The following is a 60,948-nucleotide window of genomic DNA, read 5'->3' as shown; positions in this document are numbered from 1 at the left end:
TTTACATATACGTATATAGTACACTTACACTTATGTAAATGCCCTAAAATGTGTAAAATATAACCACATATGCAGAAGATTTATTAATATAACGATTTGCATTTATGTAAAAAGACAAGATAAATATGAAGATTTCTAGTTACATAAATAGAAACAGTTTAAAAATCATGATATGAATCTATAATATATATAAACGAAAACCCTAAAATTTTACGTGCCGTGATGTGGTCGCCCCCTTTTTTATGAAAGCCATCAGATTGCTTAATTTTTAAATAGAGGCCTCTCATTGATTTAACCCAAATTCATGGGTATGGGTCATACCAAAACCAGATAGCTCTTAAACGGGTTATAACATCTCATTAAATTAAAAATTAATCTTATCAATTATTTGACATGAAAATCCTATAAAATGGGGATATACTAAAAATTAATATCCTATTTTATTTAAAAAAAAAGATATTATTTATAATTAAGAAACAATTTTATAATAAAGAAAATAAATGGGTAATGGATATCAGCAGACTCAATTTAAAAAGAAAAAAAAATATTTATAATTAATAAACAATTTTATAGTAAAAAAACAAAAGCGGGTCATGGGTCACAAAATCCAGATAACTTTTAAACGGATTATAACATATCATTTATTTATGAAACTCTTTCATCATCAAACCCTAAGTATATTATTAACTTTCTTACAATAAAGAAATTAAAATCTAAAAAAATAAATATAAAAAAAAAAATGTAAAACAACCATTCTCTCAAGCCATCAGATTGCTTTATTTGTAAATGAAGGTTTATCACGCATTTGACCTGAATTCAGGGGTAAAGGTTTCACCAAACCCAGATAGCTCTTAAACAGGTTATAACATGCCATTATATTAAAAATTAATCTCATAAAATATTTGATATGAAAATCATATAAAATAGGGATATACTAAAAATTAATATACTATTTTATTTAAAAAGATATTATTTATAATTAAGAAATAATTTTATAATAAAGAAAATAAACGGGTAATGAGTATCACCAACCCCAGATAGCTTTTAAACCGGATTATAACATATAATTTATTTGTGAAACCATTTTATCATCAAACCTTAAGTATATAAATTACTAACTTTTTTACAATAAATAAAACGAAAATCCAAATATACATATATAAATATTAAAAACGAATAATGTAAAAACAACCCCTGTAATATGGGGGGGGGGGGTAAACTTAAAATCCAAATATACATATATAAATATTGAAAACGAATAATGTAAAATAACCCCTGTAATACGGGGGATAAACTCTAGTATATTGAATATTGATATATGTAAATGATAGAATGAGAAATAAATTATTAGCATGAAGATTAGAGGAAGAAATAAATGTGTACTAAGAATTATTTTTATGATATAATTTGTAAGATTTGGTTAGACATGAGACAAAATAGGAGAAAAATAATTATTAGTTAATTAACAAGAGAGAAACTATTTTAATAAGTTACAATTATACCCTTCTATTTTATTATTAAAATTTAAAGATTAAATAAAAATGGATGGTTTAGATGGGTTCTTAAATTTCTTAATCAAATTAGAGTTTTTAAAGGAAGCTAAACCTATATATATATATATGGGAGGATTCCAATAAAATTAAATTTTTCTAGAAAACTAATTAAATCAATTTATACCATCCATTTATTTGATCAATGATTGAAACGCATAACAACAATTAGGTAATTAAATGAAACTTAGGTAGATTAATTAAGAAGATGAAGGGCAAATTTGGTAACTAAAAATACTAATTAGTGGCATCCTTAAAATCCTCAAGCTCTCTCTCTCTCTCTCTCTCTCCTCAATTTTTTTAATTATCTTTCTTCACTGCATATTTATTGTAGAAAAAGGAAGAAAAAGACCAAAAAAAAAAAAACGTAGAGTCATCAAGATATAAAAACAAAAATAAGTTCGAAAATGAAAAGGCAAAAAGCAGCGAAGTAAAATTCAAAAACGGATTTTATCAACTTTCTATTTTGATTCATTCTAATTTTATTGGAGTTTCCAACTTTTTTTCAAACCTTTTATTCTTATTCTATTTTTCAGTTACTAAACTTTAGATTTTTTTTTCTTTTTAATTATTGAACCTTATATGACGTACGAGCTAACACAAAGTATGTTAATACATATGTGTAGCAACTTATTTACACATATGTAGTTATATCAAAACTACATACTCCTGTATTCATATTTGTTTACATATATGTTGCTATAGTATTTTTTTTTTAATTTTAGAGCTAGTCGTACTAAAATACATATATGTAACTTAATGATATACATATATGTAAAACTAAATTACATAGTTACACATATGTAAACTAATGTGTTGTTCATGCTCTTCTTGTAACAAAAAGTTACACATATGTAAATTAAACGGGTTTTTTTGGTGTAACTTGAGGATTAAATGGATATAACAACAATGCTCTTCTTCTTCATCATGTCTTTGTAGAAAAATGAGCACACCCAAAATCCCTAAAAGCAAAATAAAATTAAAAAAAATTAGTCATTAAATTATGTTTTATTTCCGGTAACCACCCAATTAAATGTTATAACCAATTCCATTTAATTTATATTTTTGTATGCATTTGATAACCTCAAGTATTTGAAATTAATGGTTTGAGATAAAGAAAGTTATGAGTAGAGGAGAAAATTGATAGCCAGTGCAATTCTACGAGATTGAACTCTCACTCACAACAAACTTACAGATAAACACCTCAACCCCTAATTATTTAATCGATCAATAACCAATTCTTATTGCATTGCTTGCATCTCCTCAAACAATCTTTAGGCCCCTTACCGGTTTGCATTAGATTCAATATCTAAATAGCTATTAGGGAAAAAAAAAATCAAACAATTGTTATCAACATAGCATTTAAATTTAAACATAATTAATTGTTAGTGGAAGAAAAGATTTAATCAAATAATTGCATCGTATGTGAATCTGAGGCAGCCGTCATGTTTGAAAATAGATTTAAGGAAAATAAACCATAGAAGTATGAGAAAATACTTGTTACAAACCTGTATGATGTTTTTGGATGCTACGATGAATGAAAACTTGGTATAATTTTTATGTTTTGGGTGCTAAGATGAATTTCAATCCTTAATGCAATCGTGAAACTTTGCTTAGTTGCAGTAAAGTTAAATGAAGAAAAAGGATGGCATTAAATAATTACGTTTTAATTCATGGAGAGAGGTTGAAAAAATTCCAAAATTATAGGATTGCCAAATTACAAATACACCCTTTACAATAAAAAAAGAAAAAACAAATAAAATTACTTGATTTGTTAAAAATGGTTTTCAAAGTTTATAAGTTAAGCAGTGGTTTTTATTTGAACCCTCCTATCTCTCTCTATGTATATATACACACACACACATACTAGATTTTATCACCCGTACTATGGGGGTTGTTGTACATTATTCGTTTTTAATATTTATATATGTATATTTGGATTTTAATTTTATTTATCTTAAGAAAGTTAATAATTAATATACTTGAGGTTTGATGATGAAATGGTTTCACAAATAAACGATATGTTATAATCCGGTTTAAAATTTATCTGGGTTTGGTGATACCCATTACCCGCTTATTTTCTTTATTATAAAATTGTTTCTTAATTATAAATAATATATTTTTTTAAAATAAAACAGGATATTAATTTTTAGTATATCCCTATTTTATAGGATTTTCATATCAAATATTTGATGAGATTGTTTTTTAATATAAAGAGATGTTATAACAGTTTAAGAGCTATCTGGATTTGGTGATACCTTTACCCGTGAATTCGGGTCAAATGCGTGAGAAGCCTTCATTTACAAATAAAGCAATCTGATGGCTTGAGATAATGGTTGTTTTACATTTTTCGTTTTTTAATATTTATTTTTTGGATTTTAATTTTCTTTATTGCAAAAAAGTTAATAATACATTTAGGGTTTGATGATGAAAGGGTTTCATAAATAAATATATTAAGCTCGTCCAAATGAAGAGATCCCTGATAAACTCCTGCCTATAAAACAACCAAAACATTTTACCAAATGTTTATGTTGAAAACAAATTTTAAGATGTATATTTACACGTGCACACGCACGTGCGTGCACACGCACGTGCGTACACACACAGATGAAAGAAATAAGATATATACTTCTCTACAAAGAGGACATTTTGCAGTAGGTTGTGTTGCCTTTAGACCATCAACAATGGTCACTGACCCAGCTTTGCAAGCACACATGAAGCAAAAGATGTGTCCACAAGTCAAACATACAGGGTCAAACACAGTATCCTGGACAAAACATAGACAAAAAATGAATAAATAATCCATCTTTGCATAAAAGAGTGCATGCATAAAGCCGATTTTTTTAACAAACAGGTGGTGATTTCAACAATTTTACATAAAAATGTATCAAATCAGTAAAACTGAAAAGCTTAGCTACAAATGAAACGGGTCAAAAAATGTCAAACGGGCTCAACATTGTCCATAGTGTATTCTCAAATGTTTAATACCGCGTAAACCGCTTTATCAACCAAAATCAAATTATTATTTTCATAGTATTGTTTTGCATAGGGGTGTGCATGAAACCAAAGAAACCGATACGAAACCGAAAAATGGAACTGAAACAAAAAACCAACGGTTTGGTTTTATGTGTTTGTAAAAATTGAATTTACGGTTCGGTTTTGGTTTTGCATGTAATAATTACCGAAAAAAACGAACAGACGAATTTATAGATTTTGAAATTTTTTTTTTACTTTTAAGTAATTTATAGGAATTTAATAAATATGACTCAAATATTTCAGCCAAAATGTATAATAATCAAATAATTATCAATTAACAAAATGATTTTGGGCCCAAATTTATTATTTTGGGCCAATTTTTTCTTTCAGCCCAAAATTTTCAAGGTCAAATGGCAAATCCGAAACCCAACCCAAAAGGAAAACCGAAAAACCAAAAATGGTTTTCACGAATTCAAAAACCAAAGTTTCGGTTTTAGCCCAAAACCGACCGAACCGAACCGTGCGCACCCATAGTTTTGCAGATGTACTATTTTCAATAATTTTAATCATGACAAGAGAGAAAGAATGAAGAACGAACCAAACATATAGAGCAAGTCAAGTCGATCTCAAGCTTGACGACATCAGAGAGTTCACAAGAAAGTGATGGTTTCCCATCATTAAATATGAGGGAACACCCTTCAAAAACCTCAGAACCATTTCCCATTTTACCCTTTGTTTCCCTTAAGTTAATGTGCAAAGCAATAAGCTCACAAAGCCATGGAGACTGAAGGATTTCCATGTGCATGCTTTGGACTTGTGACCTAAACGCTTGACCTTGTTTCGAGTCATGTATCTGCCACAAAAAATAAAAAATTCATGCCTAAACAAAATATAGATAATTATACTCAATAATAAGCTAGTTTGATAAGTTAGTAGACAGGAAACCGCTCTAGCCGGTAAAAAGATCATGTAGCAAGCCTCATCAAAAATATTGGCCAGTTTGGTAATTTAGTAATAAATCACCATCACATGATCATATTACTAAATTTGGCCTGTTTCAAAGTATCAAGTGATCAACAAACCACCAACCTTTAGTTCGACTCGTTGGCTCACTCATTAGGCTCGTTTAAATTAAAGCCTGGATTTTAAGATAAATAAATTATACCCTAGAATATAACCCGAATTTTAACATATAGAAATTATAAATTTTGTAGTTTATTGATTATGCATTACGTGTATAGTAAAAACAACATTTTTTTCTTTTTTATAAACAGAAACTTAATTCAAAAATTCAAAAATAAATAAACGAGTTGCCTCGACTAGCCACAAGCCAGCACGAGCTTTTTACGAGCTGAGCTTGAGCTCAATATTCCACCTCGTTAAGATAAACCAGCCGAGCTGGCTCGACGCGGTTAGTAAACGAGCCCAGCCTGAGCCCAATCTGGCTCGGCAATAATATACAAAAACAATACTATCACAACAATCTTAAATCTATGAATAAACTTATTCAAGTTGTTCAGTTCATTTGACCCATACTTAAGGTAAATATTTTTATTTCACGTATTTGAGATAATCAATATAGCCACCTCTAAAAAAAATATAAAACTTTTTAAGGGACAAACAAACCTTATCATATTTTTTAAGAATTTTTCGCATAGCGATGGCATTGATAATCGCATAACCAACAAGATCTTTTCCTTCTTGAATTAAAGCACCATGGTTCCCTTGAAACTTGTCTTTGCACCACACAAAGTACTTCCTGAATCCTGTTGCTAGATGAACATCGAGCACCTTTTGTGCACGCTCGTTAAAACATCCAACCACCGTAAACATCTCGTTCATAAGTGAAGGAAAGAAACTTCCATCGCAAACTACATAACAAGCGTTCAAAAATGTATTCAAAAACTATTTAAATTGCACTAACAGATAATCAAAATCATAAATAACATTAATATAAAGAAAGTAATAGAAGCACATTCATTGTGACAATACATCAAGTATGAAACTGAAATAAAAATTACAAACACATGTTAATTTAAAAAATTGAGATTAAATTAACAGAATCATGAAATAATATCAATAAACAGAAACTAACAAAATCACATTCTCTGTGACATTTCATCAAACATGTTAGATGCAAACTCGATAACTCAATCAAAGTCAATAATTCAATTGTAAAACAAAATTAAGAGCTACAAGCACTTGTTATTTCATAGATTGAGATACAATTAATATATAATTAGCAGAATCATGAATTAACATCAATAAAAAGAAATTGACAGAAGCACATTCATTGTGACATTATATCAAACACCTTACCAGTAAAGTCAACTCAATTGCAAAACTAAATCAACAAGTAAAAACACTTGTTTATTTCACAAACTGACATATAATTAACAGAATCATGAAATAACAACATCAAATTCATTGAGATATTTCATCAAACACCTTACATGCAAATTCAACAACTCAAATATCAAACCAAATTGGCAATTACAAACACTTGTTAATTCACAATTAAGATATAATTAACAGAATCATGAAACAATAACATCAATAAACTAAAATTAGTTAAAATCGCATTCTCTGTGACATTTCATCAAACACCTTACATGCAAACTCAACAACTCAATTACAAAACCAAAGTAACAACCACAAACACTTATTAATCCACAAACTAGCATATATACTTAACAGAATCATAAAATAAGTTCAATAATGATAATATAACACAACATCAATAAAAAGAAATTGGCAGCCGGCGGTATGGTTTTTTGGGGGAACGTCCATGACAAACCCTAAAGCCAGCGTGGGCCCGGTTAAGACAATATAGACTGGCCAAAGTGGGGCAACGGGACTCTCCAAATTAGAGAGTGCGGTGGCCTAAGACACAGAAAGTCGTCGTTCCAAAAAAAAATAATAAATTAAAAATAAAAAAAAAACTAGCAAAATCACATTCTCAGTGACATTTCATCAAACACCTTACATGCAAACTCAATAATTCAAATATTAAACCAAATTAAAAACTACAAACACTTATTAATCCACAAATTAACATACAATTAATAGTCATAAAATAAAATCAATAATAATAAAATAACAATAACAACAACATCAATAAAAAGAAACTAACGAAGTGTGTTACACCATAGAAATCTGCTCTTGTGGTGGCACAACAACTGTCAAGTGACCGCGTGTTATGCTAGAGAGTTCTGCTCTTGTGGTGACACAACGACTGTCAAACTCTGAAGCTAGTATGGGCCAGATTAAGACAACATAGTTTGGCCAGAGTGGAGCAACGAGGCTCTCCAAATTGGAAAATGAAAAAAAAAATCATGATAAAAAGAAACTAACAAAATCATATTCTCTATGACATTTCATCGAACACCTTACATGCAAACTTGATAACTCAACTATCAAATCAAATTAACAATCACAAACACTTCTTAATCCACAAACTAACATATGATTAACAGAACACCAACAAATAAAAAAAAACTAACAAAATCACATTCATTGAGACATTTCATCAAACACCTTACATGCAAACTCAATTAAAAACTAAACCCACTTCTTAACCAACAAAACTAACACATAGCCAAAATAATAAAGCTCAAAACAATACCAGGGCATGGATAGATGCACTTATTATCATTAAAATCATTTAAAACCAACGAATTCTATGAGCGAGTGACGTCATCCCTACGACACCGTTTCAATATCTTTTAAAGATTTTTTACAACCCACAGCAGGTAGCTGTGGTATAAATATATAATTAACAGAATCATGAAACAATAACATCAATAAACTAAAATGAATAAAAATCAAATTCTCTGTGACATTTCATCAAACACCTTGTATGCAAACTCGATAACTCAATTATCAAACCAAATTAACAACTACAAACACTTGTTCATCCACAAATTAACATATAATTAACAGTCTAAAATAAAATCAATAATAATAATAATAATATATTAACAATAATAATAACAACATCAATAAAAAGAACTAGCGTCAAGTATGTTACGCCAGAGACTTCTGCTCTTATGGTGACACGACTATCAAGTGGCAGTACTTGACAGTCGGCGGCCGGTATCGTTTCCCTAGGAACGCCCAAGGCAAACTCTGAAGCCAGCGTGGGCCGGTTAAGACAGCATAGTCTAGCCAGAGTGGGCGAGCGGGCCTCTCCAAATTGGAGTGTGCGATGGCCTAACACACAAGAAAGTTGTTCCAAAAAATAAATAAATTAATTAAAAAATAAAAAAAACTAGCAAAATCACATTCTTTGTGACATTTCATCAAACACCTTACATGCAAACTCAATGAACAACTAAACCCACTTATTAATCCACAAAACCAACACATAATTAAGCTGAAAACAATACCAGGACACGGGTGGATGCACTTATTATTATCATTATCATTATCATTAGAATCATTCAAGACAAACGGGTTCTGTGAACGAGTGACGTCATCCCTACGACAGCGTTTCAAAATCTTTTTGAGATTTTTAAAACCCACGCCAGGTAGCTTGTTCTTCTGATCCTGGGTTTGCATGTACTCTTCGTATTTCTTACAGAACTTCATCTTCTAATCAATGGCTGGGTTGAATTCGATCTGGGGTTATTATTATTATTATTATTATTATGTTACGTGATTGATTGTGAAGGAACGATTGTGTGATTTGTTTGATGCCGTGTTGTTCCGGAAGATAAATATATATGAGAAACGGTCACTTTTTTTCTATAGATATATAAGCAAGTTGTGATGTATGACGTAATCATAACATGTTTTTGTTTTATAAAACTAGATGTTGAACTACGCGGGTTGTGTCGGTCAGACAGGTTAAAACACATAAACCTGTACTAATAAAAAAGAAAATAATTATATATATATATATATATATGGTGTTATGAGGTTAATTCTTACTATCAAATTTTCTCTCAAATTACTTCTCTTTTATTGATGAAAAAAAAAAATATCTTGATTCAAGATATAGTATTAATTATAAATTCAACATATCGTATTAATTGGTCAATCTTTATTAATTGAATTATAATGTCATAAATTATATTAATATAATAATTACATGTCAGAGATATTCTTTTTTAAATTAAAATGTATATAAAAGAGTTTATGTTTAAAGAGTACCCTAACATTTATTTTTTGAGACATTTTCATATTAAAGAAAACTATAATAATTTTTTTATTTTAGTTTTTTGACAAATCTAACTATTTTATTAAAGCAGCATGGTTTTCACATAGCCTTTAATTAAGCTATTCATATATGATTTCACCTCAACAATTTCCAAAATTATAATTTATACCTAATAAGCTATTTAATTTTAATCTACTTATTTATATTATTAAAGCAAAATCATTCTTCCATAAGGTATGTTATTAAGAATCCATAAGATAAAAATATGTTGTATTAAACATATTTTTAGACATATAAATTTATTTTAATATGCTTTTGAGACGACAAAGTATGTTATTACGTATATTATTAAATTTAACTTTTTTGTTGTATTTTTTTTACCACCCGTGTATTACACGGGCTATATCCTAGTATTCAATATTTAATAAGTCTTAAAAATCATAGACAAATTTAATCTTTTACAAATATTCAATGTTTAATAAGTCTTAAAAATCATAGACAAATTTTTCATTTTTTATATTTAGTATAAAACTATTAGTGTGTTTATAAGGATGCCATGAAAGTTGTTCAAAAAGGAAATCTGGTGTCTTTTTTGTCTATGGCCGGGTATGGAGTGTAAAGCATTTTTGTGAAAGACTTTAGCTACATCTTTCAAATCTAAAGGCCTCATTGTTTTAAATGTTGCTTCTAGTGGCATTGCTTCATTATTGTATACCGGTGATAGAAGAGCTCATTCTTGATTTAAAATTCAAATACATTTGATGATATAAAGCAACTATATTTGTAATACATTTTTTTATAGAATACAGAGAGGCTTAATTATCTTTTTTTTTATTTGTATTAAATATGCACAAGTTTCTAAAGCTAGTAGTACATTATAATAACTTTACCACCACACCACCTTATTATTTTATTGCTTGATTTAGTATGAAATCTATAAATATAAAAATCTATTTCTATATAAAAAAAAACAGCTGAAAACAAGACTCAAACTCTAGACGTCAAGGTTGCAACAAAAAAGCAATACTACCATTGCAGCTTCCATTTTTGTTACTTTTAAATCAATAAATAATAAAACATATTTCAAAATATTAAAAAAAAAAAGAAAAAGATGGAAAGTTAGTGGCTGCTACATGACCGTCACTTATTGGACTTCCATTAAAGTTGTTGTAGAATTAGATTTCTCTTTATATGTAGTATAATGTCACACCCCGACCAATGAAGGCGGAAACGTCGAGGCGCGACATGATTGCTCATTGCACAATGACACTATAAAGTTACAATATTTAAACAACTCATTTAAATCCACATCATCATAAATAACACAACAATTGTTCATACAAAAAGCCAAATAGATAGATAAACAAATAACTTGTTCTTTTATTTTCTAATATCCTAAAGCCAAGATAATAAGTTTCTTCAAGTAATCCAATCAAGCTAACATCAAACCTGTAACATTGCATAAAATAGAGTTTGTCAACACGAAGGTTGGTGAGCAATTTTCATAGTTTTGGATAATAAGTATATAGTATGAAATCCACAACTAGTATATAAAAACAATAAATAATAGCAACAATTTAGATAATAAAACCGTCAATAAGAATACATTGACGACAATAATGAAATCGTCAATAAGAATACATTGACGACACCTTTCTATATGGGGATACCAAATATACTCGGAATTAACGTATGATCATACTTTGATGAGGCTACCCGCCTTAGCATTCAAGAATTTGCACATAATCATGTAAAGCATATAACACCAAATCGAGCATTTATTTAAGTAAACATATACAATACGTGTTGTGGTTTAAGACTCAAGTATAAATCATTTGAATTTGAATAAGTATGCAATGCCACCCCCAAAACGAAAGATGGAAAACGGGGGATGAAAAAGTACTCACATTAACAAGTAACTTGAAAGATAGTGTCGTGAATAATCGGAGAGATCGGTTTAACGAGCAAGACCTATATTAAACGGGTCTTGTGTTAGTAGGTAGTCTTGGAAGGGTTTAAAATAAAATACATGACGAATAAAGTAAATAAATAAAGTTTATGATTTAAAATGTAAATATTTGAGAAATTAAATAAACGAGTTTTGTAAAATAAGTTTACTCGAAACCGGGTCTCGGTATTCTATTCATTAGTTTTTTCTTTTTTTTACTCAACCTATGTTAAGTAATAATGTGGGTTAAAATGCGATATTGCAAAACCCTTGGTTATAAGAATACCAAAACGAGGTTTAACGAGTGTTCGGGTTTGTCAGTTCGAGACTTGATAATTGACCAAGCTCACAGTTAACTTCCCAAAATAATAAATATTACGAGATAACTCAATAAAATCAAAATAGACATAACCAAGTATGTAGTTCTATTGTGAAGAACCTTAACGTTCGTTAAGCGAGTATACGACCTTATCGGTTCGAACTTGTTATAAGATCAAGTTGGTTACCGACATGCCAAGTATGTTTAGAAACTAACTAAAATTGATTTAAAATATAATCTTGAAGAAAAATATGAGTTTTGGTGGCTAAAAACACACTTGTGTGTCTTAAGCGAGTGAACTCGGTTTAGTTCGGTTTTTGGTTCGGTCCTTGACTCGGAATAAGACCGAGGATGGTTACCACATACCCAATTATCATGGAACTTGTAAAATAACTTATAAATAATAATACTCAAGTTTTACATTCAAAAAGTTAACAATAAAACTTTTAAACAAAAGTTCGGTTTTTGGTTCGGTCCTTGACTCGGAATAAGACCGAGGATGGTTACCACATACCCAATTACCATGGAACTTGTAAAATAATAATACTCAAGTTTTACATTCAAAAAGTTAACAATAATGCTTTTAAACGAAAGTTCGGTTTTTGGTTCGGTTCTCAACTCGGGATGAAACCGAGGCTAGTCACCACATACCCAATACCATGGAACTTGACAAATATGAACAATAAACTAAAATATGTAGAAGTTAAGCAAGTATAACAAGTTATATGGTTAGATTTGTTAAATATATAAACAAGGACTACAAAGTCCTCCATGTAACCTTGCCTTACTAGCCCGACATTTCAACCGGCCGAGACCGAAGAAATGAAAGACCGAAAGTAAACAAGGAGTGTATATTATATATATGTTGTAACATCAAGCTTTAAGTAGTGAGAAGTTAGTTAAAATGAAAGATTAATCATTATAGACCTTGGTTAAATCAAAATCCAAACATCACTATGGGTGTGCAAAAACCAAATTAATTGATGAAATCGAACTATAACAAAATCAGTGGGGTCGGTTTATTGATTTTTCAAAACCGATAATAGTAGGCCGGTTACGGTTATAGTTAACATCATTTCCATACCCACCTAAACCGAATCGTATTTTTTGTTACTATATGCATTTATTTGAAATGTCATGTAGTATATACTGATATAACTGTGTAATAACAATTTATTACGTGAATAGAAAACGTTAAGCCCAAATCTTGTCATGTTATATTGCTTTTGAGTTATTTTTTAAATTCACGGTTAATCGGCCCGCTATAAGTCTATAACCTTTAGAGCCAATTAATTGAAACAGCCATAACTAATTGTTAATGGTAATCCATTAACCGACATCTCGGTTACGTAATGACTAATGGTTATGGTTTTGGACCAAAACCAACCCATACACACCCCTTCATTATACTATGTATATAGGCAAGGCCGTCCCTGAAAATACAAAAATAAACTAGGGCCTGGGACATAAAAACACAATAGGCCCTAAAATACAATGTCAAACTCTAATATAATTTAGACAAATATGATGATAATAATAATAATAATAATAATAATAATAATAATAATAATAAACAAAAAAAGGATTTTTTTTATAAATCGATCTAACTAAAATTCTTAAACGATTTGTGCCTTTCTTAACTTTTCTTCTATTATTGTTGGTTTTATGGTTTTGATCTAACTAAAGTCGTTAAACATCAATAACTTACTAAACATTTAAATTGGTGGGCTAATACACATTTTGATAAATCCGATAATTAAGATTCGTTTATTTAGTAATGAAAGGTATGAGGTTGTATGTGGTGGGTGCTTGGATATTACGATATTGCATACTTTAGTGCGAATAAGGAGCAAACAGTGTAATATTTTATCATTTCCTTATCATCCGCTCTTTGTTGCCCTGATGGAACAAAAATATTTTAACTGAGGGGTCCAAATAAAACTTTATTATTGGAGTTACAAGTGTATGTTGGTTACTTTTTTTTTAAACAAGTGCCCCCTTCATATAATACTTTTTAGAACGATGAATTTTTTACATTTATACTACCGCACTTTTTTAATTTGGAGAGCCCCTTTACCCCACTCTCGGTATTTAAAGAATATGATAAATAGAATTCTAGCTTTTCAGAAAATTATATTTAGGATGTATATATATAGAACATAAACTAAATGAAGGATAAATAAAACAGATAAAAAGTTAAATAAAACCTAAAAAAGAAGTCTTACAAAATTTTGCTGCCTCAGGTCCTCGTCTTCACCGGAAAAATTCCAGAAACTAAAAATGCATTCTCTTTTCATCTTATTTAATCAATAAGCAAACCGTATAAGCCAAAAGCACATATATATAATTTTTTTTAAGAAAATCATGGGCCTCACAGAGAGATGGGCCTGGGGCCTAAGCCCTCCCCGCCCTCCCCTATGGCCGGCCCTGTATATAGGGTGAGAATGAACCAGGTCTTACTCGCCAACCCACGAGATGTGTCAAACCCAAACCAACCATATCTGCTTAGATTACAGCAGGTTCATTCCATTCCCTGGTCCTACAAATACCAAAAGTTCGGGTCTAGGTCGGCAAGAATGCCTAAAAAGTGCTTAAATCGGTTCAATACTAAGAACCAAATACGCATATACAAAGAAACAAACTTTCCACGTCACGTTCGTGTTCAACTATTAAAACAAAACATCATGCGAATGGGCAGAAATAATATATGAAAAAGGAAACAAACGTTCCACATCACGCTCGTGTTCAACTATTAAAACAAACATCAAGCGAACGGGCACAAATAATATATGAAAATAATGGCGTCAAATAACGCAATAAAACCTCTATGCGAATTACAACACTCAAAAGTCGATATTGAAAACGGATAGTTTCACTCTAACAAGTAGAAACAAAGCAAACCATAGTTTCAGTCAACATCCAAAGTCAAATAATCCAAACTCAATCAAAAACCCTACTCCCATTGACCAAGTCAAACCACCTTTCATGTTGACTAAACAATCTATGTGCTGCTAGCTGCGGCTGTGGCGGCTTCGGCACCTTCGCTTTTCTCTTCTCCCTCTTTGCTGGTTGCAGCCTTCGATTCCGCTTCTTCACCTACATCATCATATCAGTTACAATCACTACTAATAGTAATAAAAATAATAATAATAACAATAATAATAATAATAATAATAATAATAATAATAATATGTCACAAGTTAACATGATTAGAGTTTATAACTTATAAATAAGTTACCTTCATCGGAATCTTCATCATCACCGCCCATAAAGTCACCCATGTCTGGCATGCCGCCCATACCTGGCATTCCCAAGCCGCCCATACCGGGCATCCCCATGCCGCCCATACCTGGCATTCCCAAGCCGCCCATACCTGGCATTCCCATGCCGCCCATACCGGGCATCCCCATGCCGCCCATGCCCATGTCACCAAATTTCTGTGCAAAAATAAAGAAATTATTTAAACATACTATATCTAAATAAATCTTATAAAACTAGTAGTTCAAAGATAAACCATGAAACGTTTTGAGTCCCTTATTTAGGTTAGGAAATATAAATATATAATATTTAATTCAAAGAAGAAAATACATTAGCAATGAATTTATGTAAATAAATATGATGAAAAGTTATTTAAAAGATAAAGAAAATTTTAAATGAAATTTTAAGTTAGAATTTTCTTACAGAGAAATCCATTCCTCCCATGTCAAGATCTGCAGGACCTGAAACACGAAAGCAAATATTAATTGAAAGCAAATATTCAAATTCAAAATCATATAATTCATATTACAAAAACAGACACACACACACACATTATAGATATTTTTTTACTTGTATTTGCTCATAGATATTCGAATCAACCTGCACTCGAATCAAATTTGAATTTTATTTGAACAGGTTTTTCAAAATTCGGTTTTAAAATTAAAATCACCCGCAAGAACACTCGACTCATTTTATTTAAAAAAACTATCCAAATTTAAAAAAAATGATTTCCATAGAAAAAAAAAGTTTTTTAAGGTGAATTAAAAGATGACATGGCATACCGGCATCATCATCCTCATCGGCCCATTTGTCCCAATCAACTTTCACGTAATGTGGGGTTTTAGCGTCTCCTGACAAAAGTTTATTCCACCATTTCGGCTCAGCTTTCTCCAAAATACAAAAAATGCTCCTTTCGCCTATATTTATTTTGCTTTCCTACATACAACAAAAAAAAAACTTTAGCATTAAATACGCAAAGTAGCAAAATAACATACAAACAAGGGTATTAGCGTAAAATCACTGCTTACCTCTACGTTAACTTTGTCAAAAAGCTCAAGCTTAAGATCATACTCATGCTGACCAGCTTTAGCAGAGAATGTAAAAACACCTTCAGGGGCAAGATTGACCTTTGCGTCCTTTGTATCGGCCAATACCACTGTGATGAACACTTTGTCCTCCCTCTGGGCCCACTTAACCTCGGGGTGGCGACTACAAATTACGATAACAAAGATTATTTAAAATATCCAACACGTTATCTATAACACAAATTTTCCAAACTAACCAAATTTATAACTATTAATTCCAACATGAAATACCAACAGGAAAAAAGAAAGGAAAACAAAGATTAAACTTTTCAAAAATAACCAAAATCCAAATAATATTATAAACAAGATTTGCAAAAAAGGTCATCTAAATAATTAAAAAAAAAACTATTATCTGGTACAACCATCACTCAAATCCCAAGATTACTATCAACAACCAACCTTTAAGCAGATGATATAGATGTTAATAAAGCACCAAAAAAAAATTTATACCAAGATTGCTATAACATCTATAGGTCTTCATTATAGAACCCATAACAGGTCGGAAACCACATAATGCACTTGTATGTAATGAAATAGCAGGGTTTGCGGTTGGTTATGTAACCACCCACAACAAGATCTCCCTGTGCAGAATTATGTGTGCAGTTCTCAACATGTTATTGCATCTAAAATGAGCATTTGGGGTGCAAACAAGCCAAGCTACTCGAGATCAGCTCGTTAAAAAGCTCGATCGAGCCGAGCTGAATCGAGCCCGAGCCTAAAAATAAGCTAGTTTAATAAACGAGCCCGAGCCAGAGCTTCACTTATCGAGCTCGAGCCTGCTCGCGAGCCTAAACGAGCCTGTAATTTTTGTAACTTTTTTTAAATATATATATAATATTATTAATCAATATATATAATGTTATGAAAAAATAAATAAAAATAATGAAATAATATATATTATTTTATACATAAAATTATAATAAAAAATATATAAAAATAATTATAATTGTATAAAATATATGATAAATAGTAAACAAGCCGAGCCCGAGCTTAAAAATCCGCTCACGAGCGGAGCTCGAGCTTTGAAAATAGAGCTCGAAACGAGCCGAGCTCGAGCTCTGCGTAAGTTAAACGAGCCGAGCTCGAGCCTAGTCGAGCTCGGCTCGTTTGCACCCCTAATGAACATCATTGGTCTGTGTGTGTGTGTTTATAGTTGATCAGCTATTGTGTTGTTTATATTTGGAATGTAAGTAACAATTAACAAATTAAACATGTGACTTGTTTTGCCTTTGTTAATTTGTTTGATGATAACATCAATTTTCTGTGATTTGTTTTGTAATTATGTTTTGGGATTTTAAAGGGTAGATGTTTGATTAGCGGATCAACGTAAAGCTTATGAATTAAGTAATGAATTAAACCTGATATTTAGTTTACTTGGATATTGTAAGGGCTTCTATTAGTACTTTTTAGTAATGTTAGATGGTAACATTACAAAAAAGTTACATCACAAGCCCACAAATTATCCAAAGAAACTAATTATCCAGTCCAATTCATTAGTTAATTCTAAATCTTAACAAAGAATCGCTCATCAAAGATCAACCTTCAAAACTCCCAAACCATAATTAAAAAAAAACAATAGAAAAAATAATGAAAAGAAACAAGTCGCACATGTCTAATTCATTCCTCAAAAACTTAAACCAATCAAGCTCAAAACTTTTTTTAAATATAAGATGATACATAGCTAAAACAAACAGTTAAAAATCAAAACAAGTACTTTTAAGTAATTTTAGATTAGTTAGCATTTGCTGTTAATATTACATAAAAGTAAACACACAATCCCACAAATCATCCAAAGAAACTAATTACCCAGGCCCAATTCATTAATGCTAATAAAAAATCTACATTAAAAAATCCCAAAACATATTTAAAAAGAAACAAATTATAAAAAAAAATAATAATGAACAAAAAAAATCAAGCAAGCAAGCCATACATGTCTAATTCATCCCTCAAAATCTTAAAACAACCCACAACACAAATGCTAAAAAGCCAAGCAAGCACAAAACTTTTTAGAATAATAAAAATAATAATACAGTATACAGCTATAACAAATTATCTAAAGAAACTAATTATCCGGGTTCAATTCACTATCACTGCTGCAAATAAAAATCTACATTAAAAAAAATCCAAAAACATAACAAAAGAAATTCTAAAAACAATAAAAAAAGAAGCATGTCATACATGTCTAGTTCATCCCTCAAAATCTCAAACAACCCACAACACAAATGCTAAAATAAAACCAATCAAGCTTGAAACTTTTTACAAAAATATACAAAATATACAGCTATAACAAACAGTTAATAATAATCAAAATTATGACAGAAGATGGGTTATAAATTAAACTGAAACCTGGAAAATAATAAAGATTATGTGGAAGAGAAGATTACCTCATGATTGTGTAGGAAAGAGGAAAGTAAAGAAAACCCTAGAAGTGATCTGATAGATACAGCAGCAGCAGCTGAGTACTTTGATCTTAAACCCTTCCAGAAATTTCTAGTTGATAATAGGGTTCTTGGGCCTTCTATTGGGCTTTTGTGTTGGGCTTAGTTAAGATATTTATGTTAGCTATTATCTATTTATCTATATATCATCTATATATAAGTAAGATTTACTTGTCTGGCGTCACAAGATTATTTTTGTCTATATTTTTTTTCATTTAGTTTTTTGCATTTCAAAATAGTCGTTTTTTTTATTTTTAAATTATGCTTATACCCAAGGAACGTAACAGATACTAATCATATTTGTGTCTGCTTGCTGTCTAATGCTCGGTATTTTACCAACAACCATGTTTCAAAGCTCAAAATTTACCAACGCCCAGACTTCACCGACAACACCCTGATTAACACTCAGGTTTATCAACGTCCAGGTTTTACCCACCGAATAAACACCGCCTTATAATTTTAACTTCTTTTATATGCATATGCTAATAGTCATTTTATTTGTTAATTTCACGAACGTATCTTCGGTTTTTAGTTATGGTACCGTAAAACGTAACAGATACCGGCATAATATAAGTCGAGTCACCGTCGCAGCGCTCAAGTTTTTCCAATTGAAAAAACGTTATTTTAGATTAACTAAATTTTTATATAATAAGTTGTATGAGTGCAGCTACATTTTTTTGTTTTTTTAAATATATTAATTTGAAGAATCTGTGTTTTAGTTGGTGCTGCAAGGCCCTAATTGGGCCAAGTGGCACCATCTCAATGGTCCAAAATTTTGTTTTTAATTTTTTTATTGGTTAAATGTTTTTTATTTTCTAGATTTGTAACAGGCATTATGTTTTTTTTTATTGAAACCGTGTTGATTTACCGCCACAACATCCGCGCCTAACAATGCTCGGGATTTACCGACTCACCGCGCAACGTCCAGTACAGACAATGCTCGGGTTTTACCTACGCCCGGATTTTGCAAAACTTTATTTTAGTTATGATACCGTAACAAATGTAAACGAAATCTATGAAATTCGCGTTAACCCACCTCCGAAAAGCTTAGATTTTTACCAGCGCTCCGGTTTTAACGACTAATCACCACAAACGCCCGAATATCAGTCGACTCGACGTTTCGACGATCAGGTTTTACCAATGCACGGTTTACTGACCAAATAAACATTGTCTTAACTATGGTAACAAAAAAAAATTGTAACGTGTTATACGAGTGACCTAGAGTCACTGCCTCAGCGTTTGGGGCCGACTGCGACGTCACCCCATTGCACGTTGACCTTCCGCCAGGAAGCCCGGTTTTTGCCAGCGCCCCAGTTTTACCGACTCACCATCGGAAAGCCCGAATACGAGTCGACTCGTCGTTGCAATGATTGGGTTTTACCAACGCCCTGGTCTACCGACCGAATAAACATTGTTTTAAATATGTTAACAAAAGGAAATTATAATATGTTATATGAGTGTCGTAGAGCCACTGCCTCATCGTCTAGGACCGACCGAAGTCACCCCGTTGGCTCACCTCAATTTTTATTTTTATTTTCTGTTTTCATTTTAATTAAGGTCCAGTATCATAACGAACGTAGCTAATATTGACTAAATTCGCGGTGACTCGCTGCCGTCGTCCGGGACCAACCGACTCCACCCCATTTGCCAACCTCAATTTTTATTTTTATTTTTTTGTTTCCATTTTGTTTTACTTCTAGTACCGTTACGGGCGTAGCTACTATTAACTGAATTCGCGTTGATTCGCCACTACAACGCAGAGTTTTACTGGCCGAGTTTACCGCGCAACGCACGGCTAAATTACTAGTTGCAATGTATATAATTTGGAGCTCCATAAATTGTGTTTTTCTATTATCCGGTTTTGGGTATGGAACTGGGTTCGAGTATGATTGGATATTGGGAAAATTAGGTATTGGCAATACCAGGGTCGGTTTCAGGTAGGGTATTGTCTTTAAAAGCTATACTCTCTATGTACCGATTCAGGTCGGGTATTGTAGAGGTGCACATATCGGGTTTTTTAAATACCCAAGTTCGGGTATGGAACCGGGTTCGGGTATGACCGGGTATTGGAAAATTGGGTATTGGCAATACCCGGGTCGGGTTCAAGTCCGGGTATTGTCTCTAAAAACCACACCCTATGCATCGGGTTCGGGTCGGGTATTCTAAAACTGGGTATTTGAATACCCTATTTCCGGGTATTGAATAAACCCTACTTTCAGTTTTTTTTCAGGCTTTTTCCTGGTATTTTTCGAGTATAGATTGGATTTTTTCAGAGGTTGCACGTTTTTGGGTATTTTCGGGTAATTTCGGATATAAATCGGGTATTTGAAAACCCGGTGTCGGGTATTGGAGAAAACCGGTTCCGGGTATAGAACCGTGCCCTACGGGTAGGGTCAAGTACGGGTATCAAAAACCCGGGTATTAAAAAAATCAGTTCCGGGTATTGTCTTGCCCTCACTTTTTGGGGGTGACATTGTGACGTCCGTCTAGGGTGTAGCTTTTACTTCTTGCAATGCTTTAATACAAACCACTGAGATGGCTAACAAGATCTGAATAAATGTTACTGGGCACTTGATGTTGATGGCTTTCTTTTTTTTTTTAATTTTTAATTCGAACTTTTTGTCGTGTTAATCGTAGTTCCCAGCTTAATTTGAACGTAGGCTTTTTGAAACAGTCAAACAACTTAAAAGCTTTAAGAAGTTGAATAGAAATAAGCCCCCATGTAACATAACTAGAATTGAAGCCAATTGATCGGTTAATCTTTGAAATCGATTCAGTTAATCATCAATTTGAAGCTTCAATCAATCAATTTTGACTTTGAGTGATGGGGTTTAACATTGAAAGTATCATTTTTTAAACTTGAACGTTTTAGGTTTTGAAATTTGACTTGAACGTTTTTTTTTAACTTGAACGTATACGAATACCTAATGTACATTAGGCGATTATTGTATGTTAACTCACCCCTATGAATTATAATATGCATAATTTGGGATTAAGCATGCAATTTCCGACTTGAAGGCCGAAACCAAATTCTAACAAACAAGTCACAATATATATGCGCATAATCATACAAGACAAAAGCTTATTGACGTAACCAAAATTTCTATGGTAAGATAGATTAGACGTGATTACTTTAAATCACTATCAGTAAATTCTACAATATATATTTCAGTTAATCTATATCTAATTTATACTTTTATTACTTTGTTTTTAACAGAATATTTTGATCATGGTAATCAGACGTTCATGTGGGAAACGTGCAAATGCTTATTTCTAGAAAGCTGAGTCCGATAGAGGCAAATAAAACAACAGGAATACAACATACTCACTTTGATATAGTAACGAAGATGTGCAACTTCCTGAGCTAAAGTTGTTACTAATAAGCTGCATAAAACTATTTCTTGGTGATGAAAATGTTCTTACTTTAAAACATTAGACATTATAATTAAATGATTTCATTAATGTTTATGGGTGGCAACATTAGAAGTCATTTTTATAAGTTTATGTGTTTCAGCACTTTGTTTGCGTATGAGTATGAATGTAATTATAAACACGTCGTAGTCTCAAAAAATAAGTTGTCATTTGAAATTATATCTATGTTTACTTGACAATTTATATATTTCCGCACGTGTCGTACACGAGTCAATAACCTAATAACCATACAAGACAAGGCTTATTGACGTGGCCAAAATTTCTATGATAAAATAGACTAGACGTGATTACTTTAAATTACTATCATTAAATTCTACAATAATTGCTCAATTTTCCTAAAGATATTTATCATGACTCAGTTTTTTCTATCAATCATAGTCATTGAACTTATTGCATAGTGGGGCTTGGTCTCAGGGTGGACCTATAACAGTATGTAGTCAACCAATTAATTTATGAATATTAATCTCACACGTTTATATTTTCAAAGAAAGATTAAATGCATTATGCTTGTAAAACTGCTTGAAGGGTTATAACTTTATAAACCTGGAATGGTCGACATTACGAGGGTGCATGAAACTGAAAAAACCCAAAAATTAATACGATATAACTAACTCGAAGAAAAACCAATGTTTTGATTTTATGTTTTTGTAGAAACCGAACTTTTAGCTTGGTTTTGCGTGTAACTAAAACCGGAAAAAATGAACCGAACTGAACCTGTAGATTTTTTCATTTCTTATTTTGAATTTAAGTAGTTTATAAAAATTTAGTGTAAAGTTTTAGTGTTTAACCCAAATAAATTATACAAAATGTATAATAATCAAACAAATTATTAACTAGCAAATAAACTAGGCCTAAAGTCACTATTTTTTTGCCAGCATTCTTTTCCCAAACTTTTCTAGCCCAAGTGACAAAATCAAAAAACCCAAACCTAATCGAACTCAACTAAAAACCAAACAAATCGAAACTAGTTGGTTTTTAAAAACTTAAAAAACTGAAATTTTGGTTTTGGGCTAAAACCGAACTGACCCATGCACACTTCTATCAAACGTCATAATTCAAACCAATAAAACCGATCTCATAATGGAAAATTACACGGGTTTAGAAATATTGGTTCTACATCTAACAATAAAGGAGATTAGACCTTAAGACGAGACTAAGTAGCTACCAACCATTTTGATGCGGCTTTAACCTATCTTAATGACCAAAACCTATCTAATCGAAAGTGGGGTCTAGCTTAAGCTGTAACATCTCGGATTTTTCAAACCCGTTTTCGTTTACGTTTAACCCGACCCGGAAACACTTTTAGATCTTTATTATTCATCAAGAAATTAATATTTATTAAGAATTAAAGATTTCAAGTTCAGTTTATACCCTTATACTTTCAAGAATGTTCAAAATCTTATTTATATCATAAAAAGTTCAATAATTGACCAATAAACAAACTTCAAGGACCAATTATGTCAAAAACCAAATTATGATATCCCATAGACCGGGACGCAGCGCGGTGGGCTTCCCCACCTTGGCAGCGCAGCGCGGTGGCCACCCTGTGCAGAATCCATGTTCGATTTACATTCCTAGTTCGTTTTTGGCCCGAAATCGCTTATTTTTGGCATAAATCGAGTGAATTAAGGTCCAAGAAAACTAATATAACTAAAATACATGTCCATATACTTAAACCCTTGATCAAGAACAAAATTTACTGGTTATAATATTGATTTAAGCATTAAAGGCCCATTCGGTTCTTAAACGAGTAAGTTACCATATTTAGTTCGATTTGGTGAATCCTGTACAAACATATCATTATTTCTCTGCCACAAATCATCCCTAAACCCCTAATACACAAATCCCAGCCGTCACCTACCTCCACCCTTCATCATCTTCTTCGGTTTTTGATTTATTGTTGAAGATACACTCATAAACGGTTGACTTTGCATACGTGTGGACCTTTGACTCTTCGTTTCTCTTGATCCTTTCACTTTCCGGGTAAGTTGTAAACATAAGAATCGTTCATATATATATTTCCTAGTTAATAACCTTCAATCAATTTCGGTGGTTGAAGGGTGTTAGCTGGTCAAATCGTTTAAAACTCATTAAAGGACAAAATAGTCAACTAGTTTGACTTAACGTTTTCTCATACTTCTGGTCGGATTCAACGTTCGGTCCAAAACTTTTATTCTCGTAATGAAATTTTAAGGCTACTGACCAAAACCCGACTCCCGACTCGCTGTTCGGATTCTGGTCAGTGCCATCTCGCTTAAATCTTAAATATAACATAACTTGAGTTCTAAACGTCTGTTTGGATTGATTCCAGCGGCCACGAGTTCATTTTTAATTGTATTATCATATCTCACAGATTCATATTCTGATCATTTATAGCATTTGACTCGTAGTGGACGACTCGCTTATTCGTATTTATATTCATTTGTCATTAGTCTAAGGTGAGTTTATCATTCCCCTATTTTAAAACTTTTCTAAACGTTTTGGGGACATATGCGTATGCATCCGTATGTCATACTATAAATATACATACATACATACATACATACATATATATATATGAGAAGTATAGTTTGAAAATCCTCTTGAGTTGAGAAAACCCGTGAAAACCCTATGTAACATCGTTTTTATTTTTTTTGTTACATGTAATATATGTTGTTACATTAATACAAAACATCAAAAACATAAAAAAAACATGTTTTGCTATTTTGTTTTTACATTTTTTTAGTAATTTTTATATATGTTTTCAGGAGAGAGAAAATGTAAATAAACTTTTACATTTTTTATTAACTTTAATTGTGAACCACAAAATTTAATCTTTAATTAAAAACATGTGGTTGAGAATGGGTTTCTAAAGTTTTCACAACTCAAATGGGTTTTTATTCTAACCTAACCCTATATATATATATATATTCAAACAAATGCATACGTGTTATTGTGAGTGATTTAATCAAACATACGTGCTACTTGCTTACTTGTGTTACCATTCAATCATTCGTATAGTGGGTGTTCCCGCTAGTGACCAACGCCCGATTCACTTGGCAACGGTCTACGTACTTGTTTACGGTTTGATTATATTCACCGCACTTATCACGTTATGCTATTTATATTGTTGTGTCAAAACTGATGATATTTCACTCAACTTTATGTTGACAAAACTCCATTTTATACGCATATTGTAACATCCCGAAATTTCAAGATAATATTAATTATATTACTTAATAATAGAGGGAAAGTTTACTCGGGTTATCAGGAAATAAATAAAAGAATAGGAGTTGGTATGGGTCGGGCTAGTGTCGGGTAATGGACGTTGGTTATGGATTTGGATTAATAGAGATGGGTTAAATAAGAATGGGCCTTAGGTCCATGGGATTTCAGGGATATAAATATCCCATAAACCCCAAAATATCTTTCATATTTCACCAAACTCCCTAACACACACATACCCACTAACTTCGCCGGAACCGGCTGAGCCAAGGGAAGAATCGGGCAGGTCCGAGAGAGAGCGATTAGTTGTGTTAACAAGTTAAACGAGATCCAAACAAGCTCAAAAAGGTATGATTCTTGATCTTTGAGGTTTAAAGATCCAAGCTTTTTAGTGTATAAGCGACCAAAAATGGTCGGGAAGCGTAGTGGGTGATATTGAACCATAGCATGGGTGTTAAAATCGCTCAAAATGCTGAAAGAAACCGAACAGCGGCCGTCTGGGCAACTTCGCCTTCATCTGGGCAACTTCGCCTTCAACGCGATGACCTTCGCCTGCAAGCTAAGTTCGCCTGATGAACTTCGCCTGCAAGCTAAGTTCGCCTGATGGCAACTTCGCTGTAAAGTTAAGTTCGCCTAAGGTTCAACTTCGCCTGAAGCCAAGTTCGCCTGATGACAACTTCGCCTGAAGCCAAGTTCGCCTGATGGCAACTTCGCTGTAAAGCTAAGTTCGCCTAAGGTTAACTTCGCCTAGAGCTAAGTTCGCCCGAGGGTTTACTTCGCCTAAAGCCAAGTTTGATTAGAAAATAAATTATAAAGCGATAAGTTAAAGTAAGCTAATACTAGGCCACCAGATTAGATCAGACGAGTATTGATACGTGTAACTTGTACAGTCAGCCGAGCTCAGTTAGAGAAGAGATTTACAGCTATCAGAAAAAGAAGCAGAATTCAGGTGAGTTTCTAGCCCCATTTATGTGTTACGTTTTCGGGGCTGTGTGCATACTCAATATGTTCGTTAATACACTTATCCTAAGAGATAAGTGTATGCCTTATATGGATAATGTGAAATATATGAATGATTGCTTGACGGTACGTGAACGATCTTCGGATATTGCACGTATCGTCAAGGGAAGTGACTAGCTCCTTACATGGATATTAAATAATAAAGTATAGTGTTCCCATATGGAAGGTATAGTGTTCCTTTTATGGAAGGTATAGTGTTCCTTTTATGGATAGTAAAGTGTTCCTTCTATGGATAGTATAGTGTTCCTCCTATGGAAATTATATATGGTAGGGTAATGGTAATGGTTCTTTTAATAAATATTACGTGACGATCCTCCTATGGATATTTATACAAGGTTAAGGTAGTAATATGTGTCTTCGGATACGGGAAGTAATATATGGGAATAAATTGTATGATACCTGATTAACTAGAACTCACTCAGCGTAGCTGACTTTTAGTATGCACGCAGGTGAGCCGATTACAGAGCTAGCAAGAGGATGACGCATGACATGGATTGAACGGCTGACATCTGAAGAAAGAAGTAAAGATGTTTTGAATATAAAGTTTTGTGTTATGGTATCAAAGAAAAGATTTAATGTTTTGTAACAAATGATTGATGTTTTATATTCCGCGAAAAGTTTTAATAAACTCTGATTTGAAGGACTGTGTTTATGAGTAAATCCGACGCTAAAGTAGGGCTACCGGGTTCGGGGCCTTACAAGTTGGTATCAGAGCATAAGTTCGAGAGATTTAAGCATCCTACATGCTTAGACTCGAACAGAGAATGGGATTTAAGTAAGAAAAGAAAGAAGATGCCAGTTCAAGAATGCCATGTGTCGCTCAAGCAAAAATCAGTAAAGGTAAGGTGTATGATTAAATGATATATGTTAATGAGAAAGAAAAGATACGTGATCGATAAGGATATAAGTAATTGATTGTTTGATTTGACTAACTGCTTAAGTAGAACCAGCACAAATAGACTCATAAAGGGAAGCGAATAGGACACGGAAAGCAACGTGATCAGCTAGTCACAGCTGGCCACTGTTATTACCTGTTAGCCTTGCTATTCTTGTACTAAATAGTTCCTTGAGTGATGATGTTTGTGTTGTCCCTTTAAGAATACTGATGGCTGGAGCTGGAGAAGTTGTGGGAACTGGGGGTCGCATTGGACGTCGTGGCAGGCCTCGTCTTGTCCGGCAACCCTCGGTAGAAGAAGTTTCCCACACCGAAGATGAAGGGAGCGCCGCTGGAGGAGACCAGAACAACAACGAAGAAGTTCAACTTAGCCCTGCGGTTCAAGCAGCCATTGTTCAAGCTGTAGTTGCTGCTGTGAAGAACCTGAATCCCGAAGGATCTGCTGGAAGCCGTGAACGAACCGTTGAAGGGGCAGGTGGTAATAATAGAAAGGATGACGAGAGGGAAAGGGGTGACTCGAGTGAGGTAAAGTCTGTGAAAGATGATGATAGGAAGAGGGGCCGAGGCGGTTGCAACTATAAGTCCTTCAAAGGTTGTGACCCGCCTAAGCTGACTGGTTTAGGAGACGCAATCGCTACTCTTCAGTGGATAACCGCCATGGATAAGGTTATCTGCATTAGCGAGTGCCGTCCTGACCAAGCTGTCGGTTATGCCACTCAATCTTTTGAAGATGAGGCTATGTATTGGTGGGAGAGTGTGGAGCAGAGGAAGACCCGTGAAGAGATCAAGGCGATGAGTTGGAATGACCTAAAGGACATGGTGATGAAGAGGTTCTGCGCTGATACAGAAGTTGAAAGAGTGGAGATGAAGTTTCTGAATTTGAAAGCGGGAGAGATGACACAACGGGAGTATACTACTGAATTCAACCGCATGTCTAGGTTGGTACCTGACATGGTGAACACCGAAGCTAAAAGGATCAAGTGTTACGTAAGGGGACTTCCGCGGAATGTTCGCACTTTGGTTAAGTCTAGTAAGCCCGCAACATTTGACTCGGCCGTGGAATTGGCCGAGATGATTTATGAGGACCTTGCCAACTGTGAAGGGGAGAAGATGGAACCGAAGAAAAAGAACCCAACCCCAGAACCAGAGGAAGCCAATGAGGTGGATCCACGCAAAAAGAAGGCAAGGCAAGAGGGGTTCACTGCTTGTGAAAAATGTGGGAAGAGACACCCCGGAGAGTGCAGAAAGGGATTAGGTGTTTGCTACAGGTGTGGAAGAGCAGGACATTCCTCTTGGGAATGTAATGATTACCATAGGTGTCACAACTGTGGAGGACGTGGGCACCTAGCAAGGGATTGCAAGAAGCCAAAGGGAGGACATGAAGGAGAGAAGAGTGCTTGAGGTTTAACAGATTCCTCCGTATGCTTAGAGAAGACATTCAAGAAGGCTAGATGCTAGCCATAAGTATTAAATCTATGTGTAACTTATTGATGACTCGATGCGTGTTGTTTTATGTTGAAATTTAGACTGGTGTTTATTAATTATGGTACGAATTGTCTGAATGCATGTTAGTCATGATAAATTGACGTGTTGTGATAGAGTGTCGACTTAGGCTTTAGCATTAATATGATATAAGACAAAGCCTCTTAAAGATCGAAACGAGACTTGGTACATTGAGGGCCTCATGGACAAGCTACCTTAAATAGCTAATACACGTGACCACCATTCGATAACTGCAAAGTCGGAAGTAAGAAGGGTAACTCAGAAAACGAAGGCGATTCAATAAAGCGTGTAAATATAAGAAGTTTTCCTTTTATAGGAAATAAGTTAGGTTTCGGGGACGAAACCTCTTTAAGGAGGGAAGACTTGTAACATCCCGAAATTTCAAGATAATATTAATTATATTACTTAATAATAGAGGGAAAGTTTACTCGGGTTATCAGGAAATAAATAAAAGAATAGGAGTTGGTATGGGTCGGGCTAGTGTCGGGTAATGGACGTTGGTTATGGATTTGGATTAATAGAGATGGGTTAAATAAGAATGGGCCTTAGGTCCATGGGATTTCAGGGATGTAAATATCCCATAAACCCCAAAATATCTTTCATATTTCACCAAACTCCCTAACACACACATACCCACTAACTTCGCCGGAACCGGCTGAGCCAAGGGAAGAATCGGGCAGGTCCGAGAGAGAGCGATTAGTTGTGTTAACAAGTTAAACGAGATCCAAACAAGCTCAAAAAGGTATGATTCTTGATCTTTGAGGTTTAAAGATCCAAGCTTTTTAGTGTATAAGCGACCAAAAATGGTCGGGAAGCGTAGTGGGTGATATTGAACCATAGCAAGGGTGTTAAAATCGCTCAAAATGCTGAAAGAAACCGAACAGCGGCCGTCTGGGCAACTTCGCCTTCATCTGGGCAACTTCGCCTTCAACGCGATGAACTTCGCCTGCAAGCTAAGTTCGCCTGATGAACTTCGCCTGCAAGCTAAGTTCGCCTGATGGCAACTTCGCTGTAAAGTTAAGTTCGCCTAAGGTTCAACTTCGCCTGAAGCCAAGTTCGCCTGATGACAACTTCGCCTGAAGCCAAGTTCGCCTGATGGCAACTTCGCTGTAAAGCTAAGTTTGCCTAAGGTTAACTTCGCCTAGAGCTAAGTTCGCCCGAGGGTTAACTTCGCCTAAAGCCAAGTTTGATTAGAAAATAAATTATAAAGCGATAAATTATAAAGCGATCAGACGAGTATTGATACGTGTAACTTGTATAGTCAGCCGAGCTCAGTTAGAGAAGGGATTTACAGCTATCAGAAAAAGAAGCAGAATTCAGGTGAGTTTCTAGCCCCATTTATGTGTTACGTTTTCGGGGCTGTGTGCATACTCAATATGTTCGTTAATACACTTATCCTAAGAGATAAGTGTATGCCTTATATGGATAATGTGAAATATATGAATGATTGCTTGACGGTACGTGAACGATCTTCGGATATTGCACGTATCGTCAAGGGAAGTGACTAGCTCCTTACATGGATATTAAATAATAAAGTATAGTGTTCCTTTTATGGAAGGTATAGTGTTCCTTTTATGGATAGTAAAGTGTTCCTTCTATGGATAGTATAGTGTTCCTCCTATGGAAATTATATATGGTAGGGTAATGGTAATGGTTCTTCTAATAAATATTACGTGACGATCCTCCTATGGATATTTATACAAGGTTAAGGTAGTAATATGTGTCTTCGGATACGGGAAGTAATATATGGGAATAAATTGTATGATAGCGTAGCTGACTTTTAGTATGCACGCAGGTGAGCCGATTACAGAGCTAGCAAGAGGATGACGCATGGCATGGATTGAACGGCTGGCATCTGAAGAAAGAAGTAAAGATGTTTTGAATATAAAGTTTTGTGTTATGGTATCAAAGAAAAGATTTAATGTTTTGTAACAAATGATTGATGTTTTATATTCCGCGAAAAGTTTTAATAAACTCTGATTTGAAGGACTGTGTTTATGAGTAAATCCGACGCTAAAGTAGGGCTACCGGGTTCGGGGCCTTACACATATACAGATTGCTTGTATTGAAAATTGAAGTTTGGACATGTAGACAAGACCTTAGGATATAAACAAGTTTTTGAGCTTATATTTATTTATTTGAATAACTTTGTTGTATTTGGATATTTTGTGTGTAATTGAAATAAAATAATTAATTAGATATTGTCACATTTATATTATGATAGTATCTTTGAGCTGTGAGCAATCGAATCATGCCCTGACATTTCCGCCTTAGGTTGGGGTGTGACATAAGCAGGGGTGTGACGTAAGATGTCAAACACATGGCATGGAAAAAGTAACCACTAACAATGGAATTTTTGGAGTTATCATAAAAACAAGACTTATTTTTAAATCGAATATTCTAAAGAAAGTAATATCAACATGAAGAAAATGCCAAAGAAAAATTGTATGTTCCAAGAAATTGCGTAGATGGAAGATTCAAATTGGCAACCATTCCACTGCCCAATCAAGACAATTAAAGTCAAACTCAAGTAGTGTGTCTATGATCTTATATCGAATGTTATGGCTTGCAATCACAAGCTTGTAAGCTTCATAGCTTATTTACGAAGACACTTAACATGAAAGAGTAGTTAGAGCATGCATAGTGTGGTGTTGTCCACCTATGTGACACTCCATCAACGCCTATGCACAACTACGTCTCTCCAATAATAAAAATGGACGTTACCTTTTTGGCGGCATCTAGAGAACGACATTCACCACTATTCAAACCCACTTTCTACCAATCACCGTTATCCACATCTTTTTTACATTTAATTTATGATTTTTTTATTATAGGACAGATTTAATTAAATATAAAATTAAGTGTTTAATAATAAATTGTAAATGCATGTAAACCTAAGACAACATTCACAAATCATACTTAACTCAAACCTATATGTATGCTTTCTCCATATTCGCGTTAACCCACCTCCGAAAAGCTTAGATTTTTACCAGCGCTCCGGTTTTAACGACTAATCACCACAAACGCCCGAATATCAGTCGACTCGACGTTTCGACGATCAGGTTTTACCAATGCTCGGTTTACTGACCAAATAAACATTGTCTTAACTATGGTAACAAAAAAAAATTGTAATATGTTATACGAGTGACCTAGAGTCACTGCCTCAGCGTTTGGGGCCGACTGCGACGTCACCACATTGCACGTTGACCTTCCGCCAGGAAGCCCGGATTTTACCAGCGCCCCAGTTTTACCGACTCACCATCGGAAAGCCCGAATACGAGTCGACTCGTCGTTGCAATGATTGGGTTTTACCAACGCCCTGGTCTACCGACCGAATAAACATTGTTTTAAATATGTTAACAAAAGGAAATTATAATATGTTATATGAGTGTCGTAGAGCCACTGCCTCATCGTCTAGGACCGACCGAAGTCACCCCGTTGGCTCACCTCAATTTTTATTTTTATTTTCTGTTTTCATTTTAATTAAGGTCCAGTATCATAACGAACGTAGCTAATATTGACTAAATTCGCGGTGACTCGCTGCCGTCGTCCGGGACCAACCGACTCCACCCCATTTGCCAACCTCAATTTTTATTTTTATTTTTTTGTTTCCATTTTGTTTTACTTCTAGTACCGTTACGGGCGTAGCTACTATTAACTGAATTCGCGTTGATTCGCCACTACAACGCAGAGTTTTACTGACCGAGTTTACCGCGCAACGCACGGCTAAATTACTAGTTGCAATGTATATAATTTGGAGCTGCATAAATTGTGTTTTTCTATTATCCGGTTTTGGGTATGAAACTGGGTTCGAGTATGATTGGATATTGGGAAAATTAGGTATTGGCAATACCAGGGTCGGTTTCAGGTAGGGTATTGTCTTTAAAAGCTATACTCTCTATGTACCGATTCAGGTCGGGTATTGTAGAGGTGCACATATCGGGTTTTTTAAATACCCAAGTTCGGGTATGGAACCGGGTTCGGGTATGACCGGGTATTGGAAAATTGGGTATTGGCAATACCCGGGTCGGGTTCAAGTCCGGGTATTGTCTCTAAAAACCACACCCTATGCATCGGGTTCGGGTCGGGTATATAACTGGGTATTTGAATACCCTATTTCCGGGTATTGAATAAACCCTACTTTCAGTTTTTTTTCGGGCTTTTTCCTGGTATTTTTCGAGTATAGATTGGATTTTTTAAGAGGTTGCACGTTTTTGGGTATTTTCGGGTAATTTCGGATATAAATCGGGTATTTGAAAACCCGGTGTCGGGTATTGGAGAAAACCGGTTCCGGGTATAGAACCGTGCCCTACAGGTAGGGTCAGGTACGGGTATCAAAAACCCGGGTATTAAAAAAATCAGTTCCGGGTATTGTCTTGCCCTCACTTTTTGGGGGTGACATTGTGACGTCCGTCTAGGGTGTAGCTTTTACTTCTTGCAATGCTTTAATACAAACCACTGAGATGGCTAACAAGATCTGAATAAATGTTACTGGGCACTTGATGTTGATGGCTTCCTTTTTTTTTTTAATTTTTAATTCGAACTTTTTGTCGTGTTAATCGTAGTTCCCAGCTTAATTTGAACGTAGGCTGGCCTCTTAATTTGATAGTGACACTGTATTATAGTTTTATAGGAAGATATTCAAAATGTTGGATCTGGTATCTTAATGATTAATTGCAGCTTATGTGTTTCTAAATGTTCAATGAAGATATTACGAGCTATATTACAGTGGGGAGGTTAATGCTGGCAAATCTGGAAAAGCTACGGGTCATATGTTAGCCAGCATACTTACGAATTTCTTTTTGAAACAGTCAAACAACTTAAAAGCTTTAAGAAGTTGAATAGAAATAAGCCCCCATGTAACATAACTAGAATTGAAGCCAATTGATCGGTTAATCTTTGAAATCGATTCAGTTAATCATCAATTTGAAGCTTCAATCAATCAATTTTGACTTTGAGTGATGGGGTTTAACTTTGAAAGTATCATTTTTTAAACTTGAACATTTTAGGTTTTGAAATTTGACTTGAACGTTTTTTTTTTAACTTGAACGTATACGAATACCTAATGTACATTAGGCGATTATTGTATGTTAACTCACCCCTATGAATTATAATATGCATAATTTGGGATTAAGCATGCAATTTCCGACTTGAAGGCCGAAACCAAATTCTAACAAACAAGTCACAATATATAGGCGCATAATCATACAAGACAAAAGCTTATTGACGTAACCAAAATTTCTATGGTAAGATAGATTAGACGTGATTACTTTAAATCACTATCAGTAAATTCTACAATATATATTTCAGTTAATCTATATCTAATTTATACTTTTATTACTTTGTTTTTAACAGAATATTTTGATCATGGTAATCAGACGTTCATGTGGGAAACGTGCAAATGCTTATTTCTAGAAAGCTGAGTCCGATAGAGGCAAATAAAACAACAGGAATACAACATACTCACTTTGATATAGTAACGAAGATGTGCAACTTCCTGAGCTAAAGTTGTTACTAATAAGCTGCATAAAACTATTTCTTGGTGATGAAAATGTTCTTACTTTAAAACATTAGACATTATAATTAAATGATTTCATTAATGTTTATGGGTGGCAACATTAGAAGTCATTTTTATAAGTTTATGTGTTTCAGCACTTTGTTTGCGTATGAGTATGACTGTAATTATAAACACGTTGTAGTCTCAAAAAATAAGTTGTCATTTGAAATTATATCTGTGTTTACTTGACAATTTATATATTTCCGCACGTGTCGTACACGAGTCAATAACCTAATAATCATACAAGACAAGGCTTATTGACGTGGCCAAAATTTCTATGATAAGACATTACGGGTGTGCATGAAACTGAAAAAACCCAAAAATTAATACGATATAACTAACCCGAAGAAAAACCAATGTTTTGATTTTATGTTTTTGTAGAAACCGAACTTTTAGCTTGGTTTTGCGTGTAACTAAAACCGGAAAAAATGAACCGAACTGAACCTGTAGATTTTTTCATTTCTTATTTTGAATTTAAGTAGTTTATAAAAATTTAATGTAAAGTTTTAGTGTTTAACCCAAATAAATTATACAAAATGTATAATAATCAAACAAATTATTAACTAGCAAATAAACTAGGCCTAAAGTCACTATTTTTTTGCCAGCATTCTTTTCCCAAACTTTTCTAGCCCAAGTGACAAAATAAAAAAACCCAAATCTAATCGAACTCAACTAAAAACCAAACAAATCGAAACTAGTTGGTTTTTAAAAACTTAAAAAACTGAAATTTTGGTTTTGGGCTAAAACCGAACTGACCCATGCACACTTCTATCAAACGTCATAATTCAAACCAATAAAACCGATCTCATAATGGAAAATTACACGGGTTTAGAAATATTGGTTCTACATCTAACAGAAAAGGAGATTAGACCTTAAGACGAGACTAAGTAGCTACCAACCATTTTGATGCGGCTTTAACCTATCTTAATGACCAAAACCTATCTAATCGAAAGTGGGGTCTAGCTTAAGCTGTAACATCTCGGATTTTTCAAACCCGTTTTCGTTTACGTTTAACCCGACCCGGAAACACTTTTAGATCTTTATTATTCATCAAGAAATTAATATTTATTAAGAATTAAAGATTTCAAGTTCAGTTTATACCCTTATACTTTCAAGAATGTTCAAAATCTTATTTATATCATAAAAAGTTCAATAATTGACCAATAAACAAACTTCAAGGACCAATTATGTCAAAAACCAAATTCTGATATCCCATAGACCGGGACGCCGCGCGGTGGGCTTCCCCACCTTGGCCACGCAGCGCGGTGGCCACCCTGTGCAGAATCCATGTTCGATTTACATTCCTGGTTCGTTTTTGGCCCGAAATCGCTTATTTTTGGCATAAATCGAGTGAATTAAGGTCCAAGAAAACTAATATAACTAAAATACATGTCCATATACTTAAACCCTTGATCAAGAACAAAATTTACTGGTTATAATATTGATTTAAGCATTAAAGGCCCATTCGGTTCTTAAACGAGTAAGTTACCATATTTAGTTCGATTTGGTGAATCCTGTATAAACATATCATTATTTCTCTGCCACAAATCATCCCTAAACCCCTAATACACAAATCCCAGCCGTCACCTACCTCCACCCTTCATCATCTTCTTCGGTTTTTGATTTATTGTTGAAGATACACTCATAAACGGTTGACTTTGCATACGTGTGGACCTTTGACTCTTCGTTTCTCTTGATCCTTTCACTTTCCGGGTAAGTTGTAAACATAAGAATCGTTCATATATATATTTCCTAGTTAATAACCTTCAATCAATTTCGGTGGTTGAAGGGTGTTAGCTGGTCAAATCGTTTAAAACTCATTAAAGGACAAAATAGTCAACTAGTTTGACTTAACGTTTTCTCATACTTCTGGTCGGATTCAACGTTCGGTCCAAAACTTTTATTCTCGTAATGAAATTTTAAGGCTACTGACCAAAACCCGACTCCCGACTCGCTGTTCGGATTCTGGTCAGTACCATCTCGCTTAAATCTTAAATATAACATAACTTGAGTTCTAAACGTCTGTTTGGATTGATTCCAGCGGCCACGAGTGTGACATCTGCCCGATCCGACCCGACCCAGGTACCCGTTTCTCTGACCCGATCTCTTTCTTTTATGATTTAATATTTATTTATACTTATATTTTACTTTTAATAATAATATATATATATTTTCCTTCCCGCCTCTCTCTCTCTTTCTTTCCGCCGTCCCATCCCTCTTCTCTCTTTCCGCCTTCTGTTCCCTCTTGTCGCTGTCCCGCCCTTAAGCCTTGTTTCCTCTTTTTCTTCTAACTCTTTGCTTGTCCTTTGGTTCCTCCCGCTTAAGGATGTCTGCAGCTCCACGCGCCAGACTCCTTACATGGAAGCCTGCGTGAAGACATCTTGTTCCTGCGATGCGTGGAGAGAACTCTTCTCGCAGCGCGCTAAGAATGTATGTTCTTCCCGCAATGCGCTAAGAATGTATGTTCTTCCCGCGATGCGCTTAGAATTCTTGTTCTTCACGCAGCACGCGAAGGATTTGTGATTCTTCCCGCAGTGCGCTAAGGATTGTTGTGCCAGCCTTCGCGCTCGCGCACTCAGCCTTCCCGCGCTTAACCCTTGTATCTTCTGTTTATTCCAGCCTGTATGCTTTGTGTTGTCTTATCTTCTGTGTTGTTGACCTAACCTATCTAATGTCTGAATAGTTACTTTCGGCGCTGCATGCGTACCAACCCCATTGGTTGGTAGATAAAGTGACTGACATTATCTTTTGAGATCTGCTTTTGCCATGCTTGACCAGTACCTTTATCTGACCTGCCCATGCCTTTTTACTGTTCGCTGACAGCTTTATCTTGCCCCCTGCAGCTGCCATATCTTTTGATATCTTTTGCTATCTTTTGTTTTGTCTTGTTCTGTTTGTCTTGGAACCTTTTCTGGATTTATGTCTCCTAGGGTTTTCCTATAAATAATAATAATATTTTCCTAACACTTCACACACAAAACACTTAATCTCTCCTGTTTTCCTTGCTCTCTCTGCCGCCTCCTCTCTGCCTCCGTCTTCCTCTCCGTTCTGCCTTGTCTTTCCGGTAATATATATATATGATAATAATGTTTAAGTTACTTATTAATTATGCTAACTTATTATCAAGACTTAAAACAGATCATTTAAAACAATAATCTTTAATTATAGGTTAACTTGTGCTTGTTTAAAGTTGATTCTTGCTTTATCTTACACCGCATCGTTTATCAAGTGAGTTATCTCGTATCTAATCCCTTTTTATTTTAAATGCTTTGGGATGTTCATGTGTTCATACAAAACTTGAGTCTTAAACTGTTTATGAACTTTAGTCGCGCAGTATCCCATGTGTTGAGGACGTAGACTTGGCTGTTTATTTGTATGTGTGGATCATTAACCGTATTGACGGTCTATTCCGCAGTTTTCATGGTACCATTAGATGAACACGGGAGAACTATCGTTTATGATTTTCTCTTTTGTTACACTTGCACAGTTAGTCTTGTTTGTGAGCTCAATTGTGAGCACTGGCAGTCTTGTCTCTTAGAGTTGGTCCCGATCAGATTACACCCTTGTTGAAAACCAGACATACACATGTTGCGCGCAGATTTATTGTTATCTATGTATTGTATTAAACTTGATTTCTCACCAACACGAAAGTGTTTGACGTTTATTTTAACACATGTTCAGGTTTGCAGTAGCCGTTTGGGGAGCTTAAGGACACGTAGGAAGTTCTTTATTTTGGACCTAGATTAAAATGTATCAAGACAAGTTTTTGCTGTTCGAATATTTTGATTTATAATATATTGATTTAAGTTGGTTTATTTATATCTTATGTATACGTTGCGCTTGCGTGAATGAATATATTTATTAAATATTGACACCCAATAGTGTCACGAGTAATGAAACAATATGTGGCGCCCCGATGTATAATCCGCCTTTGGTCGGGGTGTTACAGATTGGTATCAGAGCTCGTTGACTTTAGGATAGGTGGTTAGACGTAACGGCCTAGAATACCTAAGAGTCCCTTCTCGCGCATGAGAGAAATCTCATGTTTGCGCGCTTATTGTTAATTACTCGTTATTTGTGAATATGCTCGCGCTTGCGCAGTATATGATTTTATGTTTTATTTCGCGATATTTCGATTTTTGTTGAATTTCGATTTTTATTGATTTTACTTACATATTCGTTTGTGGGATTTGAAAATCCGAAAAGTCATGGTGATACATGAATAGTTGATTTTCAATTTCCATTTACGATTATGTTCTGAGGTTGGAGACTTGAAAAGTCATGGTGATTCATGAATTGTCAACCTCCAATACTCATTTTCTTGTATATTTTATATTGAGGATTGAAAAGTCATGGTGATACATGAATCGTCAATCTCCAATACTCGTTTACTCATCATTTTAAATTGGGAATTCGGAAAGTCATGGTGATACATGAATTGTCGATTTCTGATTCGAATTTGTTACCTTTATTAAGTCTGCATTTAGGGTCATTTATTTTACTTTAACTTTTGATAGTATCTAACTCCGTGAAACCAAGCTTTTCGAGGTTAAACTTTGTGCTAAAACTAAGATATTAACTAAAATTAAAATTTTTATAGAATGCCTCCGCTATCTCGCCGATTTCAGAGAAGAGAAGCCTCGCGCATGCGTAGACAGCAACGTTCCCAGGAAATGGCCGCCGCAATAGCCCAAGCCTTGAGCCAAAACAATACCAATACCTCCAGTTATAACATTAAATCCTTCAACGCGGGTAACCCTCCAAAGTTCACAGGTCTTGAAGGAGCCACCGTGATGCTCCAGTGGCTTGAGAAAATAGAAAACACTTTCCTCCACACCCAATGCCCCTCAGACAGACGAACCCTGTATGCTTCCAGTGTCCTGGAATCTAGAGCGCTTACATGGTGGAATGGAGTAGCTCATGCGCGTGGCGCAGAGGCTGCTTCTAGCATGACATGGGAGGAATTCAAGGAAATTCTTACGCGAGAATTCTGCCCTCCCAACGAAGTTAAGCGCCTGGAGGAGGAATTCTGGAACTTGAAGCAATACAGCGGTGAAGCGCGCGAGTACGCGACGCGCTTCCACGAGCTAAGCTTACTGGTCCCTCACCTTGTTACCCCTTCCCGCCGAGCCATAGAGAAATTTCTTGGGGGTCTTCCCATGGAAATTCAAGATTCTGTATGGGCCAGAAACCCAGTAACCCTCTCTGACGCCATCGAGTTGGCCGCTGTGCTCAGCGACAACCATGTCAGAGCAGGAACCCTGTTCCTGCGGGGAACTGAGAAGACCAAACCCACCAAAACTGCCCCTGAACCCGCAGAAACCAAACCTGAACCCTCAAACCATAACCAGAAACGTAGGCGCAGACAAGCTTACGCGCTTACCAACCCGCCCATAGTCCAGCAACCCGCTTACCAGCCTCTAGCATACGCCCCTCAACCTCTGTCGGCCTACCCAACACCTCCTATAGGCCACAACTATGCCTTAACCAATCCCGCACTCCCTGCCCCGCCTCCTAAGAAACCTTACACAGGGAACCATCCCTTTTGCCCAACCTGTAGATTTCACCACCCAACCCAGACCCCGTGTCGACTTTGTACCCGATGTGGCCGTACTGGTCACATTGTAGAAAACTGTAGAGTCCCTCTCGCCAATCCAATTGCGCCAACACCACCAGTCTACCCGCAGAACCCACAACCAACCTACCAAAACCCACGACCCAGGTCGTGCTATAACTGCGGTGATCCCAGTCATTTCCGGAACGCGTGCCCGAGACTACAAGTTCAGATTACACAAGCGAATCCGGTGAACCAGATTTCGAACCAAGTGACGCGTGGACGAGCTTTTAACATAACCGCGCACCAAGCGCAAGCGAATAATGACGTAGTTAATGGTACATTTTTGCTTAACGGATTTTATGCTTCTATACTTTTTGATACTGGCGCCGATCGAAGTTTTATCTCTCGCGCCTTCGAGCAGAAGCTTGCGCGACCGCGCAGCGATTTAAAAGAGAATTTTTCAGTTGAATTGGCTAACGGTGAAACTATTTTAATTAACTCGGTGATTAAAGATTGCACGCTTAACCTTAACGAAAACGATTTTCTAATCGACCTCATCCCCATGCCTCTTGGAAGCTTTGATGTTATTATTGGTATGGACTGGCTTTCGAAGAATCGCGCCGAAGTTATTTGCGCCAAGAAATTGATTCGCATACCTCGAGAGAATGGTGATCTTCACATCTACGGCGAAAAACCCTCCAGTGGTCTTAAGCTTATGTCTTGCGCCGAAGCCCAAAGACTCATGCGGAAGAAGTGTGTTGCATTTCTAGCCCATGTGGTTAAACCTGCTGAAGAAAAGAAGCTTCGCGATATCCCTGTCGTGCGTGATTTCCCTGAAGTTTTTCCTGATGATCTTCCTGGTATCCCTCCCGCTCGTGAAGTCGAGTTTCGTATTGATCTTGTCCCTGGTGCTTCCCCCGTGGCTAAATCTCCTTATCGTCTTGCACCCGCTGAGATGCAAGAATTGGCCAGCCAACTTCAAGAGTTGACTGCTAAAGGATTTATTCGCCCTAGCTCTTCGCCCTGGGGTGCTCCGGTGTTGTTCGTTAAAAAGAAAGATGGATCGTTTCGCATGTGTATTGATTACCGCGAGTTGAACAAACTCACCATTAAGAACCGGTATCCCTTACCGCGCATTGACGACCTCTTTGATCAACTCCAAGGTGCCTCTTGTTTCTCGAAGATTGATCTCCGCTCTGGCTATCACCAGTTGCGCATCCGCGATGAAGATGTTCCGAAGACTGCTTTTCGAACTCGTTATGGCCATTTTGAATTCTTGGTCATGTCCTTCGGTTTGACCAACGCACCCGCCGTTTTCATGGATCTAATGAATCGGGTGTGTAGGCCTTTCTTGGATAAATTCGTGATTGTGTTTATCGATGATGTTCTGGTGTATTCTAAGACCAAGGCCGAACATGAGCAACATCTCCGGTTGGTGTTGCAAAAGCTTAAAGCTGAGCAACTCTATGCTAAGCTTTCCAAGTGTGAATTCTGGTCTGATGAAGTACAGTTTCTTGGTCATGTTGTAAACAAGATGGGTATTCATGTTGACCCATCCAAGATTGAAGCAATCAAGAACTGGATCACGCCATCCTCTCCTTCTGAGATCCGTTCCTTTCTGGGCTTAGCTGGTTATTACCGGCGCTTCATTTCGAACTTCTCGAAGATCGCTTTGCCTTTAACAGCTCTGACGCACAAAGGTAAGCCGTATATTTGGGGCTCGAAGCAAGAAGAAGCCTTTCTGACGCTCAAGCGTTTGTTGTGTGAAGCTCCTGTTCTTGCGCTACCTGAGGGTAATGATGATTTTGTCGTGTACTGCGATGCCTCCAACCAAGGTCTCGGTTGTGTTCTTATGCAACGAGGCAAGGTTATCGCTTACGCATCAAGGCAACTTAAGATTCATGAAAAGAATTATACAACCCACGATCTCGAACTTGGTGCAGTTGTTTTTGCCTTGAAGATCTGGAGACACTACCTTTATGGTACTAAGTGTATCCTCTACACCGACCATAAAAGCCTTCAGCATATCTTTGATCAGAAGGAACTTAACATGAGGCAACGCCGATGGAACGAACTCATCAGCGATTACGATTGTGAGATCCGGTATCATCCTGGTAAGGCTAATGTGGTAGCCGATGCGCTCAGCCGTAAACCCAGCCAGCTTAACTGTATCTTGCCGCGCACCCAGCTTCACTTTGCGCCAATTCAAAGCAACCTTGAATCGCGCATTCGTGACGCGCAGCGCGCATCCATCAGTAATGGTAACCTTCGCGCCGAGTTAGCGTGTGGCGCGGAAGCGCATTTTGTCCCTAATCTGAGTGGAATTCTCTGCTATCTCAATCGCATCTGGATTCCCTTTGATGAGAATCTTCGCGCTGATATCCTGTGTGAAGCGCATAAATCTCGGTATTCTATTCATCCTGGCGCTGATAAGATGTACAAGGATTTGCGCATTACTTATTGGTGGCCCGGTATGAAGAAGGATATTGCTGTGTTCGTAGCTAAATGCCTGACTTGTTCTAAAGTAAAAGCTGAACACCAACGCCCGTCTGGTTTGCTCGAACAACCAGAAATTCCTACGTGGAAATGGGAATGTGTAGCGATGGACTTTATTACCAAGTTACCTTTGACAGCAAGCAAACATGATAGCATTTGGGTAATAGTGGATCGATTGACTAAGTCTGCTCACTTTCTGCCCATTCGTGAAAACTACCGTGTTGAGCAGCTCGCGCAGCTTTATGTCAAGGAAATTGTCTGCCGCCATGGTACTCCTTTGAGCATCATATCCGATCGCGATGGCCGTTTTATATCTCGCTTTTGGAAATCTCTCCAATCTGCGCTAGGAACTCGCTTGGACATGAGTACGGCATATCATCCTCAGACTGACGGTCAGTCTGAGCGAACTATTCAAACTCTTGAGGATATGCTTCGATCTTGTGTTCTTGATTTTGGAGGTAATTGGGATTCACACCTGCCTTTGATCGAGTTCTCTTATAATAACAGCTATCATTCCAGTATCGGTATGGCCCCATTTGAAGCACTTTACGGTCGTAAGTGCCGCTCCCCGATCTGTTGGAGCGAAGTGGGTGAAACTCAAATCACAGGACCCGAACTTGTTCAAGAGACAACCGATAAAATAGCCAAGATCCGTGATCATCTGCTGACTGCCCGAAGCCGACAGAAGAGTTACGCAGATCGTAGGCGAAAGCCTCTCGAATTTCAAGTTGGTGATCTTGTTCTCCTCAAAGTGTCGCCTTGGAAAGGTGTTGTCCGCTTTGGGAAGAAGGGTAAGCTTGCTCCTCGATATGTTGGACCATTCAAGATTCTCGCGCGCGTAGGAAAAGTTGCCTACAGACTAGACCTGCCGCCCGCGCTCAGTAATGTGCATCCAACGTTCCATGTATCCAATCTCAAGAAGTGTTTAGCTGACGAGAACCTTCACATTCCACTTGATGAAGTTCAAGTCGATGAAACTATGCATTTTGTTGAGAAGCCTGTTGAGATTATGGATCGCGAGGTAAAGCAAACCAAGCGCAGTCGTATCCCTATCGTGAAAATTCGTTGGGAGTCCAAGCGCGGAGCCGAGTTTACATGGGAAAGGGAAGATCAAATGAAGATCAAGTACCCGCACCTGTTCTCTGCGCAACCTACTTCGAGATAAATTTCGGGACGAAATTTCTTAAAGTAGGGGAGACTGTGACATCTGCCCGATCCGACCCGACCCAGGTACCCGTTTCTCTGACCCGATCTCTTTCTTTTATGATTTAATATTTATTTATACTTATATTTTACTTTTAATAATAATATATATATATTTTCCTTCCCGCCTCTCTCTCTCTTTCTTTCCGCCGTCCCATCCCTCTTCTCTCTTTCCGCCTTCTGTTCCCTCTTGTCGCTGTCCCGCCCTTAAGCCTTGTTTCCTCTTTTTCTTCTAACTCTTTGCTTGTCCTTTGGTTCCTCCCGCTTAAGGATGTCTGCAGCTCCACGCGCCAGACTCCTTACATGGAAGCCTGCGTGAAGACATCTTGTTCCTGCGATGCGTGGAGAGAACTCTTCTCACAGCGCGCTAAGAATGTATGTTCTTCCCGCAATGCGCTAAGAATGTATGTTCTTCCCGCGATGCGCTTAGAATTCTTGTTCTTCACGCAGCACGCGAAGGATTTGTGATTCTTCCCGCAGTGCGCTAAGGATTGTTGTGCCAGCCTTCGCGCTCGCGCACTCAGCCTTCCCGCGCTTAACCCTTGTATCTTCTGTTTATTCCAGCCTGTATGCTTTGTGTTGTCTTATCTTCTGTGCTGTTGACCTAACCTATCTAATGTCTGAATAGTTACTTTCGGCGCTGCATGCGTACCAACCCCATTGGTTGGTAGATAAAGTGACTGACATTATCTTTTGAGATCTGCTTTTGCCATGCTTGACCAGTACCTTTATCTGACCTGCCCATGCCTTTTTACTGTTCGCTGACAGCTTTATCTTGCCCCCTGCAGCTGCCATATCTTTTGATATCTTTTGCTATCTTTTGTTTTGTCTTGTTCTGTTTGTCTTGGAACCTTTTCTGGATTTATGTCTCCTAGGGTTTTCCTATAAATAATAATAATATTTTCCTAACACTTCACACACAAAACACTTAATCTCTCCTGTTTTCCTTGCTCTCTCTGCCGCCTCCTCTCTGCCTCCGTCTTCCTCTCCGTTCTGCCTTGTCTTTCCGGTAATATATATATATATGATAATAATGTTTAAGTTACTTATTAATTATGCTAACTTATTATCAAGACTTAAAACAGATCATTTAAAACAATAATCTTTAATTATAGGTTAACTTGTGCTTGTTTAAAGTTGATTCTTGCTTTATCTTACACCGCATCGTTTATCAAGTGAGTTATCTCGTATCTAATCCCTTTTTATTTTAAATGCTTTGGGATGTTCATGTGTTCATACAAAACTTGAGTCTTAAACTGTTTATGAACTTTAGTCGCGCAGTATCCCATGTGTTGAGGACGTAGACTTGGCTGTTTATTTGTATGTGTGGATCATTAACCGTATTGACGGTCTATTCCGCAGTTTTCATGGTACCATTAGATGAACACGGGAGAACTATCGTTTATGATTTTCTCTTTTGTTACACTTGCACAGTTAGTCTTGTTTGTGAGCTCAATTGTGAGCACTGGCAGTCTTGTCTCTTAGAGTTGGTCCCGATCAGATTACACCCTTGTTGAAAACCAGACATACACATGTTGCGCGCAGATTTATTGTTATCTATGTATTGTATTAAACTTGATTTCTCACCAACACGAAAGTGTTTGACGTTTATTTTAACACATGTCCAGGTTTGCAGTAGCCGTTTTGGGAGCTTAAGGACACGTAGGAAGTTCTTTATTTTGGACCTAGATTAAAATGTATCAAGACAAGTTTTTGCTGTTCGAATATTTTGATTTATAATATATTGATTTAAGTTGGTTTATTTATATCTTATGTATACGTTGCGCTTGCGTGAATGAATATATTTATTAAATATTGACACCAAATAGTGTCACGAGTAATGAAACAATATGTGGCGCCCCGATGTATAATCCGCCTTTGGTCGGGGTGTTACATTAATCTATAAAGAGATTTGGCTACAGGCGCCATTCCAGGTATTAGATCAATCCTAAACTCTACTTTCTATCTGGTGGGATTCCTGGTAGCTCTTCGGAAAACACATAATTGAATTCTGAAACAACTGGAACTTCTTCCATCTTTTTGGGTTCGGGTTCTTTGGTTACATACACCATGAATGCGAGGCATCCCTTACCTAAGCCACGACTTGCTTTTATTTTCGAGATTATTCCAACTTTTCTCGCTTCTTTAACTCCAGTTATCCGAATTTTTTTGTTATTGGGTGTTCGGATATCTATTGCCTTATCATTACATAGGATACGGGATTGATTAGTTAATAACAATCCATACCTAAAACTACATCAAAACCTGCTAATGTCATAGGTAACAATCTTACAGGTATGACGTGGTCGACTAAAGAAATGTTTGCATTACTTAGAGCTTCAGTTATTCTAATAAAATTCCCATTAGCGGTTTCTACTTCATAATGATTATTTAACATAACTAGAGGTTCATTTAATAGACTACAGAACTTATAATCTATAAAACTCTGGTTAGCACCCGAGTCAAACAAAACTCTAGCATAAACATTATTGATAGGAAACGTACCGGTGATCACGTCTGGTATGTCCGCAGCCTTCTGAGTATCAAGTAAGAAGACGTGGGCATTTCCTTTCTTGGAATCAGCCTTGACACCATTACCACTTGCACCAGTTGCTGCTGTTGTTGGTTTCTATTTTGGATACTCGATACTAAAGTGCCCCTTCTCTCCACAGTAAAAAACACACCATAGTTTTTTCTTTTACAGTCAACTTCAACATGACTTGTCTTTTTACATAAATTACAAGTGATAGTACTTAAGGGTCGTTGGAACCTACCATAGTGCATTCTTCCACACATTTTGCAAACCGGGCGGGTATACAAAAATGTTATGTCCCTCTTCTTCTCACTCTTCTTCACTTTTCCTCCAACCTATTGTCTACCATAATCTTTCTTATTTTCATATCTATTCCGGATCATTCCGTCCATCAAATATCCTGCCAACTCCATAGCAGACTCCGTTGTAGATGGCATATGAGAATGGGCCAAATCACGAATTTCAATTGGTAGCTCGTAGATGTATCGATTCACTTTATTGAATTCAGGAGTGACTAAATGAGGAACAATCCTACAATATTCAAGAAATTTTGTGTTATATTCCTTAAGATTCGTTCCTACGACCTTGTGGTTCCATAACTTGGTTTGGATGTGGTCTACTTCGTGGATAGGATAGAATTTCTTTAAGATCATTTCTTTGAACGTTTTCCATTCTAAGTTGTACAAATTTTCTCTACCTTTGACCTCAATAAGGGTATTCCATCATTCCAACGCCTCTCCTTTGAACATCTGAGAGGTATATTGCACATTTTCTCTCTCGGTACACTTACTAATAACCACAATCGATTCCATCTCCTCCAACCAACGGAGGGTAACAATCGCTCTCTTGTCCCCATGGAATTATTTTGGGTTGTAAACCTTGAAAACTTTGAAATCACAACCCTCTTGTATTTTAAGTTTCTTGGTTTTATTACGAAGCTCGTTTTTAGCAGTCGAGCTTTGTGCACTTTCTTCCTTCTTCTTTTCAGATTCTTTCTTATTGCTTTATTTCTTCTCGGTTTCTCTTTTACTTTGTTTTCTTGAATTTACTGTTTCACTTCTACTTCGGCTAATTCTCTTATTAGAATGAGAAGCAATTCTACTTGGTATAATAACTATTGTTGCTCGCCATACTAGATGGTTCGTGAATAGGTGTTGGCTTAGATCGAATGGCTACTCGGCGTCTATGACGAAGATAGTTTTTATAAGACATCTGCACTAATCAGATTTAGGGATAGGAAGATTACCAATCCTATCCCTACAAAGTAACAGTAATAGTAATAGTAATAATAATAATAATAATAACTTCAAGATTAAAGCTTAGGTACTAATATTTTAATACCTAATTTGTTGAGGCCGATGGCTCTGATACCAACATGTCACATCTTGACATATGGCCTAGAAGTGTGACCACAAGTTGGTACATGTTTTGTAAATATATCAGAGTTTATAGGTTGATTATAGCGGAAGACTTTAGGTTGATTAAATATTAATTTACATTGAAAATCTACTTAGGAATTAAATACCCGAGTATACTTTTACAAAACACTTGTTTATATTACAAGGATTTCATTATCAAAAACTGAGCCATCTCGTAACGCGCCTCTATCAACATGATGACTCCAATCCTTGTTATTGCTTACTAATACTTAGTTACCTGCAATTGGTGGGAAAAATACGTCAGCTATGTGCTGGTGAACACGTATGACTCTAAAAATATTTAAAGTGTACTTACAATCCAAATATAGTTTTATGTACAAGCTCAGTAGGAAGTATTTCATTCCTGGGATTTGTACCACTACTCACACAAAAGTATTCCCTGAGCCACGTAGCCCCTAATGGAGAACTAGTTATGACTGTTAGCCTGCGACCACGTAGCCTTTGACTAGTTAGGCTAGACAGTTATGTATGGATCCAAACACATGTGTAATCGGTCTGAGTTGCTTTTATTTTCTATTTTGTATTATAAACGTTTTAGAGATCACATAATCTCATATAAACGTTGACTGACTCTTTAAGATAAACAAGCCGTTTATCTCATAGAGTATAAATATGTTTCGAATGTTTGTAAAGGTTTAACGTATTCACGTGTACCGTCGTGTGTGTTTGAAAACCTTGATTGTGAATGAGAATTATATTAACCTATACATAAATAGGTTTGTATAAATATTTGAATGGTGTTTCTAGATTAAGCTATTTCCTTTAAGCTTAACCTTGATAAAATTTTTAACTTTACTTTTGAATGAAAACACTTTGTTTTATATGAAAACACTTAGTTTTTAACTTGTTGTGAATGTTTATAAATACTTTCAAGGTTAAAGGCCATAGCCTTGTTTAATGTTTAAGCTATAACTAAATAACTTAAACATAATTCCTACCTTAATGAGAGTATTTGGAATACTAATAACAAGATAAGAGTGAAGGCTTGACGGGTAGGATCTCGATATAAGCTCGCTTAAATGATTGATAACTTGATTGGGACTTAAATACTAGCACGTACTTCGAGAAAATGGAATGTCGGCTCGTCGTAACAATCGAACACGCTTCCCTAGGTTGACTGTGTGAAAATTGAGATTTATTTGGGATGAGAATGCCTCAATGCCCGTCACCCTTTTTATAAGCGGATTTTGCAATTCGTCGCGACACGTAATGGGTTTCTTTTAACCCCGTCGCGTAGCGCGACGCTGCAATTTACATCGCCAACCCACGTGGCGTATCAAAACGTGCCACGTGTTGACACGCGGTTGGACATGTGTACCTGGTTGCTTAACAAGGGTATCGCGTATTGCAATGGTCCTATGGGTTTGGCCATCGCGTATCACTGCGCCGCCCTAATATCGATTTATGTGCAAGTCCATGGCGTTACGTGATGGGTTTATAATTGTCATGTCGCGTATCGCAATGGGTTGAAATCTCAGTTTCAATTTTAAGTCCCAAGGCTTTTAAGAATTTGTCATCTATGGCTTAAACTTATAAGGCTGGTCTACGTGATGTTACATTTTCTCATCCTTTTCATGGTTAGGAGTCGTATGAGAATTACTTACCTCTGACTCTAGATTGGGATGATATTCTGGTTCAATCTTGTTTACTAGTTCCTTCATGGTGGTGATCACAACGCTCCCTTTTTGGACTAAAACATCGATAACCTTTTTGGTTTACTCCATAGCCAACACATTTCTCCGAACATGGGTCATGTTTAGTTTGATTGACTTTTATGAGCTAACATTGAACACCAAATATTTAGAGTTTGACGGTAAGAGCATACGGACGCCTTTTGAAATTTGAAAGAGTTTTTAGAGGAGTTTTATGTTTGATTTCTTGGTGACTAAATCGATTGATAAGATATGCGGCGGTGGCAAGGGCATCAGGCCAGAACGGGTATGTGCACATTGGATTCGATCATGAGGGCCCTAGTTATTTCTTATAGTAGCCGGTTTTTTCGTTCAGAGGCACCATTATGTTCAAAATTTCTTGGGTAGGTAGTTTGGTGAATCATATTCCTTTGGTCTCAATATATTGTTCATGGAGGTATTAACATATTCACATCCATTGTCAGGTCATAGGATTTGGATATTGGTTTTGTATTGGGATTGAATAATGGTATGGATCATTACAAATTTTTCAAAGACTTCTGATTTGTGTTTTTAAAAAAATATATCCATGCCACGCGGGTACAATCATCCACAAAAAGTAAGAAGAAGCGAAAGTTTGCATTCCGTAAACTTAGCCGGCCCCATACGTCAAAATGAATCAAATGAAAAGGTAAGTCAACCCTCATATGTTTGCCTATGGCTTTTGGCAAACACACACATTTCACAAGTTAACATACCATTGGAAGGAAAAGTTTTTGATAACAAAAGGTGTAGATAACCTAAAGAGGGATGCCCAACTTTGTATGCCACAACAATGCTTTTGTATTCAGTATCACAATGTCATTTTGAGTCACCTGATCTGCACAATATAACCCTTATCGTTTAGTGCCATGCACAATTATGGTCCCAGTCATGATGTCTTAAAATATAATAAAATAGGTTGCATTAAAACGGTACAATCGAGCTCTTTTGTTACATGGGTGATTGCAAGAGTTTGTGTGTAAGGGAGGGAATGTAGAGGCAATTAGACAGTTTTAGTGTTAGAGATATTTCAACAGTCCCTCCCCCTAAACATATTTTAAGAGCAATGTTTTGAAACCCGGTCCGGCCCAGCCGGTCCGATTATTTGGGCCGTTTTTTAAAAACCCGGCCGGGTTTTACGGATGGCGGTCGGCCCGGATCCGGTGACCCAGTGGGTGAACCAGCAAATGCCTTCTATTTCTTTAATTTAAAGAGATTCATGCCATCTAACAATAAATATAACCCTAAAGTCTTAAATTCGCGTCACTGCCATCGTTCAATTCACCACTTGCCTGTTGGTCTTTATGTGATTTGCCACTGCTAAGATGTTGTGTGGGTAGCTGTTGTTATTGTGAAAAAGAAAAAACAGTTGTGGGTAGCTACTGCAACCAGATCTCAGATCGGAAGAAGAAGAAGAATAAGTAGAAGAAGAAGATGATGGAAGAAAGAAGAAAGAAGAAAGAAGAAAGAAGGTTGTAGTGGCTGGCTGCAGCCAAACACCAAATTTTTGTATTAGGGCAAATTCAATTTAATTGATTGTGGGTTGAAATGGGCTATCCAAATTTTCTTTTTGGGCTCACACTTTAAATAATAGTGAAAACAATTCAATATGCACAATAACTATTAAATAATTATTATATATAAATATTTATTTTTTATGATGTCATCCGGGTCAAAAACTGGTTCGCCCTACCGGATCAGTCTGACCTTTGACCCGGTAAGGCGTCCGAGTCGGGTCTGAACATTGGTTAAGAGATGCTTAGTAGATTTCCCATACTTTGTGGAACATGTAAAAATAAGCACCAATAGACTAATTTATATACATACACATGTATATATAAACCAAACTAGGTTAGTTACCCGTGTATTACATGGGTTGAACCATTTAAATTACATAAATTATAACTTTATGACAAATAATAAGCAAAATCAAGCGTTACATTACATAAGGGCAAAACTAAATACAGTTACAATTCACAAACCTACAGAAAAATCATAAATCTCTAAATGTTCATTGTATACAACATTAGATTTCTTATTTGTAACTTTACAATGTGTGTCCTATATTAGTAATTTTATCCTGTCAAGTTATATAAAAAATGTCCCAACTCCCAAGATTAACCAAGACAATAAAGAACATATCTAATTTGAAGTCCCTGGTATAACAAACAAAAAGGAAATACAATGATTAGTAGAATGAGGAATATGTAGTTGTAATTCTAAAAGGCATCTTAATTTATGTGAAGCTCAAACATCAAATAGTCTGCAAGCAAACCATAAATCATATTCATACAAAATGCACAAAACACCAATTCGACAATCTAATTTTTACTAAATGAAATAGTTATTGACGTGTCATACCTGTGTATGCAAATATAATTCCTGTGGTGATTCATCCATCTACACCTGACCATTTTATAGCCATTTTATAGCAGGTTTAATAATTAATATAACCATTAAAATTAGCATAATTCCCAAATTCCCAAATTAGTGTAACATGGCTATCTATGTCACATTTAAAGTTACTTTTTACAGTTGACCATTTTATGACATGTATACAAACCCACCATTGCAAAATCTACTATCTGTCTCTCATGGTAACATATTTTAAAATTATTAGTTAGACACTAATTGTTCAAAAACATTCACAAATTAGAGCATAAAGGTTGCAACATAATTGTTATCATTTTGAGACTTTGATTGCAATAAATATATAATATATTAAGAAAAATAATCTAAATCTTTAAAGAAAACGTGTGTGACTTTCAAACTGTAAACTGATTTGACCCTTTTAACCAACTTTGGTAATTTGACCAGTTATAAAATAGTAACACAATCAACTTGATAATAAGTTAATGGGCCGAAATAGTAGGAGTGAAAATTTGCGACACGAATCTTACACGAGTTTGACGTGCCAACCAAAAAGACGACCCGTTTAGTACCCTCAGGAAACAATCTAAGCAAACAAATAGTGGATAAAACTTACAAGGCAGGTAATTGTGTTAAAGAGGATAAAGTATCGACAGGAAACAATCTTAGTAAATAAATAGTGGATAAAACTTACAAGGCAGGTAATTGTGTTAAAGAGGACAAAGTATCGAGAGGAAACAATCTTAGTAAATAAATAGTGGATAAAAGTTACAAGGCAGGTAATTGTGTTAAAGAGGACAAAGTATCGAGTAAGCTTCCAGTATAGTTATTATATGCAAGACAACACAAGTCTAAAATCTCATATATAATGGCAACTGGCAACAGGGAAAGATATTGGAATGCAAACCTCCAATGACATTATTGCTCAAATATCTACAAACCATATCATCATTTTGAACCAAATTAATATTCAGAAACTTCTGTTATCATTCAAGTTGCTTTTGCAGGTCATCTTTTTCTATATCCATTTTCAAGTTCAAATCAATTTTTAATTAATGACCATAAGCTTTAATTGTTCCATTACACATTTAACACACCCTACTGCAGAAATCAAATCAAGAGTTTTGAAGACTACATCATCCAATTCCTTTAAAGTCCTAAATTTATTTAAAAGAACTCGTGATCAAGAATAGAGCGAGGAACATAAATTTTTTGTATTGTTATGTATGAACTATATATTGTAATCAAACTAATCAAAGAATTAAATATTGTTATGATTTCATTTAAAGCACTATTGTTTATACTATAATCGATGCCATCAAAAAAGAATAAAACCCAGACTCCCTAACAATATCACAATCACTAGAGTAGAATCAGAGGAATGTTCACGAAAAGAAATCGATAAAAAAGAAACGCATGAAATGAAAGATATAAAATTTCAGATGAATCTTACCTTAAATCACATCAAAATCGTCTCTTTAAACAACAAATCGATAGCAGATGAGGATGATCTAGAGATGGATTGAGAGAGTGTTTCTGATATGATAGAAATTGTAGAACGTCATTAGTAACATACCATCAGCAAGCGAAGAGTCTGTCTGAAAATCACCAAGGGGGGAGGAGGCGATGGAGATGAAATTGGAAGTTTTTGTCAGCGGTGATTTTGGATTTTCGGAATAAAAGCTTTGGGTAGTATGATGAACTTAATTTTTTGGATTATAAGATCAATCATAAATAATCTGATCATGCAAGAGATCCACACCGGAATGTAAAAGCAGTGGGAGGCGGGATTTGGAGAGCAAGAATAGGCTAAATAGTTGACACGTGACATAAAGAAAGTCTTATTTATTAATTAGTATAGATTCACTAATACAACGATTGCAACAAATTAATGTAGCAAAACTAACTTGGTTTTATATAGTTAAATGAATCGTTAGGGATTTGCTAGCATGTTTGAAAACAAAGCTGTACAGGTATTCTTCGTAATCAATTCTCTTTGATATATCATTCTCAATAGCTATCGTTCTAAATCAGCCGGGTGTTGATCCTTGCTTAGTAAAATTGTTAATTTATCGATATTTACATGGGGTTAAAAAAATGGGAGGAAGAGATTTAGTTACAAACTCGCATGTTCTTCCATAAAACTAAGGGTTATCTTCATCTATCCGATGGTTTACTCTTGTGTGGCCACTATGTAAGTATATATTATCATGAACTATAGGCACCCATCAGTCAAAATGGCACCACCACTTATAACTTATCTACGGGATTGATTTTGGCCCCTTTGATGCAAATTGTCATCCTCATTAAACCATTATATACCTACAAAGCAGTTAACAAAGCACCTCAATTGGTTTCAAACCCAAACATTAAAATGGCTTCACTTTCCTCAGCCACCATGACCGCCACAGCCGTCCCAACTCAAGCCACCATGGTGGCTCCGTTCACCGGACTCAGGTCCACCGCCGCTTTCCCAGCCACAAAGAAGGCGGAAAACGACTTCTCTTCCCTCCCAAGCAACGGTGGAAGAGTGCAATGCATGCAAGTGTGGCCTCCAATTGGAAAGAAGAAATACGAGACTCTTTCATACCTTCCACCTCTAACCCCACTCCAATTGTCGAAAGAAGTTGACTACCTTCTCCGCAACAAGTGGGTTCCTTGTTTGGAATTCGAGTTGGAACACGGGTACGTCTACCGTGAGAACCACAGGTCACCTGGGTACTATGACGGCAGATACTGGACCATGTGGAAGTTGCCCATGTTTGGGTGCACTGACTCCGCCCAGGTGTTGAAGGAGGTTGAGGAGTGCGTGAAGGAGTACCCAACAGCATGGGTCCGTATCATTGGATTCGACAACGTTCGTCAAGTTCAATGTATCAGTTTCATCGCACACAAGCCATATGAAAAGTAAGCAAGAAATATATGCATGTATCTTTTTTGTACTTGTATTCCAACTTTTATAAAGTGAGCTCGAGAATAATAAGGAAAGAAAGACTACCCAATGCCTTTCAAGTATAATAGTCTTTTAGGCATCCACTTCTCGATCCATGTTGAAGCTATATATTCCTTTTTGTATGTACTTTTACATTTATTTTCCTTCAGTGTACGTTATTGATTTCTTTTTCTCATGTTCACTGTTAAAAACCCTAATCATTTATACAAAACTTAAGAAGACTACAATTCAGGGGTGTAAATGTGGCTAGTGTAACATCCCATTTCAGATTCGTTGTCCGGCCAACTAATAGTAGCTAAACAATTGTACCTTCTGTTGGCCTTATACTTTGTCCAATAGTGATTAAACCAAATACTCTTTAATTCTTTATACCATATTCATTACGAATGACATTCAAGACATAATATCCCAGATGGACTATCCAAGTTTGATATCTAATTCTCCACTAATATATACAACTTGTTTTATGAGTGGTCAGGTTACATCTTGATATAACACTAGGATTTAGGACCCCGCGCTTCGCGGCGGGACCATTAAATTGAACAAAAAACGTACGTGAAAACGTTAAACCACGATCGAGCTGTGAGTCGACACGAAGTCAACCTGTATCAGGTTTTGACATCGGAGCAAAACAAAATAAATAAACTTGTCAATGCCAAAATACAACAAATCATCACATATAGAACAAAAAAAAAACCAGCACGTTACTGCTACGAAACAACGCAAATTCGATTAGTATCAACAGTATCAACGCAAATTCGTAAATATAAATTTGCAAGCCAAAAAAATATTTTAAAGGCGCGTTATCAAGCGTCGAGACGCGATATAAAACAGTGTGACAATGGGATATTTTTAGATCATTTAAAAAGCTTCAGTCATTGTAAAGACGAACTATAAAAAAAAATACGATACCAAAGTTTAAGAAAAACATTTAACCGACAAATAAATATGTAAAACTAATACTTGTCCAAGAATATTTTGTATAAATGATATAATTAGTTGGAAAAAAAGTAAAATAAATGAAATAAATCATTTACTTTTATTTATAGGTTAGTAATCTAATGTTGTAATAAATATAATATTAAAAAATTTAATAGTGTAATTGTGAGGAGGAATGAATCCCTTTTTTAATATATATATATATATATATATATATATATATAATAATGGTAGAGATATTGTATGTTAATGTCTTAACATATGATAGGTAAGCGAGACGCTTAAAGAAAAAAAAATAAAAGCAAAAGTACTAAACGCTCAAAAAACGCTCAACCAAACCCTAAAACGCTCAGCCAAAGACCAAAAACGCTCAAAAACAGTTTTCGTGAAAAAAGTGAAAATTTGATCGATTAACCATCCAAACCTGTTTTTTTCGGTGAACCAATGATTAATTGGATATGTATTGACGATTCTGAGATGTTTGGATGTGATTTCATGGATCGATTATGTGAAAAAATGAATTCACTGAAGAAACACTAACCGGACCCCGGGCAGGTTACTGGTAACCTGGGGGTTGGAGAGATGTTTCCCACGAGGGGTTAGACCCTTGGAAGATGGTTCTTCTGATAACCTGCAAAACAGACACCGTGAGCTCGTCACTGAGAAGGGGGGGGTTCCTCCTTGTGACCACCCTCCGGCGTGAGAATCAGACTAGATTGCTCTTTAAATATAAAAGTATATTAAGAGATTGCTAGAGCAGATATCAGGTATATTATGATGATAATGTAATAAGATATGATAAGATGAGATGATCATACCATTTGTGGTATTTATAGCCGAAGGTAGGTTTTCAAGGGGTTTAGCCGGCCCAACACGCTACCAACTGTAACCTATGCACGTGCCCTGCCTGTGAGTGGTGGATAGGTAGCGGCTGACACAGAGCAGGCGTGTCGTGCACTCTTCCTCTTCTGCCAACTACAGGCTAGGCACGTGGTATGGCAGGAGTTGGTGGGTAGGCGGCGGCTATTGGTCACAGTGCTGTGGCGTGCTGTCTGCCATGCTGCTGTCAGTGAGCTGTCGCATCTCTGATCAGATCTTTTGCCCATACCTCGTCAGGTACAGTAAAAGATCCTTCAGTATACGGACTGGCTTATTTGGGCGGGAGTATTCCCCCTCCCGCCTCTGTGCGGGATTGCTCCCGGCTTGGCTCATTCCTTCAGGTGACACTGAACGATTGAGAGCTAAGTGCCTTGTGCGTGTAGCCATGCTGCGCGGGTGGCCTTCCCTAATGGCTTGTATCCGAGGCTGCGGGGACAGGCGGAGTCCTTCACCATTGGGAGGCATTTCCTGCGGGACCAGCTTGCGTACTGCGCGTAAGGACGTCACGTCTCTGAGCATGGTTGGTCCTGCGGATCCAGTTGGTCTCTGCGCAGACGTCCCTGTTTAAGGTGAGTCTTGCGGGTCCAACTGGGCTCTGCTGGGACCTACCTCTTCAAGTCCCCCCAGTCCAATGTTCTTCTCATGAGTGTTTAATGAAGTGAGGTGAACTTTTGGACTTGAGCAAAGGGTTTTGAAAAGGGTTTTGTAAGGTTTTCCATGGGGATTCTTTCCGCGGAAGTCCTTGTCACTTGCAGAAATGCCCGAGTTTCCTGCTTGGTCTTTGGGTATGATGCGGGTAGGTCTGTAACCTCCTCGCAAGTCAGGAGCATTGAGTCTCAGTTGTATGTATTTTCCATGAGGTTTTGGTAGTTTTGAACATAGTGATCAATTATGTTAAGACCACCAATTCCATCCTGGAGCTTCAAACAACGTAGTTCTCGATGTTCCCGCTATGCGGGGATGCTATTTCCGTTTCCGCAAGCATTGCCCAGAAGATCCTTCTTGGTTTCAATTCCCAGCGGAGCGCTAGGTATGTGAAGGGTTTTGCCTTAACACTGTACCTGCGCTCGTCTTACGGTTACTTTACTCTCAAGGTATTCCTGGCGTCAATTCCCTGCGGGTGCTAGGTATGTGAAGGGTTTTGCCTTAACACTGTACCCGCATCCGTCTTACGGTTACTTGTTCACCAAGGTTCTTGGCTTCAATTCCCTGCAGGTGCTAGGTATGTGAAGGGTTTTGCCTTAACACTGTACCCGCAGCCGGCTTACGGTTACTTGTTTGCCAAGGTTTATTTGGCTTCAATTCCCTGCGGGTGCTAGGTATGTGAAGGGTTTTGCCTTTACACTGTACCCGCATCCGTCTTACGGTTACTTGCTTGCCAAGGGGTAAGGGGTATTTTCCCGCTTACTTTTTAATACTTTCGAATTTTGAATTTTGAAATTCGAAGAGTTGGTGAAAAGATAAACCTCTGAAACGTCGTGCGACGGTTTCTTCTGACTGTGTCAGGACGTGCAGGAAGTTATGGTGACGTGACAGAACATGGTCATTCCAGTCGCTTTTTCAGGCGCGTGGGAGCGATTTTTCGGGCGCGTGGCCGCGAAATTACTGGCACACGTCCTTTCAACAGCTGTTGCCAGCTTGCTTTTTGCCACGTGTCATAGTTTCATTGCACATTTGATTTCTCTCTCCTCCGCATTAAATTCACCGCATTAATTGCGATTACTATATAAAGGGGGAGAGGGTTATTTGCAATTCACACTTTCCACTTTCATCTCTTCTTCTCAAGTAATTTCCGGCGAATTTTTCTGTTCAGTAAAGCATTACCCTGAAATCTCTTTTCGTCTTTCTTCCACCATGTCTTCTCATGATGCTGATGACCAGAAGACTGCTGGCGAATGCCAGTGCTCTCTTCCTGTCGATCTGTACCAGTATATCATCAGGAAGTTCATGCTCGAGTCTCTCGAGCCTGAGTTTCCTGAACCCCACCATACTGTGTACGATGCCCCTAGTGGCAAGATCGGGGTTTATGCTGCATTCTTTGTCTACGGGAACCTTAGGTTTCCGTTGACAAAGTTTGTGTACCGTGTCTTAGAGAGGCACGGTGTGCACCTGACAGAGGTGCACCCCATGGCCATTGCCAAGGTCCGGCACTTTGAGTGGGTGTGCCGGATACTGGGCCTTGAGCCCCTCGTTGATCGCCTGATGACCTTCTATACATGGAGGTGCATCCAAGGGTGGTACACTCTTACAACCCGTATCAAGGGTTTAAAGATTTGTACCACCGAGCGGAGTCTTCGCTCATGGAGAAGAGAGTTCTTCTTCATATCCGCTCGCAGCCATCCCCATCGCCATGAAGTTCAAGAATGGCCAGGCGCTTCCGAACCTTCCCGCCCTCAACTACGAGGAGGCGGAATGGTTCTCGAAGATTTCCCGGGTCCAGTCCCCGGTTTTCCGTTTTCCGGAGTCGGCGATGGTGATGTTGGGGATGAGCCGGGTGTGGAAGGCGGCGAATGCGGATAAGGTTCCGATCGTCCTTGAATATGGTTCGAACTCTGTCCCTTATGGTACGTCTTGTTTCATTTTGCTGACTTCGATTTTTACTAACTTTCTTGTTGATTTCAGAGGGGAACGATCTTCAGTCGCTCCTGAACCCGCGGGAGGAAGATGGTCCCGCGCGGATGGGTACTCGTGCTCTGGACGAGAACGAGTTGCCCATCTTAGAGCAGACCGCGGGTCGGTTCGTGGAGGTTTACCCGCCAGGCCAAGAGATCCTGAGCCACCGACGGCCAGGTAAGCCTATCTTCTACCCTGAACCTCTCAATGCTGTGCCTGCTGCTGGAGTTCATGACATTTCTTCTTCTGAGGAATCCGCAGAAGGTCCTCCACTGGTGCGGAAGAAAAAGGCTGCCGTCGGGAAGGGCAAGGAGAAGGTGGCCACTACGGCCGACCCGGTAGTCCTATCTGACTCGGAGTCAGATAATGCAGAGGTGGCGGGGAAGCCCGGTGGTGAGGAGACCACCGCTCCGGAGGCTGCAGGTGTTACCTCCGGGGAGGCAGCGATGATGACGGTTACCGGTGTCAAGAGGCCGGCTCCATCGGGTTCGCCCCCGCTCGTCCGTGCGTTCAAGCTCAAGAAACCCCGTGAGTACCCCCATAATTCTTGTCTAGATTTGTTGTTTCAAATAAATTTTTCTAACACTTTTGCTTGTGCAGGTGTGGATGTTGACGCATTCCAGGGTGGAGTTGGAGCAAGTATTCCTCCGCCAATGACGGTAGGCTCGGTCAGCCTTCCCGAGGCGTCGACCCAGGCGTCTACGCCTGCTTCCGCTGGTTCCAGCCTTCCTGAGGCTGTTCCAGCTGAGAAGGTGTCTCCGCCGGCCGTGAGTGCAAATTTTACAGCATCTTTCACGGAGCCGGCGGTTACTGTTGCTGAGGAGGTGGCGCCAAACATGGCTACCACAGCGGCTGCCACTATACCTGCGCCACCGGCACCGACGGCCGGACCATCAGGTATGCGCCAGGCTTCCCGCCGATCTATGCCACCTTCCCGTCTGCCTGACCTGTTGGATGGATTTCCTTTAGGTTCAGGTGATGGGTTTGGCGGCTATCGGCCTGTTATTGACCCTACAGGTACGTAGGGTTCTTTTTCCCTTATATATTTTTATCATCTTTTCCTAACTGCCTTTGTTTCTTTTGCAGTGTCGGATTCCAATGAAGTGTATGTTCCAAGATGGAACATACGCCGAGGAACAACCCTTCGCACCCCTGTGGAGTGCGTGGACTGGGCTCGCCACGCTGCTCCTCATGGTGCGTTGGGGGAAGCCATGGCTAGCTACCAAGAGGGTAGGCTAACCAATGAGCTTCGGGTTCTCCAGGCCCGAACGCAGCCCCGCGTCGAGCTGCTTTGTCGTGAAAACGACAAGTTAAAAGCAGCTCGCGCCAAAGATATATCTGAAGCGCGGGCTCTTCGGGAGGAGAACCGGCAGTTGGCCGCTGCCGCAGCCGAGAAGGAGAAGGCATTCAAGGCCCTCGAGGTTGAAGTCCAGGCGCGACTCGAGGCCCGCTCCAAGGCTGCCCAAGCTGTGAATGAACAGCTTCGGCTGGCCAAGGAGACTGCGCGAAACTCAACTGAGAGGGCTGCCAAGGCTGAAGCTGTTGCTGAGCCACTTCGCGAAGAGAATGAGCAGCTTAAATGCAAATTAAAGGCTCTTCAGCATGCTCATGACGCCTTGGCAATGGAAGATGCCAAGAAGCTGCAGGAGATCCTTGACCAGAGGGGGGTGCTTGACCGTACTGAAAGGAAACTCAAAAGCGTCGAAGAAGCTGCCGCCAAGGAAGTTCAACTTGCCAACCTTGATAAAAGCGGAGCCGAACGTGCTTACAAAGAAAGTCAAGCTACCCTCCAATGGCTGCTTCGAGAAGCGTTGCCTCAGGTATCTTTAACTTTTTCTTTACGCTTTCTGCTCGTAATTAGAAAATGTTCTAACTTGTATTCTCTTGTAGGTTGTGCGTCGGGTCCTTTCGGAGACCTCTTATGACGATGCGATGAGCACAGCCCTC

At 36.9% G+C, this 60,948-nt stretch overlaps 2 protein-coding genes and 1 pseudogene across 2 annotated transcripts; 1 reads left to right on the top strand and 2 right to left on the bottom strand.

Annotated features, from left to right (window-relative positions):
- Positions 1 to 4,889: 4,889 nt before the first annotated feature.
- On the bottom strand, positions 4,890 to 9,119 carry LOC143532729 (E3 ubiquitin-protein ligase NLA-like). The gene is made up of 3 exons (XM_077027697.1): positions 8,915 to 9,119; positions 6,153 to 6,397; positions 4,890 to 5,379 (listed from the first exon to the last, which is right to left on the bottom strand). The coding sequence occupies exons 1-3, from the start codon at positions 9,114 to 9,116 to the stop codon at positions 5,089 to 5,091; spliced, it is 738 nt and encodes a 245-aa protein (XP_076883812.1). The 5' UTR covers positions 9,117 to 9,119; the 3' UTR covers positions 4,890 to 5,088.
- Positions 9,120 to 14,742: 5,623 nt separating this feature from the next.
- LOC143532710 (uncharacterized protein OsI_027940-like) lies at positions 14,743 to 16,441 on the bottom strand (the record flags this gene model as incomplete). Its single annotated transcript, XM_077027684.1, has 5 exons — positions 14,743 to 15,050; positions 15,193 to 15,391; positions 15,636 to 15,673; positions 15,995 to 16,148; positions 16,241 to 16,441. Coding segments are annotated over 5 exons (687 nt in total), but the record flags the coding sequence as incomplete, so codon positions are not given.
- Positions 16,442 to 53,952: 37,511 nt separating this feature from the next.
- Positions 53,953 to 54,745, top strand: LOC143532762 (ribulose bisphosphate carboxylase small subunit, chloroplastic 4 pseudogene; annotated as a pseudogene).
- The last annotated feature ends 6,203 nt before the right edge of the window (positions 54,746 to 60,948 follow it).

This window comes from Bidens hawaiensis, unplaced genomic scaffold (assembly GCF_021521415.1).
Source record: "Bidens hawaiensis isolate Kalapana, Puna unplaced genomic scaffold, B.hawaiensis_p1.1 tig00009541_1, whole genome shotgun sequence".
Taxonomy (NCBI): domain Eukaryota; kingdom Viridiplantae; phylum Streptophyta; class Magnoliopsida; order Asterales; family Asteraceae; genus Bidens; species Bidens hawaiensis.
The sequence above is the reverse complement of the archived record's forward strand: the minus strand, read 5'-3'. Positions and strand labels throughout refer to the sequence as shown.

Coding starts and splice junctions, on each gene's coding strand:
- LOC143532729 (XM_077027697.1), bottom strand. CDS start 9,116: ATGAAGTTCTGTAAGAAATACGAAGAGTACATGCAAACCCAGGATCAG. Junction 6,398..8,914: donor GTGCATCCACCCGTGTCCTG/GTATTGTTTTCA, acceptor CTTGTTATGTAG/TTTGCGATGGAAGTTTCTTT. Junction 5,380..6,152: donor TTCTTAAAAAATATGATAAG/GTTTGTTTGTCC, acceptor TTTTTGTGGCAG/ATACATGACTCGAAACAAGG.